Here is a 72,089-nt window from a genome sequence, read left to right on the forward strand (position 1 = left end):
GTAGAAGGGTGCAGACACGTAACTTACCACATTTGAGTATCTAGGTGCAATGTGGGCTTGTTCTCCCCCAAGCCTTTAGTGTAAAGGGGGCCAGGCACAGACTGCAAATGTAAATGTGAAACTTACAGCAGACCCAGCTGGGGAGAGTAGGGGTAGGGGTGGTAGGGATGTACCACGGATGTAGTGGGTGAAGCATCTTCAGGTTCTCAAAATATCCTACCTACTCAATAACATAGCAGCAACAAATAAGATGAGTTAATCCAGAAAACAAATTCAACAGTAAAGGAAACATCAGGAAGAATGAAATTTGTTGTAAAGAATTAGAAATTAACAGGAAGTTACATCAAGATGAAAAAATAAGTATCATAATAAATTCCCTTTCCAAGAAAATGTAAGTCTACATTTTCTGAGCCATAACAAGTGTCTATGAAATGACACTCTATTTCATATGACACTATTTATTAAGGGGGAAGATGGCACCATATTTCAACTTACAAATGAGATGATGTATCTCAAGCCAAAAGCTTCCATATGAATGAATATATTTTCTGAGTAGTGAATAAGAGGAGCTACTTTATATTTCAGACAACTTTATGCTCTCTTGAAGGGGAAGTCAAAGTATTGGTAGTAATTTCTTGCCCCACACTTTAAGTCTATTTTATTTATAAACAAATTCATGCAATTTTACTCTTTCCCAATCTAACACTCAGAATTATTTGCTACAAAGTGTACGTTTTCTACAGAGCTTTAGCATGGTCATTCTATATCAGTAAAACCAGCTGCTTTTATGCATAAACTGACTCCATGAGGAAATGGCAGTGGGGACCAAAGCTAATACAAACCTAACTTTAGTCAATGAAATGTTTAGGCAGTAAGTAGCAATAGGTCGTGTGTCTGTTCACCAGCGCACTGACTTGGGGAGGTAAATTGTGTCTTAAACGCTCATTCTTTCAGTTATGGTAGTTTTCACTTATATATTGTTCACCTTATATAGCAGTTTGTTTTAACAATAAGAAATTGAATAAAATTGAGGGGGGAATAATACATTTTTGTTCCAGATGATCTGAGAGGTATTACATAAGCAGGCATAACAGAAGGAAACCAAATCATTATTGTTGGTCTGGGGAGAGAAAATGAGCACATAATGCTGAAAAGAAAGCAAAAATAGAAATAATAAAGTTTTCTGTCATAAAAATACTTCAGTTAAGATTTGTTTTAATTTTTGATTAACATATAATATTTGTCCATATTTATGAGGTACAACGTGGGGTTTTGATTCATACACATATTGGGTAATGATCCACGGAGGACAATTAACCTATCTGCTACTTTAAACCTTTATCATCTCCTTATGTTCATTTCAGTCAAACTCCAATCCTCTAAACATTAAAATAATACTGTGCATTATTGCTACCTGTATTCACCTGGCTGTCCCACGGGACACCACAATCAACTCCTCTATCTAAGGTAGCACTGTGACCTATACTCACCCTCTGTGCCCTTACGCTCCTGCCATCTAGGTACCACAGTTCTGCCCTCCGCTTCTCAAGACTGAGATCATTTTGTTTCTAAATAGTATTTTATATTGTTCGCAGAATTTATATCCAAATAATCATTGATAAAAGGGAGAAATTCAGGAGCACAGAGATGATGACCATTATTTAAGGGAAAATTACAGAATGCTTAGTATATTAGAGAGACCAGTGTGTGTGAATTTTCTCAAAGGCCTATATCATAATACAATGATTATTTAATAGTTTTTAAGAACTCTGTATTAAATAATGACTTTGATTTTATCCTGTTTATTCTGCAGTTATTACCTACAGCTCTGTCAATCTACCTGTATATTAATGTTCTCAAAAATACATACAGGCAGGCTGAGGTTATGGCTCAGCGGCAGAGCGCCCGCCTCGCACATGCAAGGCCCTGGGTTCGATCCTCAGCACCACATATAAATAAATAAAATAAAGTTATAAAAAAAGAGAAATAAAGGCTAATAAATTCTTTAAAAAAATACACACAGGAACACATAAAGTATGTGGAGTGTAAATATGCATTCAGCTGCCAAGCTAAAGAGGTTATGAAAATCAACACTAAGTTTTGCCAAAGGTAGCATGCAGTATGAAGTCATTTCTTTATATTTCTTCTTTTAATCATCTGTCAATCATGTGTTATATAAATGGATAGACATAAATTATTTTAGTCAATATAAAAATGATCCCTGTTTTGGAACGTTAATCTCAGTGAAGCTTTTATACTTTGTTCTTTTCTGAAATTTTAAGTTTAATAGATAGATAAACTTGTATTTTTTTAAAAGCATAATGTCAGTAATTTTAAAACCACTATAAAATGCAGAGAGTATCAGGAGCATCTACTTTCATTTAATTCAAACATAATACTTGCTTTCCTCTTATAAAAATTGTACATTCTATTTCACAAATGGAAAATTTTAAATTTATCTTGATGGCATTTAATATGATCTGCCATGTTGATTGACTGATATGTTGAGAAAAGTATTTCCATACCCTTTTCTGTCCCTTGTCCTCCATTTCACTTTAAGGAGCATTGTTCCCACTAGTTACCTTTGTTGGAAATAATCCCCACTTGTATGTTAGATGATAAACACACTCCTTTCCAGGACACACCAAAAAATGAAAACTCTTACAAAGGTTTAAAGAACTTCAGCTCTGTGCTAGAAGTAGGACAATGGTATTTATATACTGTGACAAGGCACAGAGGAGATATTTTGAAAGATGGATGTTTGTCAAACATTGAAAAGTTTTGCAAAGAGTTGAGAGGTTAAAAGTTTGTAAGACTTTATAGAGCCGTTTTAGGTTGATAGCAAAATCGAGAGGAAGGTACAGAAATTTTCCATGTACTTCAGCCTCCACTTACAGATAAACTTCCTCTTTCTCTTGATGCACCAGAGAGCTACATTTGTTGCAATCAGGGAGCCCACACGGCACACCATTGTCACTCAGAGTTCATATGTTAGAATAGGATTCTTTCTTACTGTGCATTCCAGGGGGGTGAACAAACTGCAAAGTTTACACATTATGGTTCCAAACTGAGCAGTTTTACTGAACTAAAAATCTCCTGTGCTCTACGTCTTTATTCTTCTCTTTTGCCAAACCCAGCAAACGCTGATCTTTTTCTGCCATTTGTAGAATGTCATGTGGTTGGAATCACACAATATTTACTGTTTTCAGGTTGATTTGTTTCATGGAGCAATATGCCTTTGTGTCCTGTATGTCTTTTCATGGTTTGATGCTCATTTCTTTCTGGTGCTGAGTAACGTTCCACTGCCTTGACTTCCCACAGCACAGATATTCATTCTTATTGATGGGTGTCTTGGTTGCTCCAACATTTGGGTCATGATGGATAAACTTCTATAAATATTCATATGTTGATTTTTCTGTAGACATCAGCTTTCAACTACTTTGGGTAAATTCCAAGAAATGCAATTGCTGGAATGTAGGGTAGTATTTGGATTTGTAAGGAACTGCCAAACATCTTCCACGTTGGTTGCATCATTTTCTAATCCCATTGAATTCATCATATTTTAAAACGTACTTTTAATTTTATATAGATTTCTATATAAATTTCCACATTGGCATCCATCTGCTGTGGCTCCTGCATATTAATGTAAATACTTCTATTATGAGTCAACAATTTTAAAAAGGAATTTATTTTACCCAAACTAACTAGAAGCATTCAGAAAGAGTTTTGAAGAACTTAAATGCCCTTATCTCCATGAAAAAGAAAAAAATAAAGATAATTTAAACAAAATGTTTAACATTGTAACCGAAACACATCATTTTCCCTAAAATATCCGATTAATTACTTAAACACCCTACTCCTGTTTTATTATCTGCCAGCAGACAGCTGGTCTCAGTCTAAAAAATAGCAATAATTGGATGCACAAATAGTTCTTTCAACTACCAGTAAGATTGGAATTCGCATCTTTGTTGTCCGGAAGTTGTCTAATTACTGCTAAATATCCATTAAAATTGGATTGAATTTATATTGTGGAAAACAGATCACTTGAACATACAAAAAGTGTACCTATGACTTTAAGGTAAATCATTGTTATGTTCCTTTCTGTGGTTATTCAACTAGGTACAGTTGAGAAAAGAGCTTCTATAACTATGACCAGGGAGAACCATGTTGTTGATGAAATAAATGTGCCAAGAAGGGGTACCTGTGTGAATTCTATTAACCATTAGAATGAACAAGTAATCTGGAACATGTTCACTTTTATGTCACAGACCTTTATCAAAAAAGACATGTTTTATGACAGTGTTTAAAATTCTCTAAAACTAGGTTACCTTAAACAGAGTAAGAAAGGTAAACAAAGTAAATTTTTAAACAGGCCATTTTTAAGACACTCTGAAAAACAAAGTCTACAAACAATTTAGATTTAGAAAGGAGAGTACAATTTATTATACCCAAAGGCAAGGGAAAGGAAAATTGCATAATCTCAAAATAGTTAAGGAGGACTTAGTTTTGATACATGAATATTTTTAAAGGGCATATGAAATCTATACTAAAATGTTAAAAAGTATTCATATTTCTTGGAGCTTTTTGTCCCAATAAAAGTGAAGAGAAAGCAAATTGAATAAGGCTATTTAATACCATTTGATTGGATACGTACTTATTGAGTATTTTGTGTGCAAGGAACTGAAAAAATATTTATTTGTGAAAAAATGTTTATAATTTTGTTCAATCGTTGAAAAAAAAAAGAATAAAGAAAGAATTGTAATGAGATGAGCCCTACATTTAAAGTTGGAGTAGTATGAGAAAGCAGAGTTGCTTGTATCTACGTGGCAGAATTAAATAATGTTTATGAAGCCAACATTATTTCCCAAAGCATGACCATATGGAAGGATATACCATATCAAAATGTTCCCAAAGAGTACAGGACTGACCGTGTGTGGATATAACTGGTGCATCCAAAGTAGAATGTTAAATCTGACATGGAATCCCTTTGAATATCCTGATGGATGATGAAGACCCTGTACTTATTATTGTAAGCATTGGGGTGATTAAATAATTCTAGTTCAAATATATACATGGATTTATTTATGACTTTTATGATTTTCTTTGCCACTTGTATATTGTGGAGAATTAATTAAAAGAAAGTAAGGGGTTGGGTTTGATTCCCAGTATAAGGGAAAAAAAGTAAGGCTACCTTACAGAAATTAATAAGTAAGAAGCAGACAAGAGAAAAATAATTCTACTAAATAAACTGAGAGTCAGATTCCTATGGATAGAAAGTTCTTTGGTTTGGTTTACTTGTTAGGACCCTTTCACATGCTCTTCAATGCAGTGTGCTTATGTTTTGCTCAGGATTTTCTATCTGTGTTCATGCTCTATAGTTTTCTGTTCTTATGATGTCTTTGTCTAGCTTTGGTGTCAGGGTAATAGGGACCATGTGATAAAGGTTGAAAGTAGTTTTTCCTCTTCAATTTTCCAGAATAGTTGGACAAAAGTTGATGATGATTCTTTAAATGTTTGACAAAATTCGCCAGTGAACCATTTAATCAATGGCTTGTCTTTCTTGGGAAGTTTTTGATCACTGATCTGCAAACCAGGCAAAGGTCTGTTCAGACCTTCTCTGTCTTCATGAGTAAGCCTGGCAGATTCTGTGTTTCTAGAAAGGAAATCATTTCTTTCAGGTACTTACTTTGGTGCTGCATGATTGTTCATTACAATTTCTTATCAGTCCCTTAACTTCTGTGGCACCAGTTGCTATGCATTCTCTTTTATTTATGGTCTGAGTTTTTTCTTAGCTAAACATGTATCTTTAGAGAACTACCTCATTTATGTTTTTCTATTCTCCATTTCATTTATTTGTGCTTTTTAAAAATTATTATTATTATTTTTTTTTTACCTCAGCTGACTTCATACTTTACCTTTCTTATTTTTCTTCTTCTAATTCCTTAGGGAATAATATTGGACTCTTTATATGAGATGTTAATTCTTTTATTATGGACATACCTCTTTATAAACTTTCTTCTCTGTCCTTATTTTGTTGCAGATCTTACATTTCGGTATGTATACATCACTTAAGTTTAGCTCAAGGCATTTTCTAATTTCTTGTGTGATTTACTTTTTGACCCATTGATTTTTCAAGAATTTTTGTTGCTTTTGTATATTGTGGAGAATTCATTAAAAGAAAGTGAGGGGTTGTGTTTGATCCCAAGTATAGGGAAAAAAAAGTAAGGCTATCATACAGAACTTAATAAGCAAGAAGCAGATAAGCAGATTTCTCTAGATTTGTGCGTTTTCAAGTTTCCTTCTAGCATTGATTTATAATTCCTTTGCATTTGGTCTGGAAATATACTTCATATAATATAAATCTTCTAAAATTTGTTAAGATTTGTCTAATTTTGAACAAATGCTCTACCTTTGAGAATGTTCCACATACTCTTGAGAAGAAAGTGCATTCTGCTGCTGTTGGGTAGGATGTTCTATATGTGTCTTTTACTTTCATATGGTCAAGAGTGTTGTTCATGTTTCTCTTTATTATTTACGTTAAGTCTAGAAGTTGCATCCATTATTAACAGTGTAGTATTTTCCATCCATTTAGTTAATTATTCTACTCCAGTCTGAATATATAGTGGTGTCAGGACTGGTAACCTATTCCCCATAGGATGAAATTTATCAACTGGAGTACAGTCTTCTGTATAGTTGCTTTTCCCATTGCATTTTCAAACACCTCTAATGTCCAAAGTTATATGGGTCAGGCAGAACCTATGACAGAATTGTTCCTGAGGAGAATAACTATTTCAGTTAAAAAGTTTACAGACTTTGTTAACAGTAGATTATATAGTTCAACAGTGTGTTTCTATAATAAATTTTATGAGTTCTGCACAAAATGTCCAAAAGTCAATTGACAAAATGAAGGTCATGTTTTCTTTATTTCTTTATTCAGTAAATTTGACGTAGCCTCTTGAACTTTTGCTTTGTTCCAAGTACCATTCCAGGGTTTAAAAATACAGCAGTGAATAGAAGGATATATCCATAGTCTTATAAACAATTTTCATAAAATAATTTCATTTTTTGGTAAGAACTAGAAAGAAGAATATGGCTGAGTGACCCAGAATTTAGGTAATAGATGGCTGTGTTAGCTAAAATGGACTGGACGGGTCCCTCTAAACCAGATCACTAGCAATGCAAGATTTAAATCAGAAGCACACACAGTGAAATAAAACCACAAAAAAAAAGAAAATACAGGTAGGATAAAAATCTGAAAATATATGAAATAAAGTCTGTGTACATGTGACCTTAGACATTACTGAGAGCGGGATGCTGAACAGCTATCTATGAGTGGCAGCTGGTTGGCAGGAAACACACAGAAGCAGAGTCAGATCTTAGAAGGTCTTTTTATTCCTTCTTTATCACTATTGATTTAGACTCATACACATAAAACTTCAAACTACCTATTTTGATGATTAATATCTTTATATATATTCTGCCACTATTTACAAAACAATCTCAGCCATGATTTTCAATGTGACATTGTTGCGTTTTATTTAGCATTGTCACCTGAATTTGATAACATGCAAGTCCATATGAGAAAAAAAAAACCTTAAAATATTTAGATAACATTTTTAAAAATAAAAGATCTTTGTATACAATGCATAATCTTAAGAAAATGAGTAAACTTTAATTAGCATCCATTGCTCCATGTTCAGGCCAAGCACAGAGGAGCATGCAGGGCTGTCTGCCACCTCTGATGCAGATGTCCTGGCTGTTGACCCTTGCTGACTTTCCCAGGGGTGTCCATGCATAAAATATGGACAGGGCTGTCTATGTATTTTTATTCTGTAGAGAAAGGCAGAAAATAAGTAAGCATACAGATAAAAGGAAAATCCCAGCATGAGAGGACCTGATCAGATGGCTTATGTGCAAATGAGAAATCGCCTACCTTGCTCCCGCGACTCCCCCAGGCTGTGTTTACCATAGGGTAGAAAAACGACATGGCTTTTTAAAACTACAGCATAAAAGTTGGATACTAGCAATGCTGATGATGAAAGACTTTATCCCCCTAATTACTTATCTCTGTGTCCCTTCTTCATATCTTTCTACAAACAACACATCAAATCATATTAGATAAAGCAGGCAGATACGAGCAGCCATCTGACGTCTGTTTAGCTAGACACTTAAGTCACTTGTCGGTAGGTATGAACAGGGCGACCACTCCTCTTATTGTGCTTTGTTTCATTTTGGCAAATACAGATGATTCCAGAAGATGGTATTGTTTGCATTGTTTTATTTTAATCTTTATTTAAAATTAATTTGTAAGTAAATGTTTTTGAAATGTTTCAGTCTTCATTTTGAGTAGGATTGCCTGTTTGTGCCCCAGGTGTATGCTGTCTTATGCAAAAGGGCTAGAAAACCGAAACCCACTGGAGATGCTCCCCCAGAGCCACTCAGGTTCAGGTACCTCTCTCTGCTCTGCTTTGAACCTCTACTAGGGCGCATGAGTCCCAGGAGGCCAGATCCTGATTGCTGAGAGCCCGCTGATGGGCAGTTCCCATGCAGCTTCTTGTTGTGCACTGGGAGCAGCTGCCCAGTGCTGGGCAGCCCTCCTGCTCTCCTGGGTCACTGCCTGGCCTTTGGCTCTCTGCCTCCTGTGCTCAGCAGTATTCCCATGCTCTGCTCACATTGCACGTGCCAGGTCTGTCTTCCCCTGGCTATTGTCCCCTGGCTGAAGCTCACCTCCTCCAACTCTTGCCCAGCTGCTTCTGTTGATATGGTGCAAGCAGTTGTTGGATCCCAGAAACACGATCCCAGGACCCATCCCTAGTCAACGCTTCTCTCATGAGGAAGTTCATTCTTAGTACACGGACTCATCCTTGGCATGTTATCACCTTTAAGGACATAATATTGAGGTGATCCATCTGTACATATATGAATAAAAAGGAAACATACAAAAAAGCTCATCTTTTAGCAATAACAGTTTATTCTGGCCTGAAATTGTGATGATCTTTCTCTAACTTCAAAAGAGAAATTTGTGTGTTGGGACTCAAGATTGCTTTTATTTTTTAATATACTTCTCTTAACTGAAATAATAATTTACATATATTAAATTTCATTTCTAAGTTGATTTGCAAATGTCTAGTTCTCCAGGTTGAAACAAATGCAGACAGTCACATATACTCACCATTTGTGTGATCCTAAAAGCCCCTTTGGAAACATTAGAGCCCATTTTTCTAATATCAGGGTCATATTTACCTCTTTTCTGTCCATACTATTTTGACCTTTACCAAAATGTAAAATAAATGGCATTCTACAGTGTGATCATTTCAGTTTGGCTGATTTTGCCCTGCAGTTGCTTTACGTATTTATGTATGTTGATGCTTCTGTGGCTTGTTTTTTATCCATTGTTGCATTGAATCAGTTAGTTTCTCTGCTCCTATAGTGCAGTACCCTTGATTTGCTTCCCACTTGGGGAGACTGGTGTGTGGAGATGATAGTGAACATCCAATTTGACCTCTCTGGGGTAAATACTCCAGGAGTGAGAATCCGGAGTCACATACTACATGTACATTTAAATATTTAGGGAAGAACCAAACTCTTTTCCAAATAGTCTACACATTTTGTGTGTGTGACAACTTGTCTTAAGAGTTTCCTTGACACATTTAGTTCAACATTGTGACTCTCAAATAGTTTTGCCATTTAAATTGGAGTGGAATGATGTCTATAGCTTTTAGTTTGCTTTCCCCAGTTACTAGTCAGACTGAGAATCTTCATAGTTCTTTAGTCTTTTACACAAATTGTTTGTAAAAAAAGAAAAAAAAGGTCTACATTTTGCCAATTTTAATTGGGTTATTATGTTTGTGATTGTTGAATTGTAAGAATACTTTATATATTCTGGTTACAAGTACCCAGTATATGATTTGCAAATATTTCTCCCAGTCTATTACTTTTCTTTTCAAGCTCCTTCTTCTGTAACTTAAGCTATGTGATTTTTTTTGGTGCATCTTATTTGGGGGGGGGGGTCCAATTTCTGACCTTTTCCCAGTTGTATAAAACTTTAAACGATATTGGCTAATATGCTGGATCCACAAATATTTTGGCACTTCCAAATATTTTAAAAATCTTTTGTGTACTCACAATTACATTGGGTATTTACTTGTGCCTTAGTAGGAGCACAGTTAGCCCAACTCCCACCTAAGTTAAATCCTTTTCTTCTTCAGGGTATGAGAGGAGGCAAGGTTCCTTTCCAGCAGGGGCTGAGAGTTTCCTCTAGACCTGCAACCTGAGGAAAGCTTCCAGTCCCCTGGGTCCCTCGGTGTTTCTTCTTGAGGTGGAAAGGTGTGCACAAGCTTCTCCTGTCTCTAAAGACTCCAAAGATATACATTCTCACTCTATAGTATATTTAATTAATCACTAAATATTAGTTTAAAATAAGTTAACTGCATAATTACAAAAAAAAAAAAGCCTTGAAAAGATATCCAACTTTGCTAGTAGGAATTAATGATCTGAATAAATGGAAAACTATTCTGTTTTCATAAATTGGAAGATTTGACAGCGTTAGGATGTCATCTATAGTAATTGTAGATTCACTACCATTCCTTTAGAATTCTAGCAGGCTTATACATAAAATTTGAGAAGATAGTTCTAAATTGTGTTTGAGAAGTATATAATACATAAAATAGTAGAAGCCTTTTGGCAATGGATGAGCAAGGTTGGAGAAAATACATTACAAAAATTTAAACTCATTATAATATGATCCTCACAGAGACAATGAAACATAACAGACAGTCTAGAAATAGACCAAAACATATATTGCTTCCTTATATTCAAATAAATTGGCCATGAATTACAATCATAAATTTAACATCATTCCAAAATTTGGTAGAGAAGCAAAATGATGTTTGTATGGAAAATAACTGAATGTTTATAGTCTAAGAGAAAGTCAGTTGGGGAAACTAAAGCTATAAGACTTACTGGGAAATAAGATATACAATATTTTGAGACTTTGAAATAGTGAGATTTTTTGATCAATACAAAGAAGTCAGAAATTACTTTTACAATGTGAAAATGTATCACAGTCTATACTTCATCTACAAGAACTTAAGATAAACTTTCAGTTATATAAAACATCTCTGTGAATCAGTGAATAAGAGACCAATTTTCTAATTGGAAGAAAAGCCAGAAAGCTAAGCAACCACCTCAGAACTGAGCCATTCAGGTAGCAATTGCACAGGAAAACTTACGAGGCCTTCACTCCTCAAGGAAACGAGCCTAGCAGGGCCCACTGTGTGATTTCACTGAGTGCTCATGACCCCAGCTGAAATTGCAAGCATTGCGGAGGGAGGAAGAGAAAAACCTACTCTCTGACTTCCACTGAAGAGTGTGAACTGATGCATGGTGCTTAAGGAAGTCTGAGCAGCTTCGTATGATGTTCTTCATGAGTCTCTCTGTGTCACTCCTTCTACTCTTCAGAACTATCCACAAAAGAAATCATTTTTAATATGCTGTACTCAAATATTTGCAACAGTTGTATCTAGTTACAAAACAGTTGTTGTTGTTGTTGTTTTAACAAAAACTCAGGAAACATCCACAGGTGAATATTTCATATACTCATAAAATTATTGCAAATATTTTATATTCAAATTTTAGAAAAATAGAGATGAATGTGTGTTCTTGTCATAAACTTTTGTAAAGGTTTTTGCATTTTGTAAAACACTGGATTTTATAAAAAAAAAACATGAGCAATAGTGATGCATACGTGCAGCTAAGCTCTAAGAATGGATAGATCATTGAAGTAGAAAAGTAAAACCAGTGGGTTGTGAATATTTATTCTGGTTAGCTATGCAAAGATAATACCATAGTAGCTTAGTTGGGGGAGATGGAATTCCATATTCACTGGAGAAAAACAAAGGATGTGACAAAAAGATTTAGACTTGGCTAGTTCTGGAAGACGAGTTTTAGCTACTTACAGCCAATGCTACTGTAAATAATAAATAGAGTGAGATCAAATAGAGCCTCATGTGGTCATGAGAGTCTGAAGTGCTATGGATATGAATGGAACTCTTTGGAATTAGTCCTGAGATCTTATACAGAATAAGCAATGTGAGGCATTCATTTTAATGATGTATCCATTTTTTTATTTAATTAAATAGCTATCACGCTCATACCCTTTACAAGTCTATTATATTTTGAAATACAAATCAGCTTTCTATTTCACTGATGCATACATAATAAAAAACTATTATAATACATTTTAAAGTCTGAAGCAATTTATATGGTAATTTATGATTTCCTAATATCTCAAAGAAAATCATTGCATGTGTTCTATAAAAAGATAGCCACTGCGACTTTACAACTAATTTAGGAAGAGTCTCAATAGAGCACCTACTCTTTTTGGAAACTGGCTAAATAAGAGATATGGCTGAGTTTTAGGTAGACTGAAGAAAATCTGTTGCTATTGTTCTCAGAGAATTGGCAATGTGCTCTTGTTACCACCCTGATGGGTTGGAGCTATGATCGTTCATTTGTTGGTATTTTGTTCCATTCGCTGAGCGCTTCCCCTTTGTGGTTTATTCCTGCCCCCACCCCAACTGCCCTCAGCCTTCTGTCATTTATTATATTTCTTCTGCTTGTCTGTCTTAATCTTACTGTCTTATCTGATTTTTCTCATACTTTCTCCATTCGTTTTGAAATTCATGCAGTGTTATCCATATATAAATGCTAAAAATGGAAAAGGAAAAATAACGAAGCCTTATAGCTTTGAATGATGCACATATGAGGTATTGAAATAGCAACAAAACCTTCCAGAAAGACAAATGCTGTTCTTCGAGGACAGTGTTCTTTTCATCTCACTGCACTGTCCCAAAGCAAGCGGATAGGCTGACCATAGAAACAGGGCTGTCAACAAAGACAGGGAAAGAGGAATATAGCATCCGGCACTGTGCTTTTTAGCTTTCTTAGGTGACAATGACCAGGCATTGTTCACCATATTTCTAATCTACAGAGACACTCCTGTCTTTATATACAAGCATTTTGAGAGTTGGGAATTGCAGGGAAAATATAAAAATATTCATAAAAAACAAATGGAGATTTCCTGCTCAGATAATTTTAGCAATTTCAAATACTATGTTTTCTTGGAAATAGTGATTTTGAAGCCTAAAGTATATATACATTATTGGTCATATAGTAGATATTTCACCTTAATATAATTTTCACTTTAATACACACATACACACACACACACACACACACACACACACATTAGACATCCACTTATTATATGAAATATTTGCATTAGGCAAAATAAATATAGAAACAGTGGCAGACAATTATGTCTCAGGATGTCTCCAACATCATCTTCGATACTCAGATGTGATATCCAAACTTAAGAAGCTTGCACTGTTTCTACTAAAGGATGTTCCCTGCAACATAGTTTTTACTTACAAAATATAGACCTTCTATTATAGCAAATATGAACATTTATTGTTCTAATAATCAATCATGATTTTGTGAACAGTGAATTGTGTTATTTTCTGGGAAAATACGTTTTTACAAATAATTCTTCTGCATGTCAGGCATTCACTCAGTTTTAATAGTGTATAATGTTAATTTCTATGAATATACTATAATGTACGAATCTTATGAATCCATGGTCATTTTGGTGGAGATTTGGGTCTCTTGGGGTGCACACTTACAGTCTTCCAGAGAGTATATAAGTAAGATTGGCCTAGTCGGGTCTCAGTACGAGGCAGTTTAACCAACCATCACCCTACCTGTCACCGGATGGCACTGCTGCTCCCCAGGTGGGTGTAACTCTTCAGGAAGCCTCCTATCAGCATGGTAGGCACAGTCATCCGAGCTGTCCCAGGGAAACTTGTAATTCATCAAATTTGGATTTTATGCCTGTAGCTCTAGTTCGTGGACATCTGCTGTGATGGTTGAACAAAGGCAAACGATCTGTCACAGGAAAACAGAAGCCAGCGGGGAGGCCTCCTTTCCGCTTGGCCTTCTTGATCCCTGTATCCCTGGCCTGGAACCTTCCCTCTTCCTGAATAGCTGCCCTACGCATTTCACAGGTGCTTCCCGCATCCTCTTTCCAGGTGTCTCTTCCCTGATGGCCTCAGGTCACTTTGCAGATCACACCCCACCACTCCAGCCCCAACGGACCCCTCCCTGGGGGTTATGATCTCTTCCTCTCTTTTCCCAGGGCCACAAGCAGTCGTGTTTATGGGTGCAGCCCAGATCTGAGGAATGCAAGCCTTCAGTATTTATTTATTCCATGTATGACCAGCAGACTGAGCTGGGTGATCGTGACATCAGTCAGCTCTCCTTAGATCCAGTATTCCTTATCTTCTCACCCACCCCCCTTCCAGTGCAGTAGCCACCACAGAAAGAGATGCTCTCCAAATCACCTCCTCCTCCTCTTCTTCCTCCTCCTCCTCCTCCTTGGCCTCCCTGGCTAAACATCTGTAACCATGGCATTCCGCTGTTTGGGTTTTGGCGTCACCTTGTCATTTTCTTCCTTTCATGACACACTCATTACTTGCACAGCTCACTCAACACATATTTATTGACTTAAATAAAATTGTGTTGCCCAATTTCTTCATTCTTTGGTTTTTTTCTTTCCTAGACTCATTTTCATGATAACCTTTCTTTTTAGTAAAATATTCAAGTCAAACTGAGTATCTTGATTTTCCCTGAGAATTGTTTATCTCTATTTTTCTTTATGAAAAATAAAGAATTTCATAGGGTCAACTTTTGCATTGTTTTAACTTAATTAATTCTTACTGCTCCATGTCATGTTCTTTTGCTCAAAAACACAAATCCTGCTACAACCAGGTTCACCAACAGGTAGGTCTCCAAGCATCCCTCAACCTGTTCGTGGATACTTAGCACCTCGACCTGTCAGTTGTTGAGGTATGTTCATGTTTTAAAGTAACAAATCCTCAGGAACTGACATCTCAACATTAAAGAAGTAGTCCCAAAACAAGAATCAGTGCAGAAAATGCAGTTGTTCTACAGATGTCTAGAGAGATCAGAAGAACATGAAGTCCTAAGAATGCAGAAATAAAAATGTGAAAGAAAGTTTTATTGACTTGTAGTAAGTTAAGGAAAAAACAGGGAAGTGAGTAAAATGTTTAAATATGTGAATTTAGAAAATACTACCAGGATTTCTGATGAGTAGCTATAGAATCTTCAAGTAAACATGGATTTTCTAACCATGGTCTACAAGTCCAGTGTTTTGTAAGAAGAAACAGTAAATGGATTTTTTTTTTCAAATAAAGACTAAAGATAGCTTGAAAACAATGTTTGGAACAATTAGAAAAGATAAAACTTAATATCTAAATATATAATGAATATATTTAAAACAATATGAAATCAAAGTGAAAATGAAAATTTTGAACATTATGAAAGGTCAGATAGTAATTGTGAATAAATGTGAACAATTTTTAACTTTTTTCATTGTCAACAAACATAAATAAAATATTAAAATTATAAGAGATGAGTAATAATTATATTTAAATTAATATGGAGGCATATTTATTTAATATTTACAAGCATACAAATTGGTAAATCTTTTGAAAAGATTATAGAAATATGCACCAAACATATGAAGAATTCTGAACATTTCCAAAATTCACACCTATTTAGGACATTTGTAGAAACCTGACAAACAGCTATGTAAAATAATTTTTATCACATTACACATTTATTTATTTGTAGATGAACTTACTGAGGCAAAATAAAGTTAAAAGGTCTGGAAGACTCTGAAAATTCCAAAACACTTTATTAAATCCCCTTGGATATAGTCATCTATTCTACCATAGCTATCCATCAATTGTTTGATTATCATCTATCTAAAATATCCACAGACATTATGTACTAGTATATTGTGTGAGCTTTTACACAAAGCATATTATAACTATTGTTTCATTGTACCCAACATTGTATCTTCCAAACAGACAATGAAGATGTGTGCAAACCTAGAAAAACATGCCACTTCACAGAAGTCATTCATGGTGTGGCTCAAATGCTCTCCAGCCCACCTTTAGTGTTCGGAGGAATACACATCAGGTTTATAAGAGGTAACAGGTTCACAAGAATGCACGTTTATTCTATTTTTCCACTTTATAAAGTATTGGTAGCTATCACTTTGTTCTCCTACAAAAGAGAACAGAATGGTGTGTAGTTGTCTAATAGCAACCTGTGTATTTCCTGACCAAAGTAACTTTCCCTACTGATGGTCACCTGAGGTCATTGTTACTGATCAGTTAACAATCTATCTGATTGGCCTGATCTTATCTGTACTAAGAAAGAACATTGTTTTATGCTCAGTTATTGTTTTTTTTTTTTTTCTGGTAAATAAGTTAAATATCTTTACCACTTCGGAGCTTGTCATACAACATTTTTATCAAAATCTTCTCATCAAAATATTTTTATTTGTTCATAAAACTCTATCAAGAATTTTCATTTTTATTGTGAACTAAAAAAGTTTTCACAAGTTTTAATTTGTATGGGTTTACGTAGATATGCTAATAAAATAAGTATTTGCTTAATGCATCTGTAGTAACATATGATTGTATATAGCTATCACAATATGCAAAGATCTGCATTTATCCAACTCCACTTAAATATTTATCTGTAGCTACTGATTTATACTAAATATTAACAGTTGTAATTTCATCCGTGCTAAGTATATGGGTGATCATTTTTTATTACTTATATTTATATTATCATTACTTGTACCAGAATGTTTTTAAAGCATAGTTAGGCTTCATTAAAGCACAGGTACACTAATGAATGGAAAGCAATAGTGAGTGCCACTTAAAGAATCAGGGTAATTACTCAGTAATAGGATGTATCCTCACGAGGGCCTGGAGGGAAATGGAGTTGGCAATATGAGTACAAGGAGACTGAGAAAATTAGATGTCAAAGAATTCAATTGACTCTATGCTCTCTTCACTTTTAAAGGGTCAAAATATTCGTCTGCTGACAAACAGATCCACCAGTCATTTTCTTTTAAACTATTGTAAGAGAAACTTGGAAATCCTCAAACCCATGACCCTATGACTGCAAGTGGGGAGAAAGAACAGGGAATCCACAAAACCTACAATTTGGTTGGGGAGACAAAGCAAGGAAGCCTTGCACCCGCACAGAGACATATTTCCCTGGTTAGTTGCTTTTTATTTAGACTTGGGAAAGTATGATTGAAACTGATCAATTTTTCTCTGAAAAGTCAGTTTTTAATATATATGTTTAACAATGTACCGTAGCCTCTAAAAGCATGCAGAATCAGCCTAAGTGTCTGAGGTGGGAATGATAAATTTTCCTAACAAATGAGAAGTATGCACACATAGCCTCACCTCTACCCTGGTTGGCTTGAGGGCTATGTGCACACCTCCTGTTTCTCTCATAATGAAGCTTTGCATTTAATTTGTGTAACAAAATCATTGTTTCTAAATTTTATGACAAATTTGGAATTTTGAAATTAAAACACACTCAATTAAAATTGACAAAGATTAACCTAGTTATAAAGATAATTCTCATGTTTGTGTTTCTGAGGGAGGTATAAACTATGAAATGTACACTTTAACTTTTCTCCAAATATATATTAAAATTATTTTGCTGGGAATCCCATCTGTAATGATTTGGAGGTGCCGGGACCCTTGTGACACGGTTTGCTAGGCCCTACTCTAATCCTGTGCTGCAAACAATCCTATTCACTACCAGAGACCTGCTCATAGGGTTCATATTTGTAAATTAAGTTTCCTTTCACCACAGGAGCTGTAGACTTTCATTTTGATGTTATTCTCATTGCCCCAAACCATCCTGGGTCTGAAAATAAGAGAGATATGTTTCCTCAGGTTGTCAGAGGTCCCCATACTCTGTTGATTTCCTTAAACTTGCATATATCTTTGGGTGATCCACCACCTTGTTGAAATTCATATCCATTATCCGATTTCAAAGCGGGAGAGAAGGAGGGACCTTGGGAAGATATGGCCAGTGGAAATGGACTGAGTCACTATTCACAGCATTCTTGGGTTTTATGCCACATTTTCTTTGAGAGAACTGACATCTTAGAACATTCTTCAGCCCCTTTTCGTCCTGATGGAACAAGACAGCTTGTTCTTTGTGACTTTTGTCCTTGTAAAGTGGGTCTCGAAAATCATTCCTATGAATAAAGATTCAATATAAAAACTAGTGAGACTTCTAAAAAAATGCGAAGAACAAAAATCTTTTGGCTCTGTGTCGGCAATGGCTAGCATCATGAAGACCTGATTTGCCCTCCTTCTGGTTGCAGGCAGCAACCAGATTTGCTGGATTGTAATTTGGTTTACGGAGACCCTGTTGGGTTTCCTTCTCCTGCCTGGAGAAGGGAGTGTTTCTACTCAACAATGTAGCTAGAAAAACATGATTCCTCTCTTATCCTGGGTCTATGAACAAGTAGGTAGTGAGGAGACCTCCTGGAGCTATAGTGGACACACACAGTGAGAGAAACTCTTGTAGTGTTAATCCAATTCAGTTTTCATTTGTATTGTCTTTTTTTAAATAAAAACTGTGGAATAACCTAACTTATTCTGACCAATCTAGATATTATTATCGATGGGTCTCCTTGGATGGAATATGAAGTTTTCAAGACTTACAGGATCAGACATTTTATGTCAAATAGGAAGTCATGATTGGAGAGTTCTAGAATAACCCCACGACGTGGACTCAGCTGTTCACTTCTTTCTAATCATCCAATACACACACCTAGGTATTTGTTTACCTAGGGTGACATTTCATATTATCTGTTTGATAGTGTTTCTTTTAGTGAAAAGGAGCCCTTTACGTATTGTAATTTTTTTAAAGAAAAAAGTTCACCATCTGATCCTTAAATTGCAAAAGCATGTCGTCTTAATTAACACTGCTTTGGGGATAACCTGAAAATTAAATCCAATGAATTGCATAATATATTAACTAAGAAATAAGCAAAATAAATATTTAAGCAAATTGCAATTTTAGTATGACACGCCCTCTATTCAATTGCAATTTCTCACTTGCTGATACTCCATAGGACATTACACAGTATCTTCAGAGAGAATGTTCCTGTAATATTTTAAGCTGCGTGATATAATCAATAAACAGTGTTCAAGCTAACAAAATATCTTTGAGAGATAAATGTTGTATTTTAATCTTTAAATAACCCACGTGGTTTAATATAGCATAATAGAAAAACAATTTAAAATGCACATTTTGAGATAATATATATATATGTGTATATATACACATATATATATTTCATTAAAATAAAACATGATTTTTAAAAAATTTATATTTTAGAAAATTTGAATTGGTCAAGCACTTGTATAATATCATAGAGGTTTTAATAGTGCACACACATGTAAAATCCACTAGTGGTGTCCTTTCGGCTTGGTGAAGAGGCATGGTGAGCAGCAAGGGATCCTTTAATCTTACAGTCACATCCTGCACACTGCTGTGTTGTAAACACAGTTAATTTCAAGACCACTTCATATGAACCCTAGGGAATGAGTGAAATTTTAAATAATCCTTGGAATATTGTTGTGAGGGTGAGACCTATGAGACTGCAGTGGAATATCCCTGGCTTTACCAAGACTAAGCCCTCTACTTCTCTGCCTCTTTGTCTTACTCTTCTTGCTTTTTCTTTTCTTTTTCTTGTTGAAAAACAATAAACCTAACTAGTGCTGGCTGGGGGAACTTGAGTCTCTATTAAGAGCCACATGGTGGCTGGACCAAGTTACTTTTAGCCCTCATTTTTTTTTAAATTTTCTATTTGTTCCTTTTAGTCATACATGACAGGAGAATGCATTCTGATATACCATACATACAAGGAGTACAACCTCCCATTCTTGTGGTTGTATGTGACGTGGAGTTACACTGGTCATGGATTCACGTATGAACATAAGAAAGCCATATATCCAATTTATTCTAGTGTCTTTCCCATTCCCATTCTCCTCTCCACTCCCCCAACTACTGCTGTCCAATCTGTTGAACCTCCACTGCCTCCACCACTGTAAGTCAGCATCTGCCTATCAGAGAGAACATTCAGTCTTTGGGTTTTGGCTTATTTCACTTAGCATAGTAGTCTCCAGTTATATCCATTCACTGGCAAATGGCATAATTTTATTCTTCTTTATGTTTAGTCTCTATTTTTAACACCAGAAATTGATAAGGAATAGAACAGAAATATTGCATTTTTAAATGTTTATATCAGAAAAAATATTGGACCACAGGAACTATAAGTGATGAAGTTATTATCAGGCAAAGAGGAATTAAAGGATTAAAATTAAGAAGTTTAATTCAAAATAAGCAGACTACTCATAATTAATTTTCATTCCAATGAAATGGTGTTGATTCATGCAAAACTGACAATTAGAAATATAAAAGCACGTAGAAACATGGTAACTGCAATAGAATTTTACCAAATATGGTAGCATTATCAGTTTAACTTGAACAAAAGTGAAAACAAGAATTAGAATACAGTATGAAAATTTTATAAATTTAACATAAAATCACAGCATAAAATATAGTTACAATTTAGGTTTTAGATTAGTACTTAAAGTATAAAGTATTGGAAAGTTTGCAAGCCTTGTGATGCTAGGCAATAGTTCAAACTCAAGGGTTAGAGCCAAATAACTGTAGTTTTAAAAACATTTTAAGACATTAAAAATTAGAATTTGAAAATACTAAAGAAAGGAATGAACACACAAAAATATATTTATACTGCATAAAAATGTGCATGTGATAAATGTAGAATATATATTTCATCAATACACAATAAAAGGTATATACACTATTTTCCATGAAACATTTTAATAAATATTATAACTTTAAAATCAAATTTAAGAAAGATACCAATCCTACAAGATACATTTTTATATAATTATACATATAATTGTATATAATTGTATCACTGAGAAAAATGTGATCAGACTTTAAATTCCCAACTTTGATTTTAAAGGTCCAAGGATGTTGTCTACAATTCTTTTCCTCAATAATAGTTAGGAATAAAATAATCATGCATAATACATAACAAGGGAAATAATCAGGGTGGTTCTACAAACAGACAAAATATGTACAGAATTAAAAATTCTTTATTAAAGAATACCAATACCAAACAAAATTATTGTTAAGAAAACAGGTAAAGAAGCAATATAAGAATAAAAATAGGAGAATCAGATTTTGATCACACTGAAGATAAAAATTAAAATAAATTAATAGGACAAGTAAGGTGAATCATAAAATAAGCAAGATAACTGTTCGGAAACTTACCATAAAATGAGAAATTGGACATAAGAAAGTATGTATCATTGAAAAAGTGCCATTGCACTTCATCAAAATTAAAAGCTTCTCCTCAAACAAAGCAAGAATAAGCAGGTGACCTGTCATTACACTAAAAAATAATACCAAAAATCAAACTTAGAAAAGTACAATCAAGGTATTTTCAGACAGCACTTCATCAAAAAGATATATAAATGTGACAATCCCTTGTAAATGTATTCACTGTTGGTCATAAGAAAAAATGAAAATTAAACCACAATGTGATATCATTGTACATACAATGAAAAATATCAAATACTTACATTAGTACCAACATGGAAAAAGATAAACACAAAATTCAGTCTATAAGAAATTCTACAATAAGTAGAATTCTAGAAAATGCAGAACTATAGACACCTAAAGCACATAGACAATGTCATGGTGAAGAAATGACCAGCTGTCAAGGGACAAAATGGAGCTTTTAAGTTTTGAGAACATTCTACATTAACACTGGGAAATTTTTTAATGGTGTGTGCTAAATTGTTAACTTTTATCTGCTGCATGATATTTAAAAATAATAATATGTGGAAATTTATATTGCCTAGAATAAATATAGTAGAGGAGTTAACATATGACAATTAAATAGTCCATTTATGTATTTATTATTCACAATCAATAGGTGAGTAAAAGTGCTCACTAAAGATTCACTCATACCCATTCCCTTCTTCCACCACTTAAAAAGGTTAGTAATAACTCCCTATCCAAACAACTGTTCCTCCAGAGGACCTAAGCTATCCTCCACTATCAGAGGCCATTTTGATTGCAGAAAAAGAAAACTGTTTATAAGCCATCTACCAAACAATTATACTGTGGATCAAATTACAAAATCAGACTTAACATAGGAGCTAGACCTCTAACAAAATAACATGAGCACAGAAATTGCAACTGACTTCAAGCAAGCTGTCTTTAAATTACAGCTCTCCAGCCCCCAAAATAATAGGAAACACTTCTATAATACTTATATAGATATGTACAATATCTATTTTACATATTTGAATGGCTATATATAAATATTATACATACAGCAATACAGTTCTATGTTCATATATAATGCATATACTTATATAGTTTACATCACTATACTGTTTTACATCTGCACTCATGCATAGAGTTTAATGTATAGGTGTATGTGTGTGTATATGCCAAATAGTGTTATTATATATATATATATATATATATATAAAATAGTTGAACATACAGTAATACAGTTCTACATTCATATGCATAATACCTATAGTTATAGGGTTTGTACAGATATACTGTTATATATATATATATATATACTCACACACACACGTATACATACAGTTTTGAATGGGCACCTGTGTGAGGTGGTGATGGTGATGAGACAAAGTTTCTCTGTCCTATTCCATGGGACCCTATGCAGACATTAACAACTCCACAGAGGACCACCAGGGCACATTCTCCCTTAGGAAGAAAACAAGGCTTCAGGGTGAGTTCAGGAACAAATGAGAGATGGCTGACATCTAGACCAAGACTTCCTTTCATAGGTCAACTCTTCACGCAGACACCAAATGCTTAGAACTGTTAGTTCCCCCAAAAGGCACAGAGGAACACAAAGTCACATATAAGGACAAAAAAGGATGGCTAGTGATTTTCAGGAGAGTACCATGGCACTCTTCCTGTAACAGAGCTGTGTATTGATTTGGGCGGCCTACACAGGTGCTCCTGAACCTGAGTTTGTTGGTCCATGATGGAGTGAGCTGAACTGCTCTATAGGATATTATGGCAAGCATGCTTTTGCTGTGGCTCTGAAGCAGTCAATTAAAGGAATCTCTCGCTGAACTGGCTCAGGTTTTAAGCCTTGGGATGCTGAATTCTGCTTTTCAGTTAGTCTTATTGCCTGTTCATGGCTGTTTATATCCTTGTGTGGGAAATCAGAAGGGAATCCTCCACATTCAGACAGGGGAAGGGTGGAGAGCTGGTAAAAGGCTCCTGTAGCTGATGACATATAGTGGCAGGATAACATGAAGTATCAAGGTGAAGACAGATTCCCAGCCCAAGCCATCCTCAGCGTGTATGATTCCACAGGGAGAAATGGTAGGGGATGTGGCTTGCAGAGCTTGAGAGAGAGTGTGCCCTTGGGGTGCCCTTGGAGCTGCTGTTTTTGCTTAGGGCCCTGTGCATGAGGAGAGTTTCCAGTCCTGGGGCTATAAACCATAGAGATATGGTCTTTCATTTGGTAGCACTGCTAACATACAGTTACAGTGTTGAGGAGGAAACATTGAGTCGGCAGAGCACTTACTGATGATGCTCTTAGGACAAACAGAATCATTTACATTTAATATTTAATTGGAAATTTGCTTGGCATAATTCCTGAAGGTTACTTTCAGGCAGATGAGTTAAGAAAGACTTTAGCTACACAGAGTGGTATGAGAAATGTTAATATACTCACTTGTAAAAATTTCAGGGGGAAAATAAAAAATTAAACACTGTTAAAATAAAAATATTGCATTATAGTTTGTATTACAGTAAAAACCTTGACTATATTATATAGCCTATCATAGCATTGCTTTGAGCATGTTTTTCTAAATATTCTGATTTTTTTTGTAATTCCACTTACAATATATTATATTGTGTTATGTAGCACAAAAACAATTTCAATTCATAACACAATAGCATATTAAGAAATTTAATTTTCTGATTATCCATGTTGTTAATATCATATTATAGATTTTTCTTTTGAGTTATTTTGAATTTCTGAATTTTTTATTAAATGAAATATTTATATTCTTATAAGTCAGATGATAAAAGTCAAAGTATTGTTTCAATGTAATCAAGTAAGTAATAAAAATACTTTCTTTTCTGAATTATATTGAAAGACATTTTGCTGATTTGTTCTTGGTGAGAAATTTTGTCAACATATGGCATTTGGATCACTTATTGACAGATTTGTTGTTTCTTTATCATTTTCATGTTTGTAGATTGTTTGATAATTTAACAGGGAATCACAAACCACCCAGATATTTACTTTAAAACACCTACAATAATTAAGTATATCATCAGTGTTCTTAATCCATTGTAATCATACCAGCTGTATTAAGAAACATGCTTATAGGTAAGGTGAGTAGTGAGAACTATAATATGAATCCAAGCATGTTTAATAATCAATTACACATGACATTTTGTGGTTTTTTATTCCAAGAAGTTTACAGGATATGACCAGGGAGACAAATAAATTTTAAATGAAAAGAAGGAAGACTTTCTCAAGAACCATCAGAGAAGCAGTGCCCAGAAGCATTGTTAGGAAGCTTAATAGTTTCTAGGAAAGGTCAAACACTGGTTTTTACTCTTATTTTAAAAATATGAAGTGTACTTCCTAGAGGATAATTAGTTGAAGAGAAATATATAAAATTAGTAGGGGATATTACGTCAGAAATTAACATGAAACAAGTTTGAAATGTTATGTTTTAGTCCATAGTCAACTGTTAATTTCGTTAGTAACCAATAAATTAACATTGAACATGAGATTATATAAATTACTTAAAATTATACGTTCAACAAGAGAAGGAGAGGAAGAAGCACACTAAGCACCAACCCTTCATGGAGTCGTTGCTTAGGTCATTTATTAGGATTTGCAAAGTTAGGAGATGTTATAAAATTAGATATTTATATATTGTACATGTCTTACTTTATCTCAGCTTTTAATAATAGAAACAATAAAATCAATCAGCAATTAGACCTCCACAGTAATGTCTCACAGTGCTGCAAGATAAAGGGAGAGTACTTGGTAAATGATAAACTTCTTGATTTCAGTACTTCTATTAATCATTAAATTAAAGACATAATTTCATATTCTTCTTTCTGTGATACAATAAAGTCTATGTATCTGAATGAAAAAAAAATACTTAATATATTTATTTAATGTAACAAATGTTATTTAAAACTGCATACTTATGTATGGTATTTATTTTGCTTTATGAGTGTAAATTACTTGACTATGAAAATATAGATGTACAGTGTCAATGTTGAATAATTTATTGATTTAATCACTATACAGTTATTATATATGTCTATTTGTGTTTTCTATACCCTATTATGTGCTTGACACCTTAGTTGGAAAATATAAATTTTTAAATCACTTATAAATGACTTAACTTATACTGATTTTTAAAAAGATGTTTACAGTGCTATTGCTGTTTTATTAAATAATTGTTGTTAAAAAATTAAGTTGAGGCATAATTTTTCCAGGGAATTTAAAGAGATTTTTGTCATAGGAAGCAAAACAAACAGCCATTTCATGGCACATTATTATCTTGATATCTGGAGTATGAGTAAAAAGGAACCATATTTAATTAATAATCTTAAAACAATGGGAAAACTTTAAAACAGCATTTGCTTTTAAGGTTTCAAAAGAAGTCTTAATGTCTGCATAAATTTAAAATAAATGTTTTTCTACATCCAAATAATGTATTCTCCTTGTTGCAAAATTTTCTACTAGACAGTCTTAATGGACCACAAATAAAAGAGTCATCTAGGGAGCCAAAGAATTAGTTAATTTTGTACAAGTAAATGAAAATATAACTTGGTCTTGGGCAATAGAAAGGCCATGATTACCTGTAAGTAGTTTACAAATTACAGAAAAATATCAAAACAAGTTAGTAGATATAGAAAATGTAACGTCCTGATGAAATGTTTGCAATTATCTTTCTAAGGATACCTGGCTTCACCGTGCTATCCAGTCACCTAAGAAGAGAGAAGGGAGTTCTGTGAGTTTCTCAAATAGATGTTGGGATCAGATTATACCTGACCTTTAAAGATCCCATTTCACTAGTGTTTTCTATAGGACAAGGGTCGTGTGTTGAGGAAATCAAGTGGCCACTAATAGTTGATCATATTTTTAGGCCCATTCAACATATTTGCAGTCTTTCTCACTTGCATAACAGTGTTATACTTTTAGGGGAATCCACTTAATTATTATTATATTTGTCATAATATTTCCCTCAATAAAGACTGGCAATTTGGCCTTTGAGAATATTTTTCTTTCTTTTTAACATTAAACAGAAGATGTTCATTTATATTAGCCCTCAATTTTTTTAAGTAAAAGTGCAAGGAAAGGGCAAAATGAGTTTGATAGTTTTAGTGATTATTAAAAATTAAAATAGTCTATTTTACATACTTCATTGTACTTTACAGAAAGATTAGAAATTCACATGGTTGTACTTAATAAAGAGGTGAGAATGTAATTTAACAATGTTCTAAAGTAGGAAGACAGGGGCGATGCAGCACATCTAACTCCTCAAATGTGTAATTACCATGGGGCGGCTTGTTAATGAGTTGAGAATTAAAGTTCTCTAAGCGTCACTGAGACACTGTAGAACAGGTTCACTGCAAGGCATTAACCAATTCTGACTTCAGTGGGACATGAGTTTGTATGCTGTTACATCTCAATAAAAGATACAAAGCCATTGGATGGTAGTTCCAAAATGAACATTCTCAAGCTACTTATTTCTCATGTTTATTAGTACATTACAGCTATATATAATATTGGGGTTAGTTTTTTATGACATAATTGGTTCCATTTTAGCCCCCAGTGCTGCCTCTTCCCACCCCCTTCCTCACCCTCTTCCCCTTCCTCTGTTCCTCTGGACTTCCTTGGATTGATTGATATTGATTGATTGATTGACTGATGCTTTATAATCTGAGGTAGTTCAGATTCAGCCTTTAAAAGGAGGATTTTCTTGGTCTTCGTGTGAAGTAACTGCTGTGGACAGGGGAAGGTGAAACAACTGCATGACGAAAATGGACAAGAGAAGTGGCGGGCGTCCATGTAAAAGATTTTTCTTCCAGATTATTTTGGAAATATTTTGGCAGGAATTATATGTTATTTTTTAAATTACAAGGAAATCTGTCTCTTGTATCAGCTACAACTAACTTTAGAAGTAATTCACAAAAATAATAATTAAACACGCCTTTTCATTATCGATGTAACATTGGCAAAAATTGTCCATCACCATTCTCATCTCTAAACTTGATAACAGCAATAATTCCAACCTTCCAAAGTGTATATTTATATAAAAATTATATGATGAGGTGAAAATCCTTGGTAAAATTGAAAAGAATTAGCATGCTTTATTTGCTACATAGTTAATTGCATATACATTACTTAACTTTGCAAGTGTACACAACAGAATTGGCCAATAGGTCTAGAGTGATAACTGTGGGTCTGTCGTAATTTTCTATCTTATTACAGGGTGGATCATTGTGGGGAATATTTAACATATTTTAAATAGTAAGTATTTTATGATGTAAAATGATAGCTATAATTTATGTGCTGCGTACCTCAATTGCCACCTCTAGAGACCGTGATCATTATCTCTTTGGTCACAAGTCCAACAGTTTTTGCTACCATATCTCATCTATGTGGCATATATTTTCCTGCAAAATTTTCTGTAAAAATGAAAAAAAGAACAAAAAAGTATACCATAACTAAATATACACAGTGTAATAAAATTAAACAATACATTTGATGTGTGTTAATTACTAGGCATAGTGAAATACAAATTAAAAATACACATAGTAGACCCACATGTAATCAAACAAGAAAATATACACACTGTATTTTATTAATGACTCTCATTTTATAATGTCATAGTGTTTACATGTATCAAAACTTTTCTTCAGAACCTATAAATATATATATTTAATTGTTATTTGTCAATTAAAAATAAAGTAAAACTTTAAAGAGGAGGCTTTCTGGAGAAATGAACTGATTTTCCTTAAGTGAAGGAGTGTTTTGACGAGGAGCATGGATTGCTCCAAGGGTCTGAACTGAAGTGTCTATCCAGGTTTTATTATACAATTGTTAATATGCTAAATGACACAGTGTAGCTGACTTTTGAATCACTACATAAAATGTGATAATGAAAAGAAATACTCATTCCATACAGTTTGATAATAGGTTTGAATGCAAAAAGACATGAAACTACCCTTGACAGTGACTGACATTTCAAATCATTTTACAGGTTTAGATGGTGTCGGCCTCTTCATAATGTTTGTGATTTGCCCTATTTCTTGAAAATTACATTGTCAAAATTATTACAAGTCTAAAATAAGATAGCAGATATTATCTTCTGCTATGAATTTTTTATGGCATATTAAATAAATCAGAGTTGCTTTTTATGAAAAGCCACTGATAAAATATGCAGGACATCTTCAGAGGTAGTAGGGGGCTTTAAAGAAATGATAAATAATGATCTGTGATTATTTTAAAGAATTTTCTGATTTTCTAAGTTTAAAAAGTAAAACAATGCTTTACCAGGATTCCTCAGGGAAATGGCTGTTAATGGGTCAGGGCAGAGGAGAATCAAAACCCTTCTGGGTTATTCTCTGATGCCGGGAAGACATTTTGTGCTCCCTAAAGATGAGGGGATATGTCCACCCACAGGCCCAGAAGCAAGCCACTTGGGCTCCAGGTGAGCAACAGCCAGTGGACAAAAGAATAAACTGTGAAATGGTGATAAATATAAAACTCCTGTGTCTAAAGCTTGCTAATGAACAAGTAATATTTAATTAGGAGGATACCCAGGGAATATTTTATTTGCAGATTGTAATGCCAAGGGAATTTGTAGGTAATTCTTAAAAAATATATATAAATTATTTTATAACACCAGAATGTTGTCTGAAGCAAATCTGATTAGAGTGTCCCTCTTGACAAAGTTGTTATCACTTTTGAATAGAATTCATCCAATTTTAAATTTATAGAACTTATATATGTATCGCCATTGTATTTTTTATATTATGACTCCAAATAAATTTTACTTTAATTTTTCTGGTTCCTGATTCTGATTATAATTTTTAAATCTTTGCATAACAAAGAGAATTATTTCCAATTATCTTTATGACATCATGAGTACCCACTATTTAGCTTTTAACATCACATAATGTATTAGGGTTGTCTAGAGAAAAAGTTAATAAGATATCTATACATATAATCATATGTCATTATATATAATTAATTGTTATTAGTTACCTAATATGTAAATGTATGGCATATATGTTTAGGTGAATGAAATTATATTATCAATCACATATGATAAAGTATATATAAAAATAACTAAATAATATATGTAATATGTAATTACATATAAGTAGCATGTTATATATTAATCAATATATAAATATATGTAACTAGTGGTATCATCACTGTGTATATAAAATTGACTATATATGTAAAATATATAGCTACTGTTATCATCACTACTTTTATTCTCTTTTTTGTTTTCTTTGAAAAAAATAGAAAAAGAACATTGCATGAATTGGGATCCTCAATATTTTAAATAACATTATATCTGTGCAGCACCCTTCCCAGGTGATCGATACGTTGACTAGAAAGCCTCCATCCCATTTCCAATTACCCGTTTTCTGTAGGAATTGCATTAATGCATTTGGTATATATCATTAAAATTTTATTGTTAGGAAATCTTGGGGTTTTTCTCAACCAAATATTGTTTATTGTATATATTCTTGGTACATATCTTACTGGGTATTTCTTACCACTGTGTAGTGTTCCCTCATAGGTGGATAAGTAGGTACTTTATTTTACCTTGTTACTCCAACAATGATGGACAGCTCTGTTGTCCTTGCATAGTCTAGCACCACCCCAGATGTGGTCAGAACAGCTGCTCAATGGACCACTAAGGACCTGTGGCTGTAAGTGATCCAGTTGGAAGAGTTCTGACCATAAGATGATATATTTAGCACCACCACTGTTTTAGTTTGTGTAGTGAATTAATAGATTGGCAAATAACTAAGTGATGTAAGTATAATTAAATAAAAATAGAAAGCCAAAAAGGAAGAAAAGAAAAACAAAATGTATTTGTAAAGAACTTTGCCAAAAACTTAACAACTTAATTGTTGTAAACCATGCTTAGTCATGAGAAAATCTCTAAAATTAGGAGTTTAATCATTAAGTGAAAATTTTAAATCAGCTCTCTATTTCTTCTATAAAATATTATTGAAATATAGCATCTTGACTGTCAAAGATAATTTGTAAAAATATTTCCATTATTACAGTGCAGCATTGTGGTATGATTTCAGCGTATAGTTGATTTTAATAACAATTACTTATGTAAACATATTTATTTCCATTCACAAAAAGTCAACAAATATTTTTCAAATATCAGAGAATTCATTTTAATGATTATAAAAAAGGTAATTTTTCAAATCCGTTGGAGAGGCTAGCATGCCAACCTTAAGGATTCTTGAGACCTGAAAATTCTGCCAGACCACGTGCATGTAGATATGCACTTTGCAATTAACCATATTGTACCGCTAAGAAGTGGCATTGTGAACATTTTAAAACTATATTATGTTCTTTAACATGATTATGCTGAGCTGACATATTGTGTAGCATATTTAGTGATTGAAAATAAGTCTAGTTAGTTATAGCTGTAAGGAAAAGTAAAAAAAAAACAGTTTTTCAAACTTGTCAGAAATATTTTTGTGAGATTTATAAAAAGTGAAAACTTTGACATATCTCCAGAAATGTTGGCAGGGGCACAAGATATTTCTTGAAAGTAAAAATTGTCTTTTGTCCTAGAAGCATGTAGTCAAAAACAAAAAAAGCAATTAAGAGCAGGAAACAAAGGACTTTTTTCTTTTCTTTTTTCTCAAATATATGTCAAATTTGCCAAATATTCTCTCTGATTGTGACCTGACCTGTAGGAAATCACTTTAGATTTGTTTAAAATTTGACTGTATAAGCCGCCAAAATATCACATATCTGAATTAACATAGCCTATAAAGAATGCACGACCTTCCGAACCCTTACCAGGCTAAGCACAAGTCAGCTGACTGGGCAGCATGAGGTAGTCACATACTCCTTCTCCCCAGAAATAATTACAATTCTGAATTTTTTGTTTATCATTCTCTTTCTTTTCCTAACAGTTGGAGTCATTGTGTTTCTTTATGCATATTCTTTGAGATCTGGCCTGTTGTCATGATTTTAAACGTTATGCAAATGTTATCTTCTATGTTTTCTTTAGGATTTGTCTTTATTTCTCCTGAATTTCTTAACATTGAAAAATTAACTCATAATTTTGCAAGTAGAATTTGCACTATTTGATTAAGAGATGCATCGCTTTTCAAATCTGTCCTTGCTTTTGAGGCAGGAATTCTTATTTGTTCTTTGTTAATAAAATCACTTTTATTCCTGTGGGTTTGCAGGAGGTGCTTATTTTAGAGCCCCAGTAGAATAAATGGCCAAGGGAGGTTCAGATGAAATATGGATCCTATGGAGCATGACATCACCAGTGATTTGGAGGTACAAACAAGAGCCACACTCTCTCTAAAGGGACCTCCTTGAAACTGAAACAGCTCCCCACAATCTCAGCCCTCATGCTATGATGCCTTTTGGTTTTCACAAACACATGCTTGATACTAGCTCTGAAATGTTTTCACAGGGACATTGTCCATTTGGAGGGGCTTGCTGGTTCTAGACTTCATCAGTCAAAGAGGCTGAAATTTTCAAGTTAATAACATTTATTTCCCATTGTGCCCTGGACCCACCAAATCCACTAACTCTAGGCTTTTTACATTAGGTTATCTGCCCAGAATAGTAATTGTTTTACAAAACGAGTTTTTGGTGTTTTTTCTTTTCTTTTTTTTTTTTTCCTCGAGTTAAAGTTTCTTGTGTGATATCATTCTGGTAGCACCTCGTTTTCCTGTTTCCTAGAATATCTGTTCCAGATTTATCTTTCCTTCATAGCCTCATGAATGAGGAAGCATCTCAGCAAACTGAAGGGTGACCAAGAGGTTGACATTCATATTTATCGAAAGTATTTTTTTCAAATCTTCTGGTATTTGGTCTCTGATATACAAAAGTGTTTTAAATTAATTTTCAAATTTTCTGTCTGTGAAAATTTGACCCCCATATATTTAACAGCTATGCATTCTTAAAATGCTACAGGTTTGCTACACGCGTTTCTGACTTCAGCTGCAGTTGGCTTTGTGTACTCTTGTGAAAGAGAACTGGGGAGGGTGTGAGTGGAACAAATAATGAGGGCAACATACGAGTGGGGGACGAGGTGTGTGTGAGAACCCAGGTGAGGTGCAGTCATGTCATTCCTGGAGGAATACAGACAGCGGCACCAGGCAAGTCCCCTTGTGGCCAGTTGTCCTAGCAGCCTGAGCAGTATGACCCTTGAGGACCATGACCTCTGTCAGGAAATCAGTGATGCTTCAGCAGAGACAGAAGTCTCCTTCCTGATGTTTGGGAGACCAGGGTTTGTACCCTCCCAGGGGAATGATCAGCAGCACCAGAAGCAGCCACCTGAGCTCTGTTCCAACCGCAGCATCTCCAGTTTGTACTGGGAGTCTCCAGCTCCTTGAGTTAGAGATGGAGTTGGTGTTGGTGCCACTGTTGACATTACATAATGGAAATCAATGCACTATTTTAAAGATTATTCTTATATTACTCAAAATAATGTACTTGAAAAACGTTCATATGGTGTTTTGCTTGTTCATTTAAGGTCCACTCATTACCACGTACAAATGATCCACCTCCTATTTCTTGTCAAATATTTTTGTCTCACTGAGCCTGTCCCCAACTGTGCTGCACAATAACACTTCTTTTATAATTAAATATTCTCCTGGAAACATCAGCTAAAGGCATTAATATTTAATCATTTCATGCCCTATATTTTGTGTGTTGCAAAAGCACTCTACACGTCCAAGAGGTTATTTTTTCCTTTGCCGGAATCTCTACAGAACTCCAAAAGCTCGAGTTTTTTCTTGTTGCTTGACTAGTCTTTTTCTTTATGTTAAAAGTTTCTGTTATTTTGACATTCTTTTCTAAATAACCATTGGAATCCTCCTCACATAGGTAAACTTTTTAATAAGTTGCAGCAAAGTGTTTCCTTCTCACATTTCTCACCCCATGCACCAACACACCCCATTTTTTTCTCTTTAGATAAAATGATTCCCTATCCGTCTGGTGTCACAGATGCGCCTGCACATGGGGACAGCACACACTCCTTCAGTGACAGACACCATCAGCACCTGCAACGAGCATGTGCTTCCTTTAGAGGGGGCAACACCAGTCTCCCCTGCCCTGCCATATTATCCTGTTCTGACATCCCAGGGAGATATGTCAGAAAGGCTGCAATTACAATTGATTAAACATATAATTACTGGGTGTCTGCCATGTGCAAAGCATATATCCTTTATATCTGTTCTCATGCCCACGTTTAGTGTTGGTTGCCCACGGGCACATTCAAGCGATTTCATCTAATATCTGTAGCCAGCATGGGGAGAAGGATGACTCCTGCCAGATCCTCCCAGGTACTAAGAGGAGTGTGCTTGGTTATTACTGTGGGTAATTACAATGAATTACAATGTCAAGAAGTATAGACCCATCAATTTTCACTTCACAGAGAGAGTCCAATGAAAAGGAAGGTATAGTGGCAATAAACCTTATAATTTAAAAACACCAGAAATTTTGTTAACTGATATTAATCAGAAGTATCTTGTGTTCGTGTTTCATAGTTTGAGGTAATTTTCTCTTGTTTTTTAAAAGACTCAGCCCACAGTTTTCATATAAAAGTTTCAAATATATTAATTGCTAGGAAATTTACTTAAAGTAAAAATTAAAACAATAGCAATATGTATGGTGCATGCCCCATTCCTGCATTCTCTACAACTATATACACAATATTTTATTCTGAATTCCTTAAAAGAAATTCCCTTTGCAAAAAGTCAGATGTGTTTGCCTCTTCAGTGTATATGTACCATTACTCATTTACCTATTTTTAATGGTATTGAATAATAGATAAAATCTGTTTGGTTATTTTACAACTTTTAGAGTCAATATTTAAGTATAGAAAATGTGGATGTGTAACCGATGTGATTCTGAAATCTTTGTAATGTTTTGAATAACCAATAAAAAAATAAAATTAAATAAATAAATAAATAAATAAATAAATAAATTTATCAATGAATTATGTGAAAAACATTCTTTTTTGTTATTTTAAAATATGCTTTCAATTTCTTTTATCCTATTTGTGACTTCTAGGTTACTTAATAGGAATAAAAATAGAGATTAATTAATTTAAGAATAAAATAAGATTTCTAGTTACAAGTTATAAGAATAGAGTGTCTCTAGGAAATCAAATCCAAATAAGATGATTAAGTAACATCACTCTCAGTAAAATTTGTTGATATAATGCCCTTAAATTTTGTAAGTGAAAAACACCTTATAAGTTGACTCCAGCTCAATTAGAGGAAGAAGTATCTCTGAGAGAAGGTGGGATAATTGCACCTCTAAAGTTCAAGTAAAGCAGCAAAATTAATTTCCTAAAAACTTGGATGGTGTGACTTGAGAAAAAACAAAAAACTATGAAACAATGGTGTGTATGAGATGAAAAAGAACCTTGAGTACTACCTGGTAGCACCCAACCAACTGAGAAATTACAAATGACCCTTTCTATATTGTAGCAGAAACTGAAAATGGTAGAATCCTAGAGATGCAATTATGAGCAACATTGTAGCAGCAGAATTGAGTTGACTGAGGTAGATACAGGTGTACACACATACACACACACACACACACACACACACACACACAACATTGGATAGTTCACTGGGACCAAGGAGATACTTCTGTTAGTGGAGAACATAATTATGTCTGGCTTCTTTCCCACATAGTCTTCACTTTAAAAAAAAAAAAAAAACACACAAAGCCAAATTGAATCCATCAAATCAGCTAATAAGCTAGAATGTGAAGCCAAATACCAGAAACTGTCAGATTCAAAATATGCCTTGTAATCAAAGGTCTTCATCAATGTATGAATATGTGTTTTTTTTTGCAGAAATATTATAGTTCAGCAATAAGGGGCAGGGCCCATGGGGTTTGCTGAGGGAGGAAGACCAAAGAACAATCCTCAAAAAGACAGAAAAAAGAAAATCACTTAAACAGAAAGAGGGTCTGGGGGAAGAGGAAGTGGTTGAAATAGAGTTTGTCAGTGCAAACAGCACAAAGAAGAATAAAATATTCTGAGAGCAGAGTAAACAATAAAAAGATAAAGCAAAGTATAGCTAGCACTTATTTAAGGCAAAGAAAACAATTTTGATTGAATAAAAAAATTCAAAAAAATAAGAAAGTAATATAGAATAAGAATTTCACAAATGAAATAAAATAAAATACTTAAGTCTGAGAAATAATCTGTATGACATTAACTACAAGTGGCATATACATTCCAATAGAAAATTCCCAATTAGAAAAATAGGGTTGGACAAAATTTTCAAAAAGCAAGTAAAAGCCACTCCAAAGAAATGTATATTAAATGTAAATATTTTTAAAAAGAAAAATAAAGGTACACAAATAAAACACCAAAAAACAGTGAATATTGCTATATGCTTAGGTCTGATAATATTTTAAATTGATAATCATTGTTTAATATTAAACCTAAAAATGTTGGCATATTATATATAATTTTCCCCGTTCTTTATTTCTGGGGACCTAGATAGTAAATGTCTTGGAATTTTCTTTCTCATGGAAACAAAATTTTATCTGTTCTCATGTATTTGGCGTATAAGTGTAAGCTAATATCCTTAGGTATCAGACCTTCTCAGTAAAGGAGGAAACATCCCAGATCTGTGTTTTCCTGACTTCTGGCACACAAACACTGTCCAGCCTGCTCAGTTTCATACCTCCTTTGATAAACCCAAAGATGCTATCTTCACTGTGGCACTCACAGCGAGGGCAAAACAAGAAGTTCTAGGATGCATGGGAAGAATGAGGGGAAACTGTCTATAATTCAGCAGAGTAACAAATGGCATGTAAAGAGGCAAGTTCACACTTTAGGAAGTTAATGAAAGGACTGCCCAGTGTTTATACAAACGTTCACAAGGGAAGGAAAGCAGGGCAGGAGGGGAAAAGGGGAGACTGAAGCCTGGAAAATCCACCTGAAAGTGACTTGGAACAAGACGCCCTGCCCCAACAGAGAGAGCGCCATACATCCATGTTCCATAGGAAAAAGTGACTTTTGAGATTCTGAATAGCTTAGTCAAATCCAAGCTTAAAGAGGAGGCAAATGAAAAGTAGAATTCAAAGGTTGTGGATCCAGGGAAACATTGTAAATGCCAAATGAACAGAGGCATAGGTGGAATAGGGAGAAATAAAACCACAAGAAACAGAAGAAACAAGATGTCAGCCTCACCAGGACGCAGAAGAGGGCTGAATACAGCCCCAGTGGAATCCACATGAACAAGCAAGCTCTAAGGCCAGTTAAACACACTTTCTAGAGTTCCAGGACAGGCAGACACAGCCCAACACAGATATAACCGGGGACTCTGAGGGAGAAAACCCAACAAAGGCAGTGGGTACTTCTCAGCAAACATAATAAAATTTGCTTTGTTTTCAGAAACACAGTAAGCCACATTTAAATAATGGAAGATCAATGAACAGTGTTTAAAAATAAAGCAGAAGGAGAAAATCACTTATATAGTCCCTTGTTAATTTATTCCACGTGATAAGTTAAGACTTCAGATATTCTGGTTAAAATTTTTTGTACCTGAGAAACAGAGACTTAGGTAGTAAGGGACACAGCATTCTGTTCTCATATTTAGCAAGAACATTTAATCCAAATGAAATGAAGCAATATTTGCAGTTTTTGGAGGAACACTGAGGTTTACTTTGTACATAATATAAAACTGTACATAATATAAAAATCCCAATTACCCAGTTTTTCAGTTGTTGTCAGCACTGCTTTGCTGTCCGTCAGTGTTTCCCCATATATATCAAAGTATTCCAAACATGCAAAATGAGCTCTAAGTAAAATATTGACACTTAAAATAAGCCTCTCATAAGTTAGCATATGAATGAGGAGACTAAGGAAAATCATACAATTAACTATAAAGACCTAGCAATGAAAAAAGCAACTTGAGACCTGAATTCTGGGATTGGGATCATTCCTTAAAGGGATTATTGAGTGTATTGAAGTACACTCGAGATTCTTGAAAACTTGAGGATCATGGACACTTTTGTAAAAAAATCAAAATAAGAGGATTTTAGGGAAAGGGCTGCAGAAGAGAAGTCACAGGGTCACACGGAGACCCACACAGCAGTGACATCTTGGAAATCAGTGGAGGGCGGTTTCATGCCAAGTGCCCTGGGAGGTTGGGCAAGACAGATTATAAAAACTCACTGTTACAAACTGTTCTCACATAGTTTCTTCTGGCAATTTTTTTGGCTTTAGCTTCATTACCAATTTTGTGTCTATATTTGTGTATAATGTGCAATAATTGGCAAGAATTTATTTTTCTGAAGATAAAATACCCATTTTTCATTCCCCATTGAATTATTCTATTTCCCTTTGTTGAAAATCAACCTGAACATGCCCATGTTGAGCTCTTTTGAACTCTACATTCTAATGCTTATGACTAAGTTTATCCTCATGCAAATTCAAACTTGCTTGCTTCATGTTTGGAGTCAGTTTTGAAATTAGCAAGGAAAAGTCATCCAACTTAATTCTTTTTTATCAAGTGTTTTACTTTTTTGTAATAAATTTTAATCTGTTTCTCAATGTCTGTAAACAGTGGCTGGGCTATTCCTTAGAGTTGCATTAAGTTTATAAAATATTGAATGTTTTATGTCATAAAACAAGTCTATTTCTAAATGTATTTGAGTTTTCTTAATTCCCTTCTATACTGTTTTGAATTTGAAGTGTACAAGAATTATACATGCATTTGCACAGAGAATTATTTTTAATACCTCTAAGAATTTTTTGTCTTTACTTTTCATTTTCATTTTTATTTATTTATATTTTTGTATGTGTGCTGGGGATCAAACACAGAACCTTGTGCATGGTAGGCAAGCACTTTGTTACTGAGCTACAACTATATTTAATCTGAATAAAGAAGTTGTACCTGACCTTACTGGAGTCTTGGATAGAGCATTCTTTAAGGAGGAAACACTGAAAACTGAAGAAATTCTTGACTTGCACCCTGATATATGATAAAAAAAAAATCCAAACTCTGGTAAACTTTAGAGGTCAAAAACCCAGATTACTTAATAAAGAAATTCGACTGAGAATTTAGAGAGGAAACCTTTCAGTTAAAAGAGAATTACCAATCATTTATTTAATAAGTAAGAATAAAAGTTGTACATGATGTATATTCAAATACATTTAAAATGTTAGGAAAAATGCTATGATGGTATGAATGATAGTCATGAACAAATTATTAACAAGCTACACACAAAGAAAAAATTGGACATTGGATACTACATGGCCAAATTTTATTTTTTAAACTGATGGTATAATTTTTATTTTCATTTTACATATAATAGCAAAATAGGATTTTATGATGGTGATTACAAAGATCATTATTTTAATATATTGAGTAAATAAGAAAATTGTGTGCCAGATGTGGTGGCACACACCTATTATCCCACCAACTCAGGACCTAAGGTAGCAGGATCATAAGTTCCAGGCCAGCCTGGGCAACTTAGCAAGACCCTGTCTCAAAATAAAGATTAAAACATAAATAAATAAATAAATAAAATGGCGGTGAATATAGCTTAATGTTAGAGCTGCCTGAGTTGCATCCCCAGTACCAGGCAAAAAAGAAAATAGAAAAGAAAAAAATAAGGAAGAAAAGAAAAGGAAATGAAAAATTCTCAGATAAAGCAAAGTTAGTAAGACAAGAAAGAATGCCCTGTCTATGTATTCTTTCAGGAAAATATGAAAACATTTTTTTAAAACTTATATTCATGTCCCAATATGTTTTCACTTGAAAATCTTCCATTACCTTAGGAATTAGCACATCAGTACTTAAAATTCATGAAATAGACAGATAAAGTACATAGATAAAGTAGACAGAAGACATCTTAGTTTGTTATTGTTCTTTGTAAGATTTAAAGTATTTTTGTGGTTAAAAAAATAATTGAAACAACCAATTTGTAGTCTACCAATTTAGTGAATATTTTACCTTTTTTCACTTTGGTACACACCACTTCCTCCTTAATATAATTACATCATTTAGGTGCCTAATCTCCTTGTCTGGTAATATCAGTATATGTACATATTTCCATAATCAAATGTGTTCATAAGTATAAGCATACATTTAGGATATTTTAAAGAGACTTATCCTAAACAAAGCACTCCACATTGTGTTTGCGTGATTACAGGTTTGTACACCACTTAGCTTTGGCACTTCTGTCAATTCCTCTCCACCTCCTACCACCAGGTTTATTCAGTCTTTTCCATGACAAGCAAAGGGCTCAAAAGTAACATTTCCTCTTGTAGCATATTGAATGAGTGATAGTCTTCTAAATGTAGCACACCCACAAACAGAAAGGGAAAAAAACCTCACTAGTGTGCATTTCAAGTGGGCCCTCTCTTTATGTTAGCACTTAAACTATTGAATTGCAAATGAAATTCTAGGCAAGATGTGATACCTCCATTTTCATTTAACAAGATTTCTTTAATACTCATGAGAATCATAAGAAATTGGATGCTAACTGAACAGCAAGGATTTGTAATAATGGCCCAGGTATTATGAGGATTAGAAGAATCTGAATGAACAATCCCTTAGCTCATAAAGAAAATGATAAAGGATAAAAGGTAGCATTAACTGTTCAGGGATGTGGGCTGTTCACGTACCTATAGCTGCATCAATTTAAAAGTGCTGACTTGATTAGTTAGCTAAATAAAATAGCTTTTATTTTGCACCTACCAAAAAACCTCTACATAGTATAAAAGATGAGGAAAGGTTTGAATGCAGTCAGATCTTCACCAAAAATAGTATTTAAAATGTTTTTCTTGTGATCACATCTTAATCATTTTTAAAGAATTTTACGAAAGACTTGGATGTTTGCTTATCTTGAAAAATCAGACCAAATGTTTGGTCAGAATTCATTTGAGGGCATCTGTTGGTAGAAATATTCACCATTGTTAGTGTACACATGCAGTTTTAAATAGCCCCTTCCATGTTGTTAGTAATTTCCTCAACCACCCTCCCCCAGGTGGTGTCTGTCCCACTAAGTGGAAGTCTAAGTGATCTATCACTGTGTATAATTCTGAACTGGAATCCTAATTTTACATAAATATGGATCCTATTCAAAAGGAGTCTTTGTTTTCACTATTGACTATTAAGTAATATTCAAGACTTTTTAATTTAACTTTTAAGTATAATAGAATCTTTACTCAAAATATTATTTAAATCATTTTCCTGTGGTTGCCCTGCTTACTCACTTTTAAAGAATTTTACTAAAGTCTTAAATATGTGCTTATCTAGAAAAAATTAAATCAAATATTTGGTCCCAATTTTAAAACAATGACCCTGTTCTAGGAACTTACTCTGTCATTTGTAAAATTGGAATAACCTACAGTGTTCAAATATGTTCTGCACTGTACTTTAAGATGGTATTATAGATTATGAAGTAGAAAGGAGGAACTATTAACAATGTAAATATTAGGAGGTAATTCCTGACTTTCCAAAGGGTAATGAAATAATTTGTGATGCAAAAAATAGATTTTGAGGGGAAAAAAATCTTGTAATGTTAGGTAATTTTTACATATTCAGGACATTTGTCCCCTTCTGTAATTTTTCTGCATTTAGCACATGAACTGTATGCCACTTCTCACAAGACCTCAGTCTTAATATGAAATTAGCTGTGAATCCCAAATATTGCTGATGACATTATTATTATCGTTATTCTAATGGAGAGGGTACCTGGCCTCCACCAGAGGAGCAGAGCCACCGTGTGCTCCTCGCTGGCCCAGGAGGGACCCACTGCGAAGCTGCTTCAGCACACTGGCCTCTCTTGTGCTGATTATTCTTGGGTTTCAGGAGGAGTGACCAGAAACCTAGTATGGCAGCAGGACAGGAAGCAGAAGCCAGGACAGGGTGCTCAGGGGTAGTGCTGAGACACGCTGTCTGGGAAGCTGGACGCATGGTCCAGGCCTGGTGTGGGAGCTACTAGGCTCCAGAGCCTGACCTCACACCCAGGCCTCTCAGTCCATCTCACCAGGGAGTCGGACTCACTGCGCCTGCTTCACCTCAAGAGGGCGCTTCAGCCTACGTGAAGCAGTATCCCTTGCTTCTGATCCAGCTCAGACAGACGTGGGTGTGCTGCAGGCCTGGCAGCACTGTGTTCCACCTCCAGCACCGCAGCAGGAACGCCCTCTGCACACAGGGAGGGGGCCCACAGTGACCAAGCCTAGCACTCCTAGGGGGAGGGTGGGGGCATGTGAGTCTCACCCCCCATCGCATCTCTACCAAAGATATACAGCATCAACAGAGGCCGGCCAGGTTTACAAGGTCAGCTTGTTTACTGGGTTGTGGGCTACTGGGTTGTGGGCTCCATCGATGATTTTTTCATTTGAGTTTTGGCATTATTATAAAAAGAAGTTTCAAACAGATGGCTAATGCCATTGACTATACCTTTCCACGATTATGCTAAAATCTGTTGTTAAGGATTCATGAACCAGACTGACGTGGGTTCTGATGGGGTTGGATAGATTAGACATTTTTCAATGGATGAAGATTTTTTAATTTTAAATAATTTTATAATAAATATAAGTAATTTGAAATGTTTATTTCTGGTTAGTTTCCATCATCTGAAAAGTATTTCACTCTAGCTCTTCAACCCTTTAATTTTGACTTCCTTCTACTTTAATACCTCATTTCTAACTTTTGCATTTAAAACAGCAGGTAGATGGGTGTGTGTCTCTCTTACCATGTATTCAAGTTCTCTGGACACCTAGGTTCAGCCTATAGTCAATCTAGTTTCTTCTTTTATTTCTTTGTATGCCATCACCTTCAACCAAACTTAAAAGAAGAAAATAAGAATTTTTATATCCCACAATATGCTAGGGAGTCTTCAAACAATATGTTACCCCATCCTAATTTTAAAAAGACACTTTAGTTGGACTCAGAATTATGGACATTGTTTAAAAGAATATAAAAATTAGATAACTTATAATGATTTATAACAGCCTGTTCCAGAATCCATCACCACACTGTAATTTTATTCATGGGCTCAGCCTCTTATTGCGAAAGATATAACATTGAACTCCTTAACCACCTTCTGCATATGTTAAAGGAAAAACTTACCGTGAAAGACTAAATCCCATTTCTCCAAAGAGAGTCCATTTGTAGATGGGACCAATCTACAAATCTTGCCAAGGTTAGAAGAGGTCATAAAGCTGAGACCCTGATCCAGCAGATCTGGTGTGCTTAAAGAAGAGGAAGAGGCCAGACGTGCATGCTCACAAGAAAAAGACACGAGCAGACAGCAAGAAAGGGGTCCGCAGCCCAGGGGAGAAACTGCAGGGGACAAAAGCAGACACAATGAACTTGAACTTCCAGCTGCAGAAATTATGGCAAAATTAATTTCTTTTCTTTAACACACTCTGTGGTATTTAGTTGTGATTGTCTTAGAAGATGAATAGGAGACTTATAAAATTTGAAGGAAAACACAAAGACAACCAGAAAGTGTTAATCCCATTACTGATAGCGCTTCTTTCCTTTTATCCTTCCTTCCTCTCTCTCTCCCTTCCCTTCCTTCTTTTCCTTCTCTCTCTCTGCCTTTCTTTTATTCACTGAAGACATTCTGAAAGTATTTACACGAAAATTGGCAAAATTTACAAAATTCTCAAAGCATGTGCACATCCTGTCTGACCCATTCATACTATTGAGGATTAATGCAATTTAGGGATCTCGAATGTAGGCGTCAAGAGGTTCATGGCAAATCCACTTTCTCTGCCTTCTCATTTCCACCAGAGCATGGCCAAGTACTTCTGATTCTCTCAAGGTCATCCAAATCAAACCTCACTCTGTTTGGTTACCTTTACGTTGCTGTGACCAAAATACCTGACAAGAACAACTTAGGGGAGGAAAACTTTATATGAGGATCATGATTTCCGAGACCTCAGTCCACAGATGGCCAACTCCTTTGCTCTGGGTCCAAGGTGAGGGAGGCAGCACACCATGGGGGAAGAGCCCAGATGCATAAAGCTGCTCTGCTCATGGAGGGGTCAGGAAGCAGAGAGGGGTCATGGAGGGGGCCAGGAGAGATGTACCCTCCCAGGACATGCCTCCAGTGACTCACCTCCTCCAACCATGCCCCACCTGCATAGAGCTACCACCCAGTCTTTCCATTCAAACCAGGGTGGACTGATTAGGTCATAGCTTGCACAGTCCAATCATTTCACCTCTGAATATTCCTGCATTAATAGGGTGTGAAGGACCCCTCACATCCAAACCATAACAAACTATCAGAAAATTTTCTGCTAATAACACTTTTTTTCATTTCATTGATTTCAGCTCTGATTGTTAATTATTTTCTGCCTTATACAGCTTTTGGTGTTGATTCATTCTTCTTTTTCTAAGGCTTTGAGATGCAATATTAGGTTATTTATTTGGTGACTTTCTCTTCTTTTAATGAATGAGCTCAGTGCAAACATGAAACACATCAGAAAAACATTAAGTCACTACCTCTATGGCATTTTGCTAACCAAACCCAGCAGTTTTTCCTAAAGCCAGTGATTAAGGCTTTTAAAAATATGCACTTTATAGATACAAATTCAAGGGGTTCAATTTAACTTGACTTAGCTGGATTATTTTTATATGGTTGTCATTAATTTGAAATAAACTGATATCCTATAGCCTAATGATCACTTTCAACCCTCCAAAAATTATTTTTAAACACAATAAAAATATTTGAGGAAACATTGAAAAAAAATAACACTTTTCCTACTTACATACCCTAATAATTGTAATACAATGCTTTTAAAATTTGAATGCACTTTTACTGTTTCCTCCTGCTTTGTTCTTTCCATGATTCAGTTAAATCTCAAGTGGTCACTGGAACTTACATTCATCATTGTAATATTCTTGTTCTCATTCCCAAGATTCTAGTAAACTGTACAGTGGACTTCCTGACTTCTTGTGTCTCATTGCCAGAACTCTGCCCCTCATTTTTCTTTTACAACTGGACAAAGAATAAAAGAAAAATTTCTGTTTTTCTCATGTTTCACAAATTTCCTGCAGAATCTAATACACAACCAATGTACACTTGAGTTAAAAGATAAATGTAGCTGTTTATAGGTACAACTAATGTTTTTAAAATCAGCCTGCTTGAAGTTACTAGATTATTTTTTTCATTGAGCATCATGTGGCGCAAGACACTAAAACAATAATCAATATTGTAGACTTATTTTTACTTCCATTATTTTACATTTTTAACTGGATAAGCTAAGCATGCCATTGTGGTTTTCCTTTATTTTAACTAAGAATTGGCTATGTTATGATAAACTTTAAGACACTGGGGTATTTAATTATGATTGTCCTAGAAAATTAATAGGACACTTATAAAATTTGAGGAAAAACACAAAGACAACCAGTAAGTGTTAATATGCTACTGACAGGCCTTTCTTCCTTCCTTTTGACAATTGACTCCACGAGTTCCTGATTCAAGGGAACATGTGTAGTCACAGTTGTGTAATGCCATTTTCCTAAACCAAAATAAAATCCTTTCCTCTCATCCCCTTAGATGTTAGGGTCATCCAAGCTTCTGTGTATTGCAACAAATAGCTAATAATACACCTAAAATGGTTCATTCTGGTCCAGGTTTGCTTGAGGATGACCTAACTATAATTTCCTGCATCTCATTAGGAGACAATTTTCTGTGGGTCTAGCCATTTCTATGCATCTTGCTAAGAGTCACTGACTGCCTTTGATCCCAAAGAATTTTTCAAGTATCTATGTATGTAGGAAGCAGCCTTTGAAGACAGATAGTGTTTCATATCAGAGTGACAGGCAGGCTTACTTGTACCCTAGGGGGTTAGGTCTGTCTACCTCTGGAGTCAGAGGAGTGCATACTTACTGTCCAAAATAAAGGTTTCAGGTGCCCTGAGCTCAGGGCTTCTTCTCTGAGCAAAATTCCTCTGGGATAGCAATCATTGGGGTTAATCACATTGCCCTCATGAGACTCGGATGCAAGAGAAACTGGAACAATCGTGTTCTCAGGCTGCTTGCTTTACCCTGAGTAATATGGTCTCTAATCCAGGAACCTTTTTTTCTCTTGCCAGCTTGTGTCAAACTGAATGTTAACTTAGCTTACAGGTAAGGCAAAGCCTCAGATCCTCACAGTTCTAACACAGCCTTTTCCAAATGTTGGCTTGGGTTTCTAGGAGATTTTCCTTTTTGCTTAGCCATGCTTCTTCTTTACGTTAGACATGCCTCTAGGATTCCATGCACTGCCTCAATTCAGATGTTTTCTTACTTTCTATGTAACTAGACTGGAGCTGCTTTTACTAAATCTTATGCCATATTTTTTCTGTGCATATAAAATCTCTGGAAAAATATGAGCACTCAAAATATATGTTTTAAATAATAAACTGTGGGGCTGGGGTTGTGGCTCAGTAATAGAGTACTTGCCTAGCACCTGTGAGACAATGGGTCCGATCCTCAGCATCTCATAAAAATAAATAAATGAAATTAAGTTATAAAAAATAATAAACTAGTAATTTTGTCTGCACATATGGAACTGAAACATTCTGTTAGTCTTCAATAAGGACTCATATTGTCTCTGCCAATCTTGAAACAAGCTCTGAGTACAACTGACATAAGGAAGTTTGAGGTTAAGAGTCATTGCTTTAGAGGTTGACAGAGTCACAATACACATAATGGCATAGTTTGAATGGGCACACTATGTGCATGTATCTTCAAAAATTGTATTTGGATGCCAAACAACTTTCAGTATTTTCTCCCAGAACCACAAAAATCTTCGATATCCTGTGTGCCCAATGGATGATGGCACATATCATCCTGTTCTCTGGGAATGCACTAGAATAACAGCTTTGGCTCCGTCATTTAATTTCAATATGTGGAAAGGATTTCTTCCTTCACCAACATTTATCCTCCTCTCCCACTTCTCTTTCCATTTGCTACAGGAGAAATTAAAGACCCAAAGAGAATATATACCTCCTCAGAGTCACAAAACTAGTGAGTGATAAGATCCGGCTTATGAAGAGAACTTAAGTCTTCTGCCTGATTGACCAGGTGTGGGCCTGTGGGTCTAATTTATTCATATCATTTTTCTACGATATTAAAGCAAGGCATAAGGTACAGGAGAAAGCAGCTGAATAGGGTCTCTTCATGTATTTTTGGTGTGTGTCTGTAGATTTATCTTAGATCTAATAATAGACATTGGGCAAATATTTAAGGTTATCCTCAAAGTATATAACTTGAAGTTTTTATAATAATTATTCATGCTGAAATTTCCTATCCATTCATTTCAAATTGGTTGAGGTTTGAGCTATCATTGGTTTTTTAGAGTACATTCACTCTTTCCATGTAATGTTCAAACACTGAGGTTCTATTTAGAGCTCTCCATTTTCAAGGTAATATAATAAGATATTAGAAATTCTAATGTGCTCTGAAATGTTTTCCAAGGAATGAAAATAAAATCTGAAGAAAAATGGTTCTTAATTTCTTTTCTAAATCTTTTCAGTATAGGTGATAAAACTACAAACTAGTTTGCAAGGTATTGGAAGTCTAAAGAAGGTGTTGAATGGTAGTATAGAATCCAAATTAAGGCATGAAGAGGATAATAATTAACTATAAAACCACTTAGGAGAAAACCTTCCCAGCAGTAACAAAGTGTTGTATAGAAACAGCAGCACATTTTGGGCCAAACTGCAGTCATTAGCATATATTAAAAAGAAGTGTTCTCACCTGCATTCTTCCTAACTTAATATCGGTTCAGTGTGCAAAGCACAGAGATAAAAAATAAACAAATGGGCAAAACCTATATTCTGCCCAAGATTTTCTGCATTTTTCAGTCTGTAAACATCTCAAAGTCTAATTAATTTGGGGATAAAGAATAAGCCAGAGTTATAAAATATAAAGCCTGCATATCGGGAAAACACCTAAAATAAAAATCCAAGGAGAGACTCAGTTCATCAGAAGTCTCTGAGTAGCCGGGAGGAACAAGGTCACCTGTCTTTGCACCTGTCAGCACAGAAGCATTTCTCTTGGGACCGGGTCCCTGTTTACTTCAGGGGACTGTCTGCTTACAAGCATGTGATGGAAGGTCTTTGAACTCTAATTTCTATTTGTGGAATAAACTCAACTTATCAGTCTCTGAATAGAGATTTTACATTGATCCCAAGAAAAACCTTCTAGCATTCTATCTTAGAGGAATCCAGCTGTGTGCCATTTCTTTCTAAAGAGATACAGACCAATAAAAGTAGCTTAAAAACACAAATCCTTTAGGATGCTTTTTTCCTCTTTTTTGAAATGCTTTCTTTAACGATACATTGGATAGAATTTTAAACAATATATGAACTTTATTCACATCTTTCCTAATCCACAATCAAATAAAAATATATACTGCCCTCAGGGTTCAACTAATCCTAAAACAATCTGAACTTTACAAGGAGAACATGCATTCAAGAATACAAAGTTACTCAAAGCAGAAATATGACAGTCTTTTCACTGTGAAAGTTAAAAAATATACAATAAATAAATAACAAGCTGCTTTGACTTTCTATAGCTACCAAGCAGATCAGTCCACTTAGATCAAACTTGTCCATCAACAGGCACACAATTCTAATTTCACACACAGAATGACAAATGGGTGTTTCAAATCAAAAGTAGTTGCTTTTTATCAGAACATTGTCTCTGCTTACTTTTTTCACTTTACCACGTATAAACAAATTTAAATAAATTTTATTTTAAATGTGATAAAGCAACCAGAATACACTTTGAAAATAATATTGAGCAAAGGGCCATATCAACCACGTACCTTATGTATTCTTTTACTCTTTTATAGTTAATCAGCTAATGATGAAATTTAACTTTGTGGCAAACACAAGCTTTGTTTAATTTTATTCATGTATGTGCATGAAAAAAATTAAATTTTGTGCCAACTTACACTTCTACTTGACCATGACTGTTATGTGTACATGGTGTATATTAATTCATCAAACGCATACCCTGTCATTTGTTGATCCCAGACAACTCAGTTAGTAAGAGTAAAGTTCTTTATGTAGAAAGAATCAACAGTGTTAGAAGGGGAGCAGTTAGTGAAGAATGTATCAGAAAATTCACTGCTGTAAATTAATCTAATAATTAACACTGAGATGGATCCTGTTGGAAGAGAACTCACTTCTGAACTCTTCCATATGGCTTCATGGTTTTTTCTTGACAGGCTACAAATTTACTTCAAGATACATTGTCAAAAGAAGATATTGACAAAATCATTAATGTTCTTTAGACCTAAGACAGCTAACAGCTAAAATGAGGTGCACTTTCTAACGCTAGAATTATTGTTGTCACAAAGCACACCAACCCAGGTTTTATTCTGTCTTGGCATATCAGCATCACTGAGGGTCTGGTACCATTTCAGTGGGATGTGCCAGTGGGATGTGCTCCAGTCCATCTCATGTTCTGAATCAGCTGGATCTCAGTATGCACAAGGCAATTGTGGACCCTTCCAACACACACTCAAATTTAAGAACTCTAAGAATCTGCATCAGTCTCCTCAAGAACAAGCATTTTGAATAACTGAACGCGCGTGTGTGTGTGTGTGTGTGTGTGTGTGTGAGAGAGAAAAGCTAAAGCAATGCTAAGCCCCACAACACCTCACATCAGCAAGCACTATTTTATATCTAATACAAGGCTAGCATTTCACAGCAGGCGCCGGTCCATTCATTCAGGGCCCTGAACTCAGAAAAGCCCTGCACTCTCTTTCACTGTCTTGTTTGAAAGGTAGGTTTGGTGGGACAGTGAGCATCTCCTGGGATGTGGTTTCTTGACCTGCACGTACATGGAGTACTCTTCTGTGATTCCCCTCATGGGAATATTGCCTGCCAGCTGCTTGCCCCTTATGTCCTTGGTACCATCTGACCTCCTTTTACCTGATAAAACCCTATTACCTCTTCCACCTTTCCATACCCAGGGAGGAAACAGGCCACTTGCCTGCAAGGACTCATATCCTCGGACTGCCCTATGATAATACTGGTGGCTGGGCACAGTCTGTGGCAGAGAAGAAAATACATGATGCCTGTCTCTATACCAAGCTGTCCCTACCCCGCATAGTGGAGGCAGGAGTCATTCATGAAGGCTGCTTGCTGGGTCCCTCATCCAAACTGCATATAATTTTTTAGTATGTCTAGTGTTGTGGTTACAAATCCATGGGGCCCTTTATCTGATCTGGGTTGAGAAAATGAGAAGAGAACATTAACTTCTTGCCTCTGGCTTGGATCATGAGTTCTCATTTTGCTCTGGGTGCCAAAAACTATGTTTCTAGATCAGAATTAATATTAGAATAACGTGCTCTATAAAACACAGATTAAATTAAAGATGCACTACCAAGTTGTACACATGGCCGTGTGAGGGTGGCATCAAAATATTGTACAAATAACACAGGACAAACAACATGAAGAGTAGAGAATTTAATGAATTACTTAAGGAACCAGAGAACATAAAATGAATTATGTGAATGAAGAATGGGAAATAACTCAAATTAAAGCTTTCAAAAGATGAGTGAAGTTCAACTGGCAGACATGAAAAAAACCTTTTCTAAGTATTGGAAGTAAAATGTGTGAAACTAAGAAAGCCAGGAATCTGAAGAAGACTGTGATAATCCACCTGTTTTAGAGACTAGCATGCCTGAAGGTGTAGTAGATAATGAGATCATGCAAATGTGGACAGACGGGAATAGTGTATCACTAGTCACTAGAAAACTATTAGAAACAATGTTAGTGATCAAAACTTGAGTGGAGAAAGGACATGGTGACCACAGTAGAAGCAAATGTTTCAAAATTGACTATAATCACTGGTCAGATTTCCCAACAGCATATGCACATGCTCTGGATCAAGTTGTTCCTAAGCACTAATGTGCCGTGGGTCAATCCTTTGCTTCTAGGCATGGATGTACTCTGAGTCAGGTGGCTCCAGGCCTGGAATCATGCTTAGCCCCCTCTTAACAGCTCTAGTCTGAACAAACACACTCTAGGACAAAAATGAGAGTCTCTCTCACTGGCCCTTGAGGGCTTTGAATTCAGATTTCTGTCTAAGGATGAGATATACCAGATGCAATCATTTGGAGGAAAAACATTGCTTATTAGGAATTGTTGTGTATTTTATTGACCAAGATTTGCAATGTTTAAGTGCTCTAAAATTGTACGTACCATATGCTTGAACCCTGATAAGTCTGGAGTCAGGGATTTTCACACACACTGGTTATAAAACAAGCATTGCATTCAATAAAACACTGTAATTTTACACAGCTGCCCTATAATGGTGAATGAACAATAAGTAACGTCTACGGTAATTATTGCCTATAACGCTGGATCCTTGTTATTTCTGAACTCTATGTCACAGAGGTAAACCTATTGACTATTGCTTGGACTTTAATGGTATCTTTATTTTTCTAAAGAATACAGAGCTTTGGAGTAATAGCTGCATGTTCAAAAGTCATTTTCTATTTTTATGTCTTTAGTATCTACTTATATACCAGAGGCAACACCAGATTCAAAGCTTTGTAAATGATTTGCTACTGGAAGCCCAAGGATTCTTTCTGGGTATATTCAGTTAAATGAATAAACAATTCCCTTTAACACTATAATTATTTGAGGTAAAATAAAGACAACGACATGTGTCCCATTGTTTCTTTTTATGACAACAAATTAATTTATCAAAAGAGAACAGACTTTAATGTACTGGAAAACGTCTAGCATACACAATGCATCCACTCAGATTGCTGATGAAGATGCTCATGGTGTACACTTAGAAAGCTACAAAGTCTCAGAAAAGTGGATTCATTCAAGCCTAAAATCAAAGTTCTATTTTATCCAGAATCAAGGGTCATCACAGTGGATAGGAGAAGTGGCCTCCTGAGGTTGAAGAGTTGGTTCAAGCATTGTAGGAACCTAGCTTAGCAGTAAACAGAATTATTTTATATGAAACACAGAGTTGTACCATGGGTTCCAGTGTGGAATCCATGAAATGTCACTAAAGTTGTCTGCTTGCAGAATTATCCAATGGAGCCTTTAAGGAAGCGGTGATGCCATTAGTTCATTTAAGGCCAAGTTAAAGGCAAAGGAGTAGAAACCTCAACTTGTGCATCTTACCTCCCTAGAGTGGGTTGGCAACAGTTCTTCCTGCCCAGAAGGCTCTTTGCAGATGCTAAGGGGAATTTTATAACATAAATATTATAAAATAATATGTTACTTATATGTTTAATATAAAATACAAATATACTTATATTTATAAATATATATTTAACGTTTGATATAATATTAATAAGTGAAATAGTATATTTATAATATACAGATATATAAATATTTATGAAATAATATATCAATATTATAAGTGGACACTGTTTTAATGTAGGCATTTAGAGATTTACTACTCACTACTGAAATGCCCTTGAGTGAATACAAATGCCAATGCTCTGAAAAGAATGTTCTCAGGGGCTTACCAAGATTCTTCTGTGAAACTCAAGAATTTTCATCCGTGATGGGGGTGGGATGGTGGTGGTTAGGTGACACCAGCCTTGACAGCTGTCAGTCACAGCGCTGTCACAGGTCACTCACTCACTGTACGCAAACACGTTTGAAGGGTATTACTGCCTCGTCCATTTCTGCATTCTCCAAGTATCCTGGGAATCCCTCCAACAGCAGGAACCTGGAACTTTACTGCAAATCACACTGAGAAAAGTTCTTCCCAGATTTTCCTCTGACCACTCCAGAAGATTCTAAAGGGGAGTGTCAGGACAGCGCAAGCAATCACAGAAACCCCAGCTCAGTTCATCCCTTGGTTGACACAGCACCCATATATAACCCCAAAGAAAATCGAACCTAGTGAACCACTACAGAGGTCATTTTGTTTCCTGCCAAACAAGAAGCAAGTTTTCTTTGACAACAGGAATCATTGCACCCTTTTGTTTTTACAACCTTCATTTTTTTCTATCTCATTGACAAGGCATCTTTTGAATATCCAGTGTTATGGTTTGGACATGAGTGTCCTGCAAAGCTCCTGTTAATGCAGGACTATTGGGAAGTAAAGTGGTTAGGCTGTGAGAATTGTAACCCGATCATCCATCCTAGTTTGAGTGGACTCACAGGTGGTGACTATAGGTGGCTGGGGTGTGCCTAGAGGAGTGGGTCACTGGGGCCTGCCCTGGGAGGTGCACCTTCCCTGTGACAGCTTCGCCATTCCCTCCTTCTGCTTCCTCACCCCACCGTGAGCAGAGTAGCTTTCTTCTGCTGAGCCCTTACCCCGTGGTGTCTTGCCTCACCTCAGGCCCAGAGGAATGGTCTTGGTCATCTGTGGACTGAGCCCTCTGAAACCAGGAGTGCCCCATAAACTTTTCCTCCTCTAACTTTTTATTGCTAGGTGTTTTGATCAAACCAATACAAAGAGAGACTAAAACATTCAGTAACTTGAATACTGGGTTGTAAATTAAAAAATCAGCAGTGCTTTATAGAAGAGAGTAATGGAAATTTGCTTAAAATACAGGCCATATAAAGTTTCCTAAGTACACTATTTTATGTCTATAAATACAGTTTGTGTGTGTGTGTGTGTGTGTGTGTGTGTGTGAGATTAAAAAGAGAAATCTCTCATACACTCCCACAAAATAACTTGAGTTTTCCAATTCTGTTTTCTGTAACTGCTCTTAGGGTGCTAGTTCGTCTCCATAGTTTTTATTGTCCCTACCAAATCTATGTTCCCTTTAGTTTCAGCAAGATCTCATCTCACAATATTTCCTTACCTTAAACATGGATTCCAATCTCTTGTTCCTGAGTGAACTGTTATCTGTGATCCTACTGAAATTGGTGTGTTACTATCTTATAGTAACGTTCTCAAAGGAGTAAATATTAGCGTAGGGAAAGTCTTGGTTCACAGACACTCAAAACACCTTCCTCTGTGTAGCATCTATGTTATATTTTATGATAATTAGAATCTATCATCCAAGTCTACAGCAATCCTGGTCATTTTTTGCTTTTGACAGACAGGTGTGGAGAACTCCAAATGGTCAGCTAGCATAACTTGTCTTATGCAGACTTGACTTCGTATGCATAAACAATTTTGGGTATCATGATGGAAGCATTTCTGTCTTGTCCCAAGGACACCTAAGTCTGCAAATTCCAAAGACAGAAGCAGACTCCTGCCAAGCAGAATTGTGTTGTGGTGAAGGAGAAACCCTCCCACATTTTGCACCCACTGGTTCCACACTCTGTGAAGTGGCACTCTGCAGGGCCACAGGTGAAGACACACCACCTCACCTGCCAGCTCCCAAGAGGACCTCAACTTGGGACGGTCTCTTTCCTTCACTTCACCCATCAGCTGCTGGAAAAGGGCATTGGATGTTGAATCTCATGACTGGAGGATACATCTCAATGGTGGTCTTGTTGCAGTCCTAATCTTGTTCCTCTTAAACACAGAAACTGAGAAGATGGTGGTGATCCTGTCAAGAAGCTGTGGAGCAGGGCAGACGCTTTTGTGTTGTAACTTCCACCTCAAAGCTCTGTTCAAACTACTTTAACTTTGCTATACAAAAAGTCATTTCCTTCTCCCTCCACGGGTACCTGCATTTACCCTCCTTTATTGTCTCTGATATAATGTTTCTCTGAGACTGTGCTGTCTGCTCAAGGGATTATTCTCCTGTTTTACCAAGAGGAGCTCCAAATTTGCAGCTCTTTGTGCTTAGTACATTCAGTTTTCCAACCAAACTTTATCTCAGTGTATAGCTGACCTCAAGTAGAACAATGTAAAGGCCAATCATGTCGGGCACACTCTCTCTCTCTCTCTCTTTTTTTTCTTTTTGTGGGCATCTTTTTGTGGAGCATTGAAAATATCTTTTCACTTTCAGCTACTAAAATCTAGGAGTTTTTCCTAATACTAGTTCTCTTCTTCAATGATGATACTCTCATTTTTTTTTTCAAGAAATGTAATTGTCACTAGTCTTAGTGAAGTTGGTTTTAGGGATTTCAAGTGTATTGAACCTCGTACAAGCAGTTTTAAAGTACTCACAGTTGTACTAGGATGGTGACCCTGGTGACAGCAGTTAGATCTTGTCATGACTGCAAGATGGCTTTGTCCTCCAGCATCACTGAAAGGGCGAGCAACAACAGCAAAATGTAGATCAGTCTTTTCAATTAATTCTTATGACTAATACCACTTGATAGATGAAATGTATAAAAATGATCATGAAGCAGTTATTCAGGGAAAAATAATTGTTTTCATTAACTAGTTTTGTTTTGTAAAACTACGTACCATATTTGATTGTTGTTCTGCATACATATACACATACACACACACGTTTTACGCATCTATACATATACATTTGCACTGCAGTAAGACATTTCACCCATTTTAAGGGTGAGAATCAATGGATCGATTACATTCCCAATGCTGTGCTTCCATTATCTCTGTTCTCAAAGTTACTCATCGCCTTCAAGAGACATTGTGAAACTTTTGAGCAGTATTTCCCCATTTCCTACACTCCTCACCTCTTTCTCATCTACTTTCTTCCTCAATATATTTGCATATAAATGGAGTCATTCATACATTTTCCATTTGGTCTGGCTTGTTTCACTTAGTGTAATGTTCTCGGTGTCCATCCGTGGTGACTGCCATTGTTTCTATGGCTGAGTAAGAGTCCATTGTACCTATAGACTAGATTTTGTTTACTCTTTCATCTGGGAAAGGTCACTTGGTATTCATCTGGGGAAGATCATTTTGGTATTGTGAACACTGACATGCTTATATCTGCTTTAATCTCTGTTTGCAGTGTTTTTAAGTAGATCACTAAAAATGGAATGAATGAGTCACATGGTGATTCTGCATTTGACTTGTTGAAGAACTACCAGACTTTCCACCTGGCTTCAACATATTTATATTGCATTCCCATTAACATTTGAAATACGTATAAAATAAACAAAATAAAGATAAGATCATTCCTAATGTTCAATTTTAAATGAACAGTTTAAGGTGTACAGCAGATTTTAATACATATAGTTATGAAACAATTACTACTACACATAAGGAAATGAACATATTCATCATCTTACAGTTACTTTTTACTTTAGGTTGAAAAGTACCTAAAGTACTTGCTCAGAAAAACTGCAGGGTAGACTACAGCATGTTCAGCTATGGAGTCCAGGCTGTCCACTAGATCTCTGGACATTTCATCTGCAGACATTCCCTACCCCGCTGTCTCCTGTAAATCCCCCGTGCAACCACTGCTGTACTCTGTTGCTATGTGCTGGGTTTTTGTTTGATGATTATTTCTCTTGGATTCCATCTAAAGCATATGGTCTTTTTCTCTCTAGGTCTAGAAGATCTCAGGGAGCATACTGTCTTCTAGCTTCATCATGTGGTCACAAGCCTCTCCTTGTTCTTCGAGGCCAAGTAACGCCTTGAACCACATTTCCCCCACCCATTCATTCATTCACAGATGCTGTGGTTGTCACCCCATCTTGATTATTGTGAGAATTCAGCAATGGACACGGAATGCAGGCATCCCAAAATGGTGCTGATTTTCTGTCCTTTAGGTTCATGTACCCGAAAGAGGGATTGCTGAGTCATGTGACAGTTCTATTTTGAATTTTTTGAGGAACTTGATTTCCATAACAGCTGCCCCAATGTGGCTCACAATAGCAGCCTTTTCCCACATTTTCATCAGCACTTGTTATCTCTTCTTTTGGGGGACAGTAAGCAAGTGGACAGTTGTGAGGTGATATTCCATTATGGTTCTGATTTGCACTTCCCTGTGGAGCACTGTTTTATAGACCTGTTGGCTATGTTATATATTCTTAGACCTATTGGCCATGTTGCGTATTCTTAAAGAGAGATTCATTCATGCCCTTCACTCAATTTATTAATTGTGTGTGTGTGCATGAGTTTGGTATTGAGCTGAGTTCCTCATGTAGCTTTATCTAATAAAATCTCTGAATCCATAGGCTGCCCTTTCATTTTGTTAACTATTTTCTAAAGTAAAATATAGAGAAAAATACATATGTTGTGTCAAGTTGGGCTATCATGTGGTTTTGATGAATAGAGATAATCTGAGAGAATCTGACTTGATAACAAATTGAGATATGGTGGCTGAGCTCAGTGGTAGATCACTTGCATAGCATGCAGGAGGCCCAGGTTCAATCCTCAGTACATGGGAGAAGCAAAGAAAAGAGTTAATAAGGGTGAATAATGACCAGTGAACTTGGTTGAGTATACTTATAGACATACAAAAAAGATAAAAGGAAAATAGTTTATAGACAAATATGCAAAGATTATTTAGTAAATTAATTACTCTCATAAAGTGTTGCATTTTTTTGGGGGGGGGTTCCAAGGGATTGAACTCAGGGACACTCAACCACTGAGCCACATTCCCAGCCCTATTTTGTATTTTTATTTAGGGTCTCACTGAATTGCTTCGCACCTCACTTTTGCTGAGTCTGGCTTTGAGCTTATGATCCTCCTGCCTCAGCTTCCTGAGCTGCTGGGATTTCAGGTGTGTGCCACTGCGCCTGGCTGCATTAATTTTTACTAGAATGATAAATTTTCTGAAGCAAAAAGTTTTTCAAATTTCAACTAATTTAAAATGATAAGACAAACCCCACTGTTGGGGTGTGGAGTTACCTCTCCATGATGAGTATCTCACAAAGTCTAAAAATGTGGTGGACCCTTCCTTGAAGCAGTTCGAAAATCCACATGAGCATATTCCTTAGGGAGTCTCTACATGTAAATCTGTCTCACACACATATACACACCCAAGTACACACACCCTCAGAATGCTAGAAAAAGAGGTTGATCCCTTTCCCATGCTCCCTGGGTTTTATTTCTAGACTTAGGTGAAAGACATATAAAGATGGTCCCTTCTAAGCGCTTCAGCCATCTTGCCAGGGCTCTGAATCCTCTGGCAGAAACAATCTAGTCTCAGAACACCTTGGACCAGAGGGATCCTCCTACTCCTTGGCTGAACACCATCTTCAGAAGCAGCAGAGCTGATGAGATGGCATCACGTTTTCTGAAGTTAGAAAAGGCATTTTACCCAGTGGACCAGATGAAGAGAAAAAAATATATTTCATATAAAGTGTTGATCTAAATAAGTGTCAAGAATTCAATGAAATATTTTCCACCAAAAGAAATCTATATACAGGGATTTTTTTAATCTATCTTTTCTGTTCTGGTCAATATTAAAAATATGGTGATTTTTCCCTGATAGAGCAGATTTCATATTAAAAGTCGGTTTTATATTTTGTGTACCTGGTTTTAAAAAATCTTTTATGAGCTCCACATGTGAAAAGTGTGATTTGCAGAGCATTGTCTTTTAAAATTCATGGGATTTCCATTTAATATCAGAAAACATGTCACTGCCAAATCATAAATGGGAGCAAGTGTCCTTGACCTTCTGTGCTGAATTTTCTATTTTCTCTATTGAGTTGATTATAACGTATGATCGCAGTTTTCACTGAATTCAAAAAATCAATGTTTAGACCCATAATTTACCTCATAAATTTGTTTTCATCTAGTCAATAATGTATGATTCCATCAATAATTCAGAGGAATTTATAAGCTCTCCTCTTTATTCCCCCATTTTCTTTTTTCCAATTTTATTATTTTATATAGTGGAATTTTTCAACCAATATTTTATGTGTATTCTTGTGTATATGCATGCATATGTGTGTGTATATTTGTCTTGTATATGTGTGATATTGGTGTCTATGAGTGTGTGTATGCACACATGTGCAAATGTATGTGTGCATATATGTTTGTATGTGTATTCTTGTGCATATGTTGTTCATGTGCCTGTGATTAAAACATGTGTTTATACATGTATATTAATAATTGTGTATATGTATATATTTGCAAGTGTGTGTTTCCATGGGCGCCCATTGGCTTTTATGTGTATATTACTGTGGAAATGGATGTATATTTGTGTTTGTATGTGTAAATATATGTGCATGTGTATGTGTGTATCTGTGTTTGTGTATACCTTTGATTATATCTGTGTGTATATGCATATACATGCATGTATATTTGTGTTTGTGTGTATATATGTGTGTCTGTGTGTATTTGTGTGTGGATATCATGGTATATACATGTGCACGTTTTTATATGTGCATACATATATATGTGCATATATGTATATGTGTGTGTAATCATGTTTATATCTAAGTGTATATTGTGCATGTAGGCACATGTATGCATGTTAGTGAGTCTATGTGTGTGATCTGTGTACATATTTATGTATATGTGTGTATAAGTCTGTATATATGTGTTAGCATGTTTATAGACACAGGCATATGTATTTGCATGTTAGTAAATACATGTATATTTTCATATATATGCATGTGAAAGTGTGTGTATATTTGAGTTATGTGTCCATACTTATGTGTTTGTGTGTTTCTTGTGTAGGTATGTATATTTTGGTATATTTGTGTGCATGTGAACACTTATATGTGTGCATGCATGTGATGTGTATGTATGTTCAAATATCCATGTGCATCTCTCCATGTGTATAAGTGTGTATGTATATATGCATGTGAATGTGTATTTGATTGTGTTTAGGTGTGTGTGTTTTATGTATATATTTTGTGGGTATATATGTGCACATGCTTATGTGTGGTTATGTACATATGTGCATGTGTATATGTCCATGTGTACATGTATATGTGTGAATGTATGCACACTGATGCATATATTTGATTATATGTGTGTTGTGTGTTTGTGTGTATTTGTATGTCTATTTGTGTCTATGTGTTTATGTGTATGCATGTTTTTTATATACGTACACATATGTGTCTTTGTGTTTCTTTGTGTGTATATACACTGATGAATATATTTGATTATATGTGTGTGTTTGTATATGTGTATATCTCTCTCTGTGTATATATATATATATATATATATATATATGTTTGCATATGTAGGTGTATATATCTATATACATTTGTGGATTGCTGTATGTGTTACTGTGTATACATGTATTGTGCATGTGTGTCTCTCAATATATACTGCATATATTGTTTTTGCTTTTATGTATGCATGTGTATACATTTATGTGTCTGCATGTATGTGCATCCACTTTTGGTTTTGCACATATATATTTGTACATGTGTGTGTATATGTTACCATGTGTGCATATGTGTGGTACATTTTTATGTCTATATGTGTGTGTCTGTGCATGTATGCATGTGTGTGTCCTTTCATGTACATATGTTTTTTGAGCTCATATGTGTGTTTATATGTATATGTGTGTGTGCATGTATTTGTGTGTATATGAATGTGTATATGGGCATTCATATATAAATAAATATATTTTTATTTTTCAAAGTACATTATTTTTTCAGTGTCCTCTAATTTTCAATACATAAATCCTTAATTGTTTCTCCAAAATCACTTTTCTCTTTCTATCCAACCTAGGCTAGATTTTACTAAGTATTTTTTTATAATTGCTCTTAATTCCTCTACCTACTGTTCTACAAGAACAATGACACACTTGTAAATTGAAAGTAGTAATTTATCTAGTCTGTATTTTACATATAATCTTCAAATTGCTCCAGAGATTTCTAAAAGGATTTTTAAATATATAAGCCAACTATATTATTTCTATTCCTCTATGGTTTCCATTTATAATCTATAAGTCACACTTAGAAACCAAATAAATGGTCTCCATTACAAGCTAAAAAATATCAAAATTAGGGATGGGGAGAGGTCAGTGGTTGAGCTCTGTTAGGCATATAAGGCCCTGGGTTCCATCCTGCACTGCAGAAAAGAAGTGCACACACACACACACACACACACACACACACAATTCATCTGAATTTTTCATCCTACTTCATTCCACTCAGACTGTTCTCTCATGTAATTTCCTATTTCTTATCTTCAAGAAAATTTCTTCAAATTCTTATAATATGAATCTTCTGCCCCGTTATTTTTCTGATATTTTTTATATGAACTTGGAAGTTCCTTGATATTGAGAATCAAGCTCATCTGTCTCCAACTGTTTCTGAGACTTGGTCAAATAGTGAGAACAAGTAGTTGATAATGAGTCCTCCCTACAAGCATATTTGTGCTCGCATATCTTATCTCCTGAACTGGATTCTAACTTCCTACATGACAAACAAGGACCAAAAACAGATATCTGAGAAGATGAACGTGTGACCTACTTTTTTCTAAGCTAGAATATTTCTCTTTATGTGAGGGAACCCTGTAAGTAGATTTTGGAGCTTGTGTGGGACAGGCGTCCATGTGAATGCCTCCAGAATGCCAAAAACAGCACGTCTGTTGTGTGCCCTGATGGATATTCTTGCAGTCTCAATGGATGTTTCTGAGTCTCTCATTACATCTTGGCACATAAAAGATTCACAAGCAATGCAGAAATGCACTTGAAACTTTCCTGATATTAATGCTACTGTTCAGTGTAGACTTTGAGGGTGTTGTATTAAGGACTGTATTATATTAGCTGGATACAATAATAACAAACAACAATGCTAACACAACTTGATGAATGGGCACTACCCTTCCCATATCACATTACGAGTATGTTAAGGGCACTATAAGAGAACAATAATGCGTTGTGATGGATGAGATCCATGTTATTCCCCATGCTTTGGAGTGTAAAGGGAAAGTGCCTCTGTGTATTCCACAGTAAGCTGAATGTATTGCATATTGCCGCTGTGTGCACCAAAGTGCATTTTTGGCTTTTTATCCCCCCCCCCACTTCATAATGTATTTAACATGTTATTGCAAATGTATCTCTTTCTAAGATGGTCTGGGTCTACTGGATGCTATCTAAGATGAGTTCCTGGAATAGGTTTCAGGAGTCCATCACCCTAGGACTGCTTGCTCTCACTGTTCATACTCCCTTGTGATTCTGAAAATGGACCCTGGTGCTAGGAAGTTTCCTTTGTATTGCTGAGATTTCAGAGTCTGTAATAACCAAATGGAGACAAAACATCTTAGTAAATTCTGTTGAATCAAAGTGAATAAAGACACCCTTCATAGGATCATTTCTGTCCAACTCCTATTTTCCCTGCTAGAAGGGCTGGAAGGTCAGCAACTGCTCTGTGTCCTGTGTCCCCTACTCTGCTCCTGCTTGCATTCGACCTGGTTGCTCCATGTAGCCAGGTTACAGCCTCCTCACCAAATTGTAAGTCTACCTGGGGTAAATAATGTATATTAATGAATGTTTTGGATTGGATTTTCTGATGATGTGGAATATTTGAGTGTTCCTGAGTGATGTCTGTAGGGTAAACTCATGCTTTGCTCACATCGTCATGCATAGTGCCATGTAGAATAGGTGATGTATCTAAAGTCTAAGGAGGGATGGCGCTGTTTCCTCTTCACTAGGAAATGCTTATTAACAACTGATCATACACATTCTTCCTTGATCAGAACCTCTTAATGCCCTAAGACACTTAGGTTACTATCTTGAACACAAAGTCACTAGCCTTCTAAATATTCACGCCTTGTATCCACATTTAATCCGTTTATTTTTCTCATTGTGTACCATGTATCTTACTTCTGGAAAACAGTCACTCAACATTTTTGTTACTTTGTTGTGCTTTTTATAAGCTGAAATTATTTTTAAAATTTTTATACAGTTCATTATATAATTATCTCTACTTTTGTATATGATTGAAATTTTTCATAATAAAAATTTTAAATGCAAAAAAATTAAAAAATAAAAAGCATTAGTTATAAAAGAGCAAAGAAGCTTCTATTATCCTAAGCTAAATAAGTTACAAGTCTGTAGTTCACATTTCTAAACATTTACAATTACACATATACTCAAATGTCTGATTTTATTAGCAGTTTAAAAAAAAAGAAATACACATTACCAAAAATAATGAAAAATAAAATCTCACAAGTGCTAAAGTACATGTAAAGTAAAACTAGAAAATGAAGGCTGGAGTTGTGGATCAGAGGTAGAGCATTTGCTAGCATGTGTGAGGCCCTGGGTTCGAGTCTCAGCACCACATATAAATAAATGAATAAAATAAAGGTCCATCAACATCTAAATTTTTTTTTAAAAAAAGAAAATGATATAATTTTCATAACCCAATGTTGTTCCCAATAGTGTGGGAAAGTCATGTTCTCATGTATGGTTAGTGGGTATGTAAATCAGTGTGATATATTTGGTATACATCTTGGAAGTATCTATAGAATTTAAAATGAGTGCTTCTTGCATCAGCAATATCACCAACAGGCACGTATGGATACATGAGTATGTGAGAACCATGGATTCATGCAAGGATACCTAGTACAAAGTTTCAAGAGAGCATGCATATAGCTAAGATGGAATGCCATTTGTTAAAAACATGTGTGTGTGTGTGTGTGTGTGTGTGTGTGTGTGTGTATATATATATATATATATATATATATATATATATATATATACACAATACTTGAAAATATAATTTCTCTGGTCACATTAAAATGTTCAACCACTAGGGCTGGAGTTGTGGCTCAATGGTAGAGCGCTTGTCTAGCAGGTGTAATGCTCTGGTTTCGATCCTCAGCACCACATAAAAATAAATAAGTAAAACAAAGATATTGTGTCCAATTACAACTAAAAAAATTAATATTTAAAAAAATGTTCAACCACTAGACCTAAAAATTCTCACATTTAGCCTCTTGTCTACAGACACAGGTAAACTCATCTCATTATATGTTATTTGAATTCTATAATGAATGCTCTTTTATTCACTGATGAACATGAATGATGGAATGTTCCTCTTTTGTTTGATCTGAATATCTCTATGAGTGTAGCTTTATGGAAAATATTTCCATTTGAGAGTTTATTCACTCTTGCATAATTAATCATTTACTTGTGCTCAGAATAAATTGGCAGTGAATTTATTTGTGAGATGGCACCTATAGATCTGTAGTCACTGTGAGAATGCTCACTCCTCATACAGTGTCACAGCCCAGAAAGAGTGAGTATATTTGCATTCCAACAAAAGTTGGATTGCTTTGCTTATCCTTTAGGGTGTTATTCATTGTAGAAGGGATTTACTCAATTATATTTCCAAGAAATGAATTAAAAGTTTCAAACTAGTATGTAAATATATCAAATTTGGACATTGGATAAAAACAATTTCATGTTCATATGACAACAGCCGCACTCTTTTTACTGTTTTAATAAGGCATTTGTATTCAAACGTTTTATTCTGTCTTTACCCATGGGTTTGAATTTTTTTTATTTTTTATGAACTCACTTAAAAATTCATAAACTTCTAGAACAAATAAAATTATGTTTTGCACATTTTTCTTTCCAGATATACCCCAAATCCTCACTCTTACTCCTAAGTTATAAAGGTATGGTGAAATTATCCACCACACACCACAAGAGATGAGGGAAGTTGGCCAGGAGCCCTAATATCATGACTTCCATGTCACCAGGATGAAACCGAATCCTTTACAGTCAGGTCAGCTACTCGGCCGAGACACCTGGATGTGTGGATTCGCTGGCTCAATTGAGCTCTGTCACTTGTCTCAAAGTCACATGAGGAGCTATGTAGGTCTGCTCTCCTCTGGGTGTCCCCTGTGGTGTCTCTGTGCTGACTGTCTCATAGGAGCAGCAGGAGGAAGGAATGGGAGGGAGAGAGCCCCGAGCAGGCTTCCCCAGAGCAGCAGTCCTGCTGATGCCAGCGGTCTCTCTTATTCCCAGGGTCGGCAGACACAATGAGGCTGAATTTGTTTCTGAATCAACAAGCTGCCCAATGATTTGGCTATTTTAAAATAAAAATTGACTTTAAAAGTAATCATTGTACATACTTATGGAGTATTTTGATATAAACAGTGTGGTATTTTGATTCATGTGTACCCTTGGTGTTCCCGAATCTGAGTAATCAGCTTACGTATCATCTCAAATGTGTATCCTTTGTGGTGAGACATTTAAAACTCTCTTGTTGTTCTTATTGGTGTCACCTTGTGTGCTCTACGCTCACAGACCTGCCCCTTCCTAGGCAATTGTAACTTCACCCGGTGAAGGACTGTCCTCCGCATGGGACCCACCATGCTGCTCTACTTCTATGAGTTCCAAATTTTTAAAATGGAAACGCTAGTTCTCATTCATCTTTGGTCACACTGAAGCCGTTATGTCATACAGGAGCCATCTACTTGACTGCCTGGGATCTGACCCAAACCTGGATTCTCAAGATCTTCTCGTCAAGTCCTTCATTCTGTCAACTAACACAAACCTCCTGCTAATTCACATCTCTTCCCTACAATGAGGTTTCTCCATTTTTCTTTTCATGAGAATACTTAAATCATTTTTCTAAAAAATTTTTCTTAGCAAATACTTTGTTACTAAGAAAAACTTCAGGCAAGATTTTTCTTGAAGCACAATCTTGATGCTCCAAGATGGGTGTGAATTTTGCAAGTTACTATCGACTGAGATGAACAGGGATCTCTAAACAGCATGGCTCGCCTTCCATCTCCAGCCTTCACTCAGATCATCTGCACCCAGTTTCAGGGATTACCTGGGACGCATTCCACAGGAACACCATGCGCTGCCTCAAAAGAAATGCTGGAAAACGCATTTTTATACTAGAAGCAGATCTTCTGCAGAAATACTCTGTGTTTTTGGTAAAAATCAGAGGATGTTATATTTTGTTCCTCAGTCCCAAATACCTCTTCCCTCCTAGGTGAAGCCTGGGCAAAATGAGCTTGTAAGGTCTCCTTTGGTATTTGCTGGATCCTGTAGGCAAGTGATAAATCATTATCCAGCGAGCTGGAACCAAAGCCCACGGAGACTCACGTTTCCACACGGGCTTGGATAGGCAATGGCAATCCCACGGCTGGCTAATGCACACAGAGATCACGGGGATTTGATAACTCTAGTGCATTCACATAATGCTGCATATATCTGCATCTTCTTTTGAAACCGGAGCAACTATTCAATATAAGAAGGTTTAGTCAGAGCTATAGCTGTGGATAGAATTTAATTCAAATTTTTATGCATGAGACTAAATTAGGATGATGATTAGTAACTGTATCCCTTTCCCTGACCTGCTGGTCTACTTTCTTCTGGGTTGTCCTTCAGAGAAATCATGAGATATGGCCCAAGTTTCTAATTGGTTAGCATTAGTACCACAGTTATTTCCAATATATCTTCAAGGGTTTATAAAATATCATGTCTCTTAAGTCTACAAATGTCCTTCATGATTCTGGACTCACAATTTCACCCCTTCTCCATTGCCACAAGATGCACATAAACCATAAGCACATTTCACTGTTTTGGATCATGTACTGATTATGGGACTGTGTGGTCTGAAGCAAAGCATGGTTTCCCACTGCATCCAGGTGACTTTCCTGCCCCTCTCCTGTGTTATTCTCACCAAGCCCCAGTGTAAGATAACCCATCCTTCCATTTAAAGCATGTCACTGGGAATTGTTCAAGGAGAAAATGTCTCTCTTCCAAAAACTAATTCTGGCAAGTGCACTTCTCTGGATTTTGTAGAACACTCTATGGATCATTATATAGTGTGAATGTCAATCATGTCCTGTAGCCTTTTTGACCATTTTAACATGCATGTTATGTTTTTTCTTCATTTACATCAAGTTGCAATTTTTTCAATCAAATTACTTTATCTATTTTGATTTTTTTAAGATTAAAGAACATTTAAGAAACATTTTTGAAAACAATAAGTAGTTCAAAAATAGTAGGATAGGGATCAAAGTAAATTATCAGACAAAATGACTTAGTTAAACGCAAACCACTTATGAGTAGAATATTGTAGGAAATCATTTAATGAAAAAGTGCTGTTTAAATAAATAGCTCAAAAATTATGTTTATATTAATGTTATTACCAAAATATACCACAAGAAAATTAAAAACTAAACTACTCCTTTGTGTAATTTGTGATTCTGGATTGATCCCTGGACTGGGAATACAGTTTGGTGATTCCAGTTATCTACTTCACACAACAGGGTAATTTCTAGATCAATTACTACACTTAGCGAGTGATTTTAGCAAGTTCCCTGGTTTTAAATTAAATGTGTGAAAATCAATTTTATTTTATAATTATACGAAAAGAATAGAAAATGACATTCAACACATATTATGTATATAAATATGAAAAATATCAAGAGGTAAATCTCAAAGGAAATATGTTATATGTCTACACTACTAACTAAAAATCACTTTTGAAGTAAGGAAATACATACATTCAAGGATATTTTATGATATTAATGAATGAAATACCTTATATAGAAAAGATATCAATTCTCATTAACCAGGCTTACAGATTAAATATAATTTCAAATATTAACCCCATACTTTTGCATGGAACTTTAGAAATTAATCCAAATTTTATATGGAAATCTATGAGAGTAGAAAAGCTAACTCAGTCCTTATGAGGATAAACAGACTCTACATCAGCAGATATCAAGAGTTACTTTAAGGATGGCAGTGAAGATGGTGTGGTATTTGTGTTACCGAGGGGATTAGAACATTCACCTCCTTGCATGTGCAGTTATCGACTACCTACAAAAGCCAGGCCAGGATGGATCCTGGACCTACATATGAATGGAAAAATAATGAGGCTGTTAAAAGAAAACTTAACTGAATACCTTTATGACTCTTAGCCTGAAAAGTTTTCTTACAAAATATATAATACTTAGATGAAAAACTATATAATATTGATGAGGTAGGTGAATCATATTAATATCAGAACTTTCCCTGAAGAAGTACATTGTGAAGAGAAAGAAACTCCCAGGTGAAGACAGCGGACAATAAAGCAAGGTTACCAAACAATGAGAAGGCAGACAATCCAACAAAAAGTGCAACAGAATAGAGCTTCAACAGGAGGTTATGGGAATGACCAATAAGCTGATAAAATATTTCACATATTCAACCATCCCCAGAGTGACTAAATTAAAACACCTGATGATAAAATGTCTTTATAATAATGTGGAGCATGGGCTGGGATATGGCTGAATCATAGAGCACTTGTCCAGAATGTCAAGGCGCTGGGTTCAATCCCTGCACTAATATATATATATATATATATATATATATATATATATATATATATATATATATATTTTAATTATGTGGAGTGACTGAAGCTTTCATAATTCACTGGTTGAAAGTTAGGTGAAAAAAAAAACATTTCAAAAAACACTTCCATTATCTAACAAGTGTAAGTTCTATATGAAAAGTACTGAGTGCACCTCATTAGTAGATCATGTAAGTAATTTAGAATAGAATGATAGAGAGCAAAACTGTAGAGCAGTAAAAACAGCCAACCACTGAAAGACACAGTAACTTGGATGAAGTTCATATTCAAAATATGGAGTGAAAACAGTGAGATGAAAAACAGTATATACTACATGACCCCATTCGTATGAATTTCTAAAATAGTAAAAATAATATATCATGTTCAAAATATTAAAGTTATTAGAAAATTATCCAGAATGAAGACCTGAGGATGCTGGCTGGGGTACTAAAAATATAAGCCTTTGTTTCTGTGATGGTTAACTGAAAGTCAACTTTAATGCCATTGAGATTTAGGTGCTGAATTATATATAAGCTTTACTTAGTGAAACAAAAAAAATTGTTAGCAAACTAATTTTGGAAAATTAGAGCAGAATTTTAGATAAAACTGGTTTCAAGAAATTTTGACTCAATATAGTGTTCGCCTTATTTGTTGAGTATTTCTTTGCATTACTTGAGGCAGGTATGGACTATTTCTAAGACTGCTAGTGAAGATGCGATATGTCCAGACGACCACCCATATGGACACACAGGGTCACACACTCCTCCCACAGTTGTCCACTGGGCTTCTGATCCTTGTTTCAGCAATGTACTGAAGATCATAGCAGGGACGAGGTTTCAGTGTCCATCCCAAATACTCATGGAAACTACAGGGTCTGGAAAGCAACCTGTTGTCATCAGGGTCCACAAGCTTCCTGGGTGGGTTCGGGACTGGTCCTCAGGCCTCAGACAGGGAAAACGTCTCCCCAGTGGGGCTCTTCTTGGAAGGCAGAAGACTCACTCTGTGGTGAGTGAGAGAGAGCCCAAACAACCATATTTATAAACTTACATGACTTTAACAAAAGGAGTTGGCCTTCAAATCTCACCAGTCACTCTGCAATCTCACCAGTCACTCTGCAATCTCACCAGTCACTCTGCAATCTCACCGAATTATCAGTGGCATTGTGAGATTCTCGCGTCACGCGCTAGAGATCAGCAGGCTTGGTGTCTACATGAAGGTCTTGGGGGAGGAGGGATAGAGATCAAACGGTGATGTTGTGTATGGTTTTGTCTCTGATGTTTGCTTTGATTGCCACCCTGGGATTGGCCTCCTACACTCTTGTAATGCAGAAAAATTATGCTTAAATACATCAACTAACATTATTATTTATCTTCTTTTTTTTTTTCAATTCATGCTTAAAAGGAGCCCAGATGACTAGCTCTGCCATGTTCTAATGATGGTTTCTGGAAAGTTTTGTAAACTTGTACAAACAACCCACCCCTGGCCCTCATCAATCTGTTGACAAAGTGATTTGTTAAGATAGCTAAGGCGTGTTCTTACCTGTCTGTGCTCATAAACGCATTGTTAAGCCAATCAGTCAAAGGGTAGCATCCCTGATGAGCATCTGAGAGGAAGCTAGTGAGGACATCCTCCTCTTGGTGGGGACAGGCAGACGTTCTGCTCTGCCACATGCTGTTGCTGGGACTCAGGGGACAGCCCTCATTCCAGATCTCAATGGTAAAGACAGATGGCTTCTTTGTCTTCCAAAGTGCACTACCATGACTCGTGACAATCTCAGGAAGGCTTCATTAGATTTCTCCTTAATTTCTCTTTCAGAGAAAGGGAAATGATTGAAATTTTACAAATCATGTTTTCATTAAAACATGATGATACCCGAGAACATGCTACCTTTTGGAGTTCTTTGCTATAGAAAACTACAAAGAAGTCAAAGAAAATTCACAACACTGCATCAGGAAGAAATAAGTTGATTGTAGTTGTCTTTTATTGGCTACTGGCAAGAATTATTGGGGCATATAATAAATCTCCAGATCACATGAAAAAGTGCATTCATGTGTATGGTTGTGTAGATGTACACAATAATATTTTATCTTTTGTAGCCTCCTTAAAGAATATGAATGGAACTAACAAAGACAAAAACAGTTCAGGTATAATATTATAATATTCTTCATCCTACTAGTAAGACACTTAGTCCTAATTTTCACATGATTGCCTTTTTACAACAGACTACAGACTTGTGTACCACTCTGACTCTATTTGTAAAGTTAAAAATAAAATTGTCCTTAGGTTAAACATAATTATTGGAATTAACTTTCATTTTATCTATACATTAATAAGCTAGTTATATAGGTAACATTTACATTGAATAATAATTATTAATATTCAGGAAAGGAAAATTGAAAATACATTTCCTTTCACTTCCTGGAGAGGGGCCACTGACAGTGTAAAAGTTGGCTCCACGAGAGTGAAGCTGAAATGGCTGTGCCAGGGAGGAACTGGCTGCCCAAAGCGAACAGGAGGGAGGGCGGTGAGTGCTCTTTCCCAACAGACAATTGGTCACACTGGTCGTGAGGTCATAAAACAGTGGGGAAATTTAAATCATTTGCATCTTGATTACTAATGTAATATTCATGGAGATGAAAAGAAGGATTTGGGGATCAGCTGAGTATTTTTTGGCTACTTTTTGTTGATTTTTAGCAAGGTTTTGCTTGAACATTTGGTTTCTCTAAATATGACAGAGTAAATTGAGCAAAAACAAGATAAAAGATTGGAAAAAAATTAAGCCATCTTTTCTCACAGCACCTTCTATTTGACATTCTCTCACAGACGCATGAACTGGCTCAGAGGAGGGATGGGCATTAAAAATGGAGAACTTCCCCACTCAAACTGCCATGTGTTCATGTCCACAGATCGTTCAGCGGAGGGTGTGAAGAATGAGCAATCAGGGAAGACGTGCCAGCACTGTGGATTTCTGGAAAAACATACCTATGTTTGAATACACATTTGGTTTGGAGCTGCTCACTAGGACTTGACAGGAAGCAAGCAGAACTGAAATACTTTAAGTGTTATATGAAGAAAATGTTGCTTGGCCTGTGTAAAGACAGCTCCTGACTAGCTTGGAATTCCAGTTGCTTCATTTGCAGGGACAAGAACTGAATTCCCTAAATGGTGTTTTAGTCTGGTCTGACCAATATATATCTCCAATTTCCCCACTTTGGACAATGGACAAAATATCCCTCAACTGTTGAGCTCAGACCTGTGGAAAGATACTCGAGCAGAAAGCAGAAGGTACACTCTTTCCAAAGAAATTTCATTATTCCACTCCATGAGGGGTAGTTCCTAATCCCATGATGTGTGCTCTACACCAGGGGTCGGGACAACATGACCCCTGGGTCAAGCATGGTCTGACTCCTGTGTTTGTGAATAAAGTTTTATTGGAACACAGATGCGAGCATTCCCTCACTCACTGGGTATGGCTGCTGTCCTGCTGTGAGGGCAAAGTTGATTTATAGTGAAACAGACTGCATAGCCACAAGCCTGAAAATAGCAATGATTCCATTTTTTATTGAAAATAGTAGGTGCATTTGTGTAGGACCATGGACTTTATGCATTATTTTCCTTCTATTGAAGGAATGAAATTTTCTATCATAATTGTATTGGCCACTTCTATAAAACAAACCACCTAAAACTCCATGGCTTATAAACAGTACCTTATTATTGTTCATGAATTTATATTTAAGATTCCTTCTATTGTCAGAACTCACTTGCGCACATACAGTCAGATAAGGTTGGTTGTCTGGCTCTTTTTCTCTAAAATGTTGCCTATCAGTAGCTTTTCTAAAAGGACTTGTTAGTAACTATTTTAGGCTCTGTTATCTCATATGATAAATATGGCATTCTTCCTCTTGCGTTTTCTAACCACAATTTATAAATGTAAACACATTCATAACTTCAGGTATTTTTACCAAAACAACTGTGGGCATCATTGGGTCCATGGGCCATCGTCCGCCGTCCTTTGTCCTATGCTGTGCTCTCTCATATCTGTGAGAAAACTGCCTGTTTGGAGACCTTTCTGACTGATGACATCTGGTCAGCTGAATTCTCTTCCATAGAAAGTTTCATTTTCTAAGGGTTCACCTAGCTTTGCCAAGTGTTAGTTATAAGAAAGAGCAGAAGTGTGCATAGTGTCCTCAGGCCTAGGCTGACATAGGAATCCAAAAATTCTGCCATATCCTTTGGCTAAAGCAGGTTATAATGGCAGCCCATGTCTGAGAGTTGGAGAAACAGCCTCCACTTTCTGGCAAGAGGAGCTACCGAGACCTGGGGATTTTTAAAAAGCATGGTCACTTTAGCAAACTGTTGTATCTTTCCTGTTCTCCTACATATATGTTTGTTATCTCAAGGATGAATAATCTGTCATTTAGCAATAAATACCTCTATTTAATGAGGAGGACTTGAACATAAGCTATAGTTGCTGCAAGCGGATCATCACACAGTAGGAACATGAAGCTTTCCCCATGCACCTGAGTGAGTGAGTGCATTCTCTACACACGTAGGTGCTAGCAGTAAGAAGAAGGGTGTGAGGGGTGTTTGGAAGACACTGGAGTATTTTCTGCATGTCTCTCCTAGTGACGTGATGCTCAAGTTCAACTCCACTCTCCTGTCCTTCTTCCCCACATCACCAAATGTTTGTTCAGGTGTCCCTCATTCTCCAGCTGCCGTACACTTCAGGGGAGGCTGTACTTCACTCAGTCCCCAAGGGGTGGATAC

The sequence above is a fragment of the Callospermophilus lateralis genome, chromosome 17 (genome assembly GCF_048772815.1).
Source record: "Callospermophilus lateralis isolate mCalLat2 chromosome 17, mCalLat2.hap1, whole genome shotgun sequence".
Taxonomy (NCBI): Eukaryota; Metazoa; Chordata; class Mammalia; order Rodentia; family Sciuridae; genus Callospermophilus; species Callospermophilus lateralis.